The sequence below is a fragment of the Ranitomeya variabilis genome, chromosome 4, assembly GCF_051348905.1.
Source record: "Ranitomeya variabilis isolate aRanVar5 chromosome 4, aRanVar5.hap1, whole genome shotgun sequence".
Taxonomy (NCBI): Eukaryota; Metazoa; Chordata; class Amphibia; order Anura; family Dendrobatidae; genus Ranitomeya; species Ranitomeya variabilis.
Window position 1 is genome coordinate 408,028,163 of NC_135235.1, and position 72,089 is coordinate 408,100,251.

The following is a 72,089-nucleotide window of genomic DNA, read 5'->3' on the forward strand; positions in this document are numbered from 1 at the left end:
TTTTTCAGTCAAGATGGGATGCAGAGTGTACATTAATGTGAAAAAATGAACTTTTTTGAATTTACCAAATGGCTGCAATGAAACGAGTGAAAATTTTAAAGGGGTCTGAATACTTTCCGTACCCACTGCACGTATAAATAAATACCCGTATTTTCCGGCGTATAAGACGACTGGGCGTATAAGACGACCCCCCAACTTTACCAGTTAAAATATAAAATCTTCTTAAAAGTCGGGGGTCTTCTTATACACCGTATGTCGTCTTATAGGGCCGGTGAATATGTGCCTTTTGGGGGGGGGGGAGTGATCCTGATGACGACGAGGGGGCGTCTCACAGGAAAGTGAGTATCCCCCATTACCTTATCGTAGTGCTGCAGTGTGGGGTCTCTGTGCTGGGAGCGGCGGCTGCTGTGCTGTGGTGCGGCGGCTCCTCTTCTGCAGTGTGGGGCCTCTGTGCTGTGGGGTGGCGGCGGCGGCGTATCTTTATGCAGTCGGGGCTCCTCCGGCATCTCCTTAAAGCCTGGAGGCCCCGCCGGCAACTCCATCGGTGCAATGCGGGGGCCTCCGGGAAAATGGCCGCTGCTCAGATTCAGATCTCGTCCCGAGATCTCGGGAGACGAGATCTGAATCTGAGCAGCGGCCATTTTCCCGGAGGCATCTCAATAGGTGCGATGCGGTGGCCTCCGGGAAAATGGCCGCTGGGGGCTGCGCATGCTCAGATTCAGATCTCGTCCCGAAATCTCGGGACACGAGATCTGAATCTGAGCAGCGGCCATTTTCCCGGAGGCACCGATGGAGTTGCCGGCGGGGCCTCCAGGCTTTAAGGAGATGCCGGAGGAGCCCCGACTGCATGAAGATACGCCGCCGCCGCCCCACAGCACCAGAGGCCCCACACTGCAGAAGAGGAGCCGCCGCCCCACAGCACAGCAGCCGCCGCTCCCAGCACAGAGACCCCACGCTGCAGCGCTACGATAAGGTAATGGGGGATACTCACTTTCCTGTGAGACGCCCCCTCGTCGTCATCAGGACCACTCCCCCCCCACCCACCATATACACCCGGCGTACAAGGCGATTCCCGGCGTATAAGACGACCCCCGACTTTTAAGAAGATTTTCAGGGGTTAAAAAGTCGTCTTATACGCCGGAAAATACGGTATATACTGTATATACATACATGTGTATATTGGAACCCATTGGAAAACAAAAGACATGGCATTAGTTTATGTCCTGTTGCAAAATTAGAGGGACTCGTGGGTAATGCAATGTAGCCATGGACTCTTAGATATGTCCACATGACAGCCACAATGCCACAATAACAACCACAATTCCCTAATGATAGCCATATAGTCCCCCCATGACAGTTTTAATGCCCTCTATGAAGTAGAAAGTGGGCCATTGCGAGTAAAGGGAATGTCAGATGGGTGCTGGTAGTAGGAAATTTAATTATGAAGGGAAATAACAAATCACATAGAGATAGTTGATTAAGGGATTTCAATTATGCAGATATAAATTGGGACCCAAAAGTGTGTTAATAAAAAAAACAGCTTTTTATCAACTGCTGTAGATAAATCCAGGCACGGTACCCAACTAAAGGAGCAGCCATTTTTAACTAATAAGCAAGCATATAAAAAATAAAATAACTGTGAAGATTGGGGGACGCCTAGGAGAAAATTACCGTAGCATAATAGTTTCCATTTAACTTTTAATAGGATGTCTTGTTGAGGAGCTAAAAACAATCAAATTCACTGAGGTGAAATTTGATCAACTTAGAGATGTTCTTCCTTAACCTCATTTGATGGGAAAATGTCCTCATAATAAGACAGATACTAGTAGTAAATGGAAGAATTTTAAAAGCATCTTAAAGTTTTATTGTGAAAGGTACAGACCTTAAGAGAATTAAAGGGTTTGAAATAGGAGTAAACCAGTGTGGATGAATAAAAATGTAGGGGGCAATAAATAACAAAAAAACAAACATTTAAACTAATAAAACAGCAAGGTTATACTAAATAACTAAAACGCCAAAAAAAAAGCCAAACACAGAGACACAGAGGAAAGCAGCAATACTGGAGACTGAGAGACTTGATGCAAAAAAATCCCCAACACAAATCCTGAAATGTTCATTAATTATAAATAGCAAAAAATTAAAACTTGAACTTTTGCCCTTCTAAAACTTTATGAGGGAAAATCTTTTGGAGGGTGTTGAGAAGAAATAAATTTAACAAACATTTTTGCCCATTTGTATGCACAAAGAAAAATAAAGGCCTTTATTCACTCTGATCTTGATGTGGTGCGTGCAGGATTCAGATGCACCTTATTTATTAAGAGCACATAACTCTTAATAAGTTAGACACATCTTAAAGATGGTGTGTGCCTCTGTTATACCTCCCACCTCTTGAAGAATATAAAGAGGGACAAATCATCCAGGCCACGGCAAATTTTCACCACACCCTAGCCACATCTCAAGCCACATCCATTTACTATTTTTCTACCCTGGTAGAAGTAGATGTCAGAGATGTCAGTGGCAGTGTGGGAATTTCATCAGATGCCCGAGACTGAAGAGCATAAACCCCAATCCGGGACGGTCTTGCTGTATCCCGGAAATTTTAGACTGTAGATGAGTGTTTCGATAAACAAGACTTCGGTCCAGCATCTACATTAGTGGAACCTGGTGGCTGGATAGGAGGCATGCAAATCTCTTACGTTTTGGTGTCCCTGGCGTGGCTTATGATTAGCTAGGGTTAGTACAACGTCAGCTGAGTGTCATGTTCATCTCTATTTGGAACCTACAGATTTATTTTTTGCTGATTCATTCAAAAGTCTTAGCAGCCGGAAAGTTCTCATCTTTATGTAAGCTTCGCTATATGATATCTGGCTTTTTTGCGTCTATAATGCCATGTACACACGTATACTGTATTTTTTGGTTTCTGAAGAAACATGAGCAATCTATTACACCTCCTGGTAAAAAAAAATTCTTTATTCCATATAAACATTAAAATGTAGGCCAAGTCGAAAGAATAGAAAGAGACGCTTTTTAACGTACTGCAATGTCCTTTGTCAAGGTTTGTTATAGTGAATAGCTATTGTGAAAATCTGAGGTTGTAGGTTGTAATAATTACCTTGGCAGGTTAATGATTCAACTATTTTTTACTCCTTATGTCCACGGTCTTACAACAGCTCCGGGAACATGGCCAAAATACATTGCCCCCAGTCCCCAAGATCCCAAACTGTGGCCAGTAGTTCCATTGCCCCCATACCAGGCGATACTCAATTTTAGTTGGCCCACAGCTTTTGTATCTCCCACCTGTATGGTCTGTAGACACAGTCCACGCTCCTCCAGATGACAGATACCACTGCCGAAGCACATGTATCTAGCTTCAGCCATCAGCAACAGTTCTTATGATAGTTCCTTAAATCCAGACAACAGATAACACTACTGTAGCACATGTACCTAGCTCCAGCCAGCAGCAACAGTCCTTAGGATAGTTCTCCATATCCAGATGACAGATAATAGGACCATAGCACATGTGTTCAGCTCCAGCCAGAAACCGATCTCCAATCTCCAGTGGTCATGTGATGACTGGTGAATCATGAAGCAGAGCTGAATCCTGATGGTGAGTATATTACACACAGTTGGGATTTAGCATGTTCCAGTGCTTATTTTTATAATAAATGCTCAAATACAAATACAGGTGTAGTAATCTTTAATTTGTCAAAAGACACATTACTTTATTAACATAGTGTAAGAAAGCAGGAAGTAAAGCTGGAGTTACACTAAACGACTTACCAACGATCACGACCAGCGATACGACCTGGCCGTGATCGTTGGTAAGTCGTTGTGTGGTCGCTGGGGAGCTGTCACACAGACAGCTCTCTCCAGCGACCAACGATCAGGGGAACGACTTCGGCATCGTTGAAACTGTCTTCAACGATGCCGAAGTCCCCCTGCAGCACCCGGGTAACCAGGGTAAACATCGGGTTACTAAATGCAGGGCCGCGCTTAGTAACCCTATATTTCCCCTGGTTACCATTGTAAAAGTTAAAAAAAAAACAGTACATACTCACATTCTGATGTCTGTCACGTCCCCCGGCGTCCACAGGGTTAAAACTGCTTTCGGCAAGAGCGCTGCTAATATGCACGCGCTGCTGCCGAGAGCTTCCCTGCACTGAATGTGTCAGCACCAGCAGTAACAGCGGTGACGTCACCGCTGTGGCTCTGCTTTACAGCCGGCGTTGACACAGTCAGTGCAGGGAAGCTCTCGGCAGCAGCGCGTGCATTAGCAGCGCTCTTGTCGAAAGCAGTTTTAACCCTGTGGACGCCGGGGGACGTGACAGACATCAGAATGTGAGTATGTACTGTTTTTTTTTTAACTTTTACAATGGTAACCAGGGTAAATATTGGGTTACTAAGCGCGGCCCTGCGCTTAGTAACCTGATATTTACCCTGGTTACAAGTGAACACATCGCTGGATCGGCGTCACACACGCCGATCCAGCGATGACAGCGGGTGATCAGCGACCAAAAAATGGTCCTGATCATTCCCATCGACCAACGATCTCCCAGCAGGGGCCTGATCGTTGGTCGCTGTCACACATAACGAGATCGTTAGCGGGATCGTTGCTACGTCACCAAAAGCGTGACGTTTCAACGATATCGTTAACAATATCGTTATGTGTGACTCAGCCTTTAGGTCCTGGATGACAGATATGTGTCACCAGAGTAGTTGGCCTTGGTAATGTAAAGTTTGTACCAGTAACACCAGAACCTTAGATCAGGCAAGAAGTGGTGGGAGGAACAGTCTAATAAACTCCATGGTGCTTGGAGATAGACCAGAGGATCTCATCTCTGCAGGACACGATGTGGTTAAATACCTGCAGAAAGTTGCTGTTCCTCCCTAAAGCCATGTGGAGAATTACCAGCAGGAAGAGGATGCAGCAGTGTTGGAAATACTACAAGAGGCAGTTCAGTGAGACAGCCCATGACTGAGGAGAGCAGAGCAGTGACTGCCGTGAGTAGGAAGGTGCTTACCACCTGTATGAGTGACAGTACCCCTTCTTATGCTCCCTTCTTTTTTTGCAAGACTGTTGGAGGAACCTTTCAAGAATGGTAGGGGTAGAAAGTCTTCCCTGGACATTCTTAGAGTCCAAAATGTCCCTAACTTTGAACATGCCCGAAGCAGCTTCAGGAATGGATGTAGGGGCAGATATATGGACCTTGGAGAATCGATTTAGGACTACATGCTTCGAGAGCGAGGCATAAAAGGCATTCAGGATCCTAAGATTTGGAGGCAGATAAAATGTATAGATCACTGGGTTGACCTGCCTGGGAATTTTGAATGACTCAAGGTACTGAGGGGCAAATTATATGAAGGCACCATCAGCTGAATGTTCCGAGAAGACAACCAGACCCTATCTCCAGGATGATACTGAGGCTGCAAACTTCTCTTCTTGTTTGCATAAATCCTCATCCGAAACATGGTCTTAAAGAGGGAAGACTGAATTTGCTACCAGATCTGAAGAAAGTCACCATAAGAGGAATCAGTAACTGGTACTATAGATGAAGCAGACATAGGATAAGGTATATGAGGATGCTGGGAGTATACAATGAAGAATGGAGATGCTCCGGAAGACTCCCCAACATGGTTGTTGTAGGAAAACTCTTGCCAGGGGGGTAGTTGTACCCAATCATCCTGAGATAAAGTGGTGAAGGTAGTTTGCAAGAATATTATTTACCCATTTCACTTGCCTGTTAGACTGCACATGAGACTCGAAGGAAAAATCCAGTTGTATATTCAGCGGCTTGCAAAGAGCTCTCCACAATTTTGAAGTGAACTGAATTCCACAATCTGAGACTATGTTGAGAGGAAGACCATGGAAATAAACTGCGTGGCAAACTTAGGTGCAGAGGGAAAGCTGGCCAGGCAAATTAAGCGAGCCATCTTAGAGAATTGATCCATCACAATCCAGATGGGAGTGTTCAAACAACATGCATAGATTGGCTTCATATTGCAGAGCACCAATGGGTCATTAATATATTAACAAATATTCAAACAATGTGCCTTTATTTCCCAAAGATAGTAGAACAATACTACGACTGTGTAATGGGGGCTAAGGTGCTAGTCGTGGTGAGGGGCTTCTGTTTTTCCACACCCTGGCACTCCGCTACATAAGTATCATCATGTACCTTGTCTGGTGTAGTGTGCGTGCGCTGTATTTCACTCACTTGTAGGTTAGAGTCCTTCTCTGCTTGCAGGGTCCTGGTCTTCTGCAGCAACACACAATAACCATCAGAGTCCAAGTTCAATTCAACCATAACAATTTTACTGATCTCATCCAGTTTAGGCTAGTTTCACATTTGCGTTTGTAGGAGCTGCGGAGGGCTGCAGACTTCCTCCGTGAAGCCCCGCCCTTGGCCACACCTCCGCCTATTTCTGCATGTGGCCTGCATGCGGCCTGCGTACCTATCTTTAACATTAGGTACGCAGGTCGTGCGGCTGTATGCGGATGTTTCCGCATGCGTCGTTTTGACGATGCGGAAAAAAAAAAATTGCTACAAGCTGCGTTCTACGCTGGTCACCACATCATCAAAACGACGCATGTGGAAGCATCCGCATACAGCGGCATGACCTGCGTACCTAATGTTAAAGATAGGTACGCCGGCCGCATGCAGGCCGCATGCAGAAGTAGGCGGAGCTAGCGGAGGAGGTGCGGCTGAGGGCGGGGCTTCACGGAGGAAGTCCGCAGCCCTCCACAGCTCCTACGAATGCAAATGTGAAACCGGCCTTAGATACAGACACCGCACAGCAATCTTTATGCAGTATGGACATTCTTTCCCCTAAACTGTCCCTGGTTCTTCCTGTCACCATTTGTTTCCATACCTTATCCTTCGGTACCGCCGCTCCCTGAGTAGCCGGAATAGCTTGTTCTTGGTGCTCCCCATCCATTTTCCCCATCCTGGGCGAAAGTAAAGGATGCCACTGCCAATCCTTGTCAGACCATAAGTCTCGGATGTCACGAAAGTGTTTTATAAGCCTAGTTGCTGTTTCTCTCATGCTGCCCAATTCTGCTCGTGCCCGTGTGTCTGTCCATCCGTAGGGCCTGGATTCATGAGCCTCTGTAATAACACAGCTCCGGTCAATTACCTCACTGTTCTTCTTTCTACTCATAACTACTAATTACCTCAGGAACACATTCTCCTCACCATTCTCAAGCTCCACCCACTAGCTAGCATCCTATTGGTTTAACTATTTCTTATCTTAACTCAATCTAATCTCCTAATGTAGAGTGTCCCCTCACTGCTCTAAGTCTTGTATTAACCCTTACTAACACTGAACCTTACTCTATCTCCCTATCTCTATACCCAACCCATAAAGATATAAAATTTACACAATACATAAACATTTTCACATGTTAATGCACAATAAACAATATCACATTACATGACACAACACATACCCGATTTTATCAAGAAGATGCGCACAGGGATGCCGGGCATAAATTAGACCCCAGCACACCCCCTACACACCTCCCTCCTAAAACCATGGTGGTCCTCGACCATGCAGTACCGTTAATAAACAGCACTATTATAAATCACTCTTTTTAAAACATATCTAACCGCAAACAATTATCATGCTCTACCTAAGAGTCCATTCTTTTCTTAACAAACAGTCCTCCTGTTCATGTTTTTCCCCTCCCTCCTATTTTCAGATCACGGTCCCCCTAAAACAAGTGTGCTGCTTCTAACCCCCTAAGGAGAAAATTCAGGTTAGGAAAAATCTGTACAGCGTTAATAAAACACAGTCCTTAGAGCAGCCACACATTGTCCGTTTTTATTCGCAAAGGGGTCTCAGTCCCGTAATCCAGCAGGGGGTGAGCAAACGTGCAAAAATAAACTTGGATGGGGGAAAACATATAAAGTTTTCAACTCTTCAACTGCGGCTGCACCGACCGTGCTGTATTCAGGGCTCCTGCCCTCAGGGACACAGAACAGTCCTGTATCACATTTCCATTATGTGCAACAAGCACAACTTCTTATTTAAAGGGGCTGGACTCAGTCACTGTCCCTGCGACTGGCATATTGTGCCGTTCTGTGTCCCTGCACGTACACAAAAGTAGTTCCGGAGGAGGACCCACCGGTTGTAGACTCTCCACTTTCTCTCCGGATTTGGCTATCCACCACTGGGCTCGGTGGCTGTGCCACATTGGCAAGTTGTGGCCTAGGCCTCTCACTCGGTTGCTTTGTCCCCAACAATGTTGACCATGGGAAAGCATAATCCAGCTTTCCAGCAACCGTCGGTTGCGGCTGAGCCTGCCCTGCTTACGTTTCTCAGCAGGCTACCGCTTCCACTCCACGCAACCCAAACCACCATGGTACCTGATGCTGATGTGCGCCATCGATACTGGTGCCGCGCCTCGCAATGGTGCCGTCCAGCTCCACAAGTGGTTTTCTTCTGGGAGCAACCCGAGCAAGGGCGGAGCCACCTCAGGTCGCCCCACCCGTTCAGCATCGGACTCTTCCCGCTCTTCAGGGATCTGCTGCAACGGTTCAGGTACCTTCTTCTTTCGCCGTGCCCACCGTGGGCGGGAACCACTTATAAGGGGATGCGCCCTAGGCTCATGCCACTGTTTCTGCCAGACGGATTTTCACGCCATTCTCGCCTTAGGACACCTATGATAGGCGGAGCTATTGCCAGCCTCCGCACCATCATTTGCCATTTTAAAGTCTCTCACAGCGCTATCTTTGACGTGCTGTGGGTTCCTCCATTCTCTATATGCGAGGAATCTTGATCCTGCCGACTACGCCAATTTGTAACGGGGGCCAAGGTGCTAGTTGTGGCGAGGGCTTCTGTATTTCCACACCCTGGCACTCCGCTACATAAACATCATCATGTCCCTTGTTGGGTGTGGTGTGTGTGCACTGTATTTCACTCACTTGTGGGTTAGAGTCCTACTCTGCTTGCAGGGTCCTGGTCTTCTGCAGCAACATACAATAACCATTAGAGTTCAAGTTCAATGCAACCATAACAATTTTAGTGAGCTCATCCAGTTTAGATACAGACACCGCACAGCAATCTTCATATAGGATGGACATTCTCTCCCTTGAACTGTCCCTGGTTCTTCCTGTCACCATTTGTTTTCGTACCATATCCTGCGGTACCGTAGCTTCCTGAATAACCGGACTAGCTTGTTCCTGGTGCTCCCCATCCAATTTCCCATATTCCCTATCCTGGCCGAAAGTAAAGGATGCCGCTGCCAATCCTTGTCATACCATAGGACTCAGGCGTCACGGAATTGTCCCATAAGCCTAGTTGCTGTTTCTCTCATGCTGCCCAATTCTGCTCGTGCCCGTGTGTCTGTCCATCTGTAGGGCCTGGATTCATAAGCCTCTGTAATAACACCACTCTGGTCAATCACCTCACTGTTCTTCTTTCTATTCACAACTACTAATTACCTGAGGAACACATTCTCCTCACCCTTCTCTAGCTCCTCCCACTAGCTAGCATCCTATTGGTTTAACTATTTCTTATCTTAACTCAACTTAATCTCCCAATCTAAAGTGCCTCCCCCCCTGCTCTAAGTCCTATATTAACCCTTACTAACATTGAACCTTAAGGTACTGTCACCTTAAGCGACGCTGCAGCGATATCGACAATGATGCCGATCGCTGCAGCGTCGCTGTGTGGTCGCTGGAGAGCTGTCACACAGACAGCTCTCCAGCGACCAACGATGCCGAAGTCCCCGGGTAACCAGGGTAAACATCGGGTTACTAAGCGCAGGGCCGCGCTTAGTAACCCGATGTTTACCCTGGTTACCAGTGTAAATGTAAAAAAAAACAAACACTACATACTTACATTGCCGTGTCTGTCGCGTCCCTCGCCTTCAGCTTCCCTGCACTGTGTAAGCGCCGGCCCTAAAGCACAGCGGTGATGTCACCGCTGTGCTTTGCTTTACGGCCGGCACTGCCACATTCAGTGCAGGAAGCTCTGAGCAGCAGCGCGGACGCCGGGGGACGTGACAGACATCAGAGGGTGAGTATGTAGTGGTTTTTTTTTTACTTTTACAATGGTAACCAGGGTAAATATCGGGTTACTAAGCGCGGCCCTGCGCTTAGTAACCCGATATTTACCCTGGTTACCATTGTAAAACATTGCTGGCATCGTTGCTTTTGCTGTCAAACATGACGATACACGCCGATCTGACGACCAAATAAAGTTCTGGACTTTCAGCAACGACCAGCGATATCACAGCAGGATCCAGATCGCTACTGCGTGTCAAACACAACGATATCGCTATCCAGGACGCTGCAACGTCACGGATCGTTGTCATTCTCGTTGCAAAGTCGTTTAGTGTGAAGGTACCTTTAGTATTTCTCCCTATCTTTATCCCTAACCCATAAAGTTATATAATTTACACAATACATAAACATTTTGATGTGTTAATGCACAAAATCACATTACATGACACTTTATACACAACACATCACGTACCCAATTTTATCAAGAAGATGCGCACAGGGATGCAGGGCACAAATTAGCCCCAGCACACCCCCTACAACTTCAATACTAGGAGAGATACAACAGCTGATTAGTAGGGTTGAGCGAAACGGATCGGACAAATTCAAAAAATCGCCGACTTTCGGCAAAGTCCGGTTTCATGAAACCCGACCCGATCCTAGTGTGGGATCGGCCATGCGGTCGGCGATCAGCGTGCCAAAGTCGCGTTTCGTATGATGCATTCAGCGCCATTTTTCAGCCAATGAAGGAAGACGCAGAGTGTGGGCAGCGTGATGACATAGGTCTCGGTCCCCACCATCTTAGAGAAGGGCATGACAGTGATTGGCTTGCTTTCTGCGGCATCACAGGGGCTATAAAGGGGCGTGCACGCCGACCGCCATCTTACTTCTGCCGATCGTAGCATAGGGAGAGATTGCTGCAGCTTCATCAGAAGAAGGGATATAGTTCGGGAGGGAAGATTAACCCCCAAACTGCTTGTGCTGTAGCGATTTCCACTGTCCAACACCACCTTTGTTTTGCAGGGACAGTGGAGGCTATATTTTTGTGCATCAGCTCTGTAGCTTATTGGTCTGCCTTATAAGGCTCCCTGATAGCTGCATTGCTGTTTGCACGCTGCTGTGCAAACCAACTGCTTTTTTAAAAGCAAAAATCCTGTTGCTCCTTTCTGCACAGTTATCTTGTTTATTTGTCCACACTTTTGTGTGCAGCAGTCCTTTTTATTGCTGCCATACTTGTCCTGAGATCATTGTAGGGAGATTGAAATTGTACTACAGTCCTTGTATTTTTTCATATATCTTCCAGCCACTTGCTGCCACTCACATTGCGTTGTTTTATACACTGAGCCTGAGTTTTTGTTCAGTCTCCCCCCCAAAAAAGGGAGATTCAAATTCTCACAAAGTGGATATTTTTCAGTTCTGTTAGTTTGTCGTATATCAGCCAGCCACCTGCTGCCACTCACATTGCATTGTTTTATACACTGGGCCTGAGTTTTGGTTCAGTCTCCCCCCCAAAAAAGGGAGATTCAAATTCTCACAAAGTGGATATACTTCTGTCCTGTTAGTTTGTCGTATATCAGCCAGCCACTTTCAGCCACTTACATTGTGTTGTGTTATACACAGGGCCTGAGTTTTGGTTCTGTCTCCCCCCCAAAAAAGGGAGATTTAAATTCTCAACAAGTTTATATACACCTTCTACCTTGTTTTACAGTACCATATAACGGTTGTTATTTTGGTTAGATTTTCCAAAAAACGAGGAAGTCTGGTGGAAGAAGCCGTGGGCGTAGGTTGCCAGCTGGTACTGATGGTGGTGGTGGTGCATCTGGTGGTAGTGGGAAAAGCACAATAGCACCTAAGGCTGGAAGTGTTGAGCCAGCGTCATCGTCTGGCTACACAAAGCCTCGAAGGCTCCCTTATCTGGGAGTAGGAAAACATCTTTTAAAGCCGGAGCAGCAGGAAAAAGTTTGGGCTTTCCTTGCTGACTCAGCCTCTAGCTCTTTCGCCTCCTCTTCAGAAAGTTCAAAATATAAAAGCAGTGAGTCGTCAGTGGATGCTCCCGGTCAGGAACAAGACGGTTCCTTGTGTCCTTCACCCAAACCAAAAGTGAAGGATGCATCAGGTGACACTACAGGTTACTCCATGGAGCTCTTTACACATACCGTGCCTGGGATAGAAAGGGAAATTGTTAACTGCCCATTACAAGATGAATCAGACATGGAGTGCACTGATGCACAGCCACAGCTAGATTATTATACTGTTCCATTGGCTCAGATCACTACATTGCCCTCGCAGTGAGCCAGAATCTGACCCTGATGAGACTATGGTGCCCCGTCCCGAACGCTATAGCACCTTACACGGTGACACAGAGGAAGGTGCACATGACATTGAAGAGGAGGTGATAGATGACCCAGTTGTCGACCCAGATTGGTAGCCATAGGGGAAGAGGGTGCCGCTGCCAGTAGCTCAGAAGCGGAGGAGGATGATCATCAACATTGTAACCCCTTCTCATGTACAGCACCATGGAATCAATGGTGCTATATAAATAAATAATAATAATAATAATAATAACCATCTACATCGCAACAGCTGTCATCTGACAGGCCCGTATCAGGCCAAAAACGTTTGTCAAACACAAAAACAGTTTTAGGACAGCGTGGCCATCCGGTGAAAGTAGCACAGCGTGCAATGCCTGAAAAGGTATTCCATAATAGGAAGAGTGTAGTGTGGCAATTTTTTAACCAAGATTCGAATGATCAGTGCAAAGTTATCTGTAAGAAATGCTCAAAGACCTTTAGCAGAGAGAAGAATCTTCAAAATTTAAATACAACGTGCATGCTTAGACATTTAACCAGCATGCACTTGCAAGCCTGGACTAACTAACAAACGCCCCGAACCGTTGGTGCACCTGCTCAGAATGAAGGTAGTCAGCAACGCTACATTGCTTCCCTTACTGTAAGCCCACCGGTTAGGACACCACCAGCAGCAAATGTGGAGGTATCGTTGCAAGGCCAAAGCAGTCAGGGGATCACTAGGTTCTTGGTAGGAAACACTGTATGTAAGCCAACATCAAGAATACCATCACCAACCCTCTCTCAATCCGCCATGTGCACCACCCCCACCACTAGTTCCACCATATGCAGCTCTCCAGTCCAGCTCACCCTACAAGAGACTCTCTTTAGGAAAAGAAAGTACTCATCCTCTCATCTGCGTACACAGGGTTTGAACGCCCACATTGCTAGATTAATCTCGTTAGAGATGATTCCCTACCGGTTGGTTGAAAGCGAAGCTTTCAAAGACCTGATGGCCTACGCAGTACCACGCTATGACCTATCCAGTCGGCACTTCTTTGCGAGAAAAGCCATACCAGCCCTCCACCAGCATGTCAAAGACCGCATTGTCCATGCACTGAGGCAATCAGTCAGTGGAAAGGTGCACCTCACAACAGATGCATGGACCAGTAGGCATGGCCAGGGACGTTACGTGTCCATCACGGTGCACTGGGTTAATGTGGTGGATGCAGGGTCCACAGGGGACAGCCATAGTGGGACAGTTCTGCCTAGCCCACGGTCTAGGAAACAGTTGGCTGTAGGCGTTCGCCATCCCTCCTCCTCCTCCTCCTACAGAAGCGAAAGCTCGTCCACAGAGAGCAGTAGCACGCACTCCATCCGCAGCTGCCAGTGTTGCACACGAGGTGTCCCATTATCGAACAGCTAGTAGTAAGCGTCAGCAGGCTGTGTTACAAATGAAGTGTTTGGATGACAACAGACACACCGCGGAAGTACTGGCCAAGTACTTGCAGCAACAAACGCAGTCATGGCTGGGCAGTGTACATCTTGAGGCAGGCAAGGTAGTCAGTGATAACGGAAGGAATTTTATGGCTGCCATAGCCCTTTCAGAACTGAAACACATACCTTGCCTGGCTCACACCTTGAACCTGGTGGTGCAGTGCTTCCTCAAAAATTATCCAGAGTTACCAGCCCTGCTCCTGAAGGTGCGAAGACTTTGCTCGCACATCTGCCGGTCGCCCGTACACTCCAGCCGTATGCAGAACCATCAGCGATCGCTGAATCTTCCCAAGCACCGCCTAATAATTGACGTTGCAACAAGGTGGAACTCCACACTGCACATGGTTTAGAGGCTGTGCGAACAGAGGCGTGTTGTAATTAATTTGTGGGATACACATACACGGGCAGGCACTTGGATGGCAGACATGGAGTTGTCTGGTGTGCAGTGGTCAAAGCTACAAGACCTCTGTCAAGTCCTTCAGTGTTTTGAGGAATGCACAACGGCTGGTAAGTGCAGACGACGCCATCATAAGCATGAGCATCCCACTAATGCGTCTGCTGATGCAAAGTTTGACGCACATTAAGGAGCAGGCGTCTGCAGCCGAGGAGGAGGGAAGCCCTGATGACAGTCAACCATTGTCTGCTCAGGGAACTCTCCTGGATGAGGTGGCGGACGAAGAGGAGGAGGACGAGGAGGATGATAGGGATGAATATTTATGGGAGGAGGATGCTTCTCAGGGGGCAATAGAAACTGGTGGCGTTGCAAGGTCAGGTACAGGGTTTTTGCGGGACACAAGTGATGTTGATTTGCAAGAAAGTGCTCCTCAGCCCAGCACAAGCAGTGAATTGACACCTGGAACATTGCCCCACATGGCTGAGTATGCCTTGCGTATCCTAAAAAGGGACTCCCGCATTATCAAAATGATGACCGATGATGATTACTGGTTGGCCTGCCTCCTGGATCCACGATATAAAGGAAAATCACAAAATATCATGCCACATGAGAACCTTGAGCAAATATTGGCTACCAAACAAGCAACTCTTGTAGACCGTTTGGTTCAGGCATTCCCAGCACACAGCGGCGGTCATGGTTCTCACACGAGCCGTAGGGGGCAACATGGCAGAGGAGATAGAGGTGCACAAATCCGAAGTGGCATTGGACAGAGGGGTTTTATGGCCAGGTTGTGGAGTGATTTCGCAATGACCGCTGACACGACAGGTACTGCTGCATCGATTCAAAGTGACAGGAGACAACATTTGTCCAGTATGGTTACGAACTACTTTTCCACCCTTATCGATGTTCTCCCTCACAGGTCATTCCCCTTTGATTACTGGGCATCTAAAATAGACACCTGGCCTGAATTGGCAGAATATGCATTACAGGAGCTCGCTTGCCCAGCTGCTAGTGTGCTATCAGAAAGAGTCTTCAGTGCTGCTGGTTCAATACTGACCGAAAAAAGGACACGTCTGGCTACCCAAAATGTTGATGATCTAACCTTCATTAAAATGAACCAATCATGGATTTCAAATTATTTTGCCCCACCTTCCCCTGCTGACACGTAGCTTGCCTGAAAAATGTCTTGCTTTTGGCCTCCTCTTACTAACTTCTGCAATTCCTCCATTTGCAGCTGCTGAATGTCCACCATAGGCCATTTTTATACCTCCCTAAATGGGCTGACTCCCCCCACAGGGCCGTGGTCACCACCTGGCGCAAGCACCCGTGCGAGTGCCGTTTGCCTGGACAGGTGGGTGGGCCCACTCTTGGGCGATGGCACTGGCACAGGGTCCCTTATAGTACAATGAAGTGTCTCTGACAGTGGTGGTGCACAACCACCGTCAGACACACCATCGTAATATGAGGGGCCCTGTGCCAGTACCGCCGCCCACGAGAGAGTGTTCCCCCCAGCTCAAACAGTGCTCTACCAGTTGCAATACTTACCTCTCCCTGCTCCACCACTGTGTAGTCTGTGCTGTTAAATCCTTCAATGGCACTGCCAATACAAATTTGTCGAAATGATAGATGATAGTTAAAATATACAGGGGCCCTGGCCTCCATTTAGACCAATTAATACTTTGCGCCTACTACCACTGTCTGCTACTCAGCAGAGGAGCCCACCCCTGTACCTAACTATGCCACCTGTTTATTTATGAACAATTTTTTGGCAGACATTTAGCCCACTTTATTATTTGTCCTGTTTTTCCTGTCCAGTTTAGTCCTGTTACCAATTTTGAACTGCATTTAGCCCACTTTATTATTTGGGCCTACTAACTGTGTCTGCCACTCATTACAGTTGTCCTCCGCAGAACAAAGCAATGCCGCCTGTTTAGTCCTGATACCAATTTTGAACTGCATTTAGCCCACTTTATTATTTGGGCCTACTAACTGTGTCTGCCACTCATTACAGTTGTCCTCCGCTGAACAAAGCAATGCCTCCTGTTTAGTCCTGTTACCAATTTTGAACTGCATTTATCCCACTTTATTATTTGGGCCTACTAACTGTGTCTGCCACTCCTTACAGTTGTCCTCCGCTGAACAATGCAATGCCGCCTGTTTAGTCCTGTTACCACATTTGAACTGCATTTAGCCCACTTTATTATTTGGGCCTATATCTGTGTTTCCTCCTCATCCTGCCCATTGCCCAGCCACTGCTAGATGATTTTTCTGGTACATTGACCCAGACCACTACATTCCCCTTGCACTCTACACAGCCAGAATCTGACCCTGCTGAAAGTCAGGTTCCCCTTCCCGCATACTATACCACCTTACACGGGGACAAAGAGGAAGGTGCAGATGAAAGTGCAGGTTCCTTCATCAGGTGGGGGCATACTCGTTGGCAACGTCACTGGCACAGGGCCCCTCATAGTATGCAGCGCCATCCGCCGTCAAACACACTGCCATACTATGAGGGGCCCTGTGCCAGTGCCAGTGCCAATGCCCAACGAGTGGGCCCCCCTGCTTGCTCAGGATCACAGCACTTGCAAAGTTGAAATACTTATCTCTCCCTGCTCCACCGCCGTGACGTATTCCGCATTTCCTGGGCCCACGAAATTCTTGAGCCAGCCTTACCCCCCACAACATTAGCCAAATGACCCCCAGTTTTCAATGCCTAACTATTATTATAAAGTAAATTAAGATTGACAGGCTTCAGTAATAAGAATTGATGTTTTTGGCATTAAAATGGGCACTGTAGGTGTTTTCCTGTCCTCCACTCACTGCCGACTTTGATTCCCCATTGACTTGCATTGGTTTTCGTGTTTCAGTCGGCCCCCGACTTTTCACAATAATCGGCCGATTTCACCCCACCCGACTTTTCACAAATCCCAAAAAAGTAAAAGTTGCTCAACTCTACTGATCAGCAGCCAGTCAACAAATGGCAGCCATTGTACATTGATTCAATGACAATAAGGGTCAACAGTCATTCTCACATGAACTCTAGCTCATGTCCCTGGGCCTACTGAAATAATACGTCTGGATAATTCAGATTAAATGCTGTGTAGCCACACTCGTAGAGACCATTAAGCATATTAAAGGGTGTTTTCCATTTTCTCGCCCTTACGGATACGAATCATGTTGTAAGCCCCTCGCACATCCAATTTGGTGGAGATCTTAGCTCCATGGATTCTGTCAAATAACTCAGAATTTAAGCAAAGGCAGGGGGTACTTGTTCTTTATAGTGATATTGTTAAGACCTCAATAGTCTATACAGAGTAATATGGAACCATGTTTCTTAGTCACGAAGAAGCTGGTAGCGGCTGGAGAAGAGTGCTTATGGATGAATGTCTAAATTCTTTTGGATGTGCTCTGACATGGCTTGAGTCTCAGGTAGAGATAGAGGATACACCCGGCCCCAGGGTAGTGAAGTACCAGGTAGAAGGTTAATAAGACAGTCATGAGGTCTGTTTGGGTAGCAGGACCTCTGCCTTCTTTTCACAGAAGATATCTGCAAAGGCACGCTAATGGATAGGAAGATGGAAGTACAATATGGTCCCCAATGAAGCACGTGACCGGAGGACCAGTCAATAATCAGTGAGAGTAAATGCAGCCATGGAACACCCAGGGAAACAGAATAAACAGATCTGGGTGGCACATAGAAGGAAATCTCTTAAGCATGCAGGACTCCAATCCGCAGCATGACTGGCAGTTTGATGAATCAAATAGGCACTACCATGAACTGTCTGTCAATGGAGACAATAGTCTGGGGGTGATCCAGCTGTTGCATAGGGAGCTGAAGTCGACGGACCAGATCCTCATGGATGCAATTACCTGCGAAGCCGGAATCCAGATGAACAGCCGCTCATCTCCTTCCAGGCCAAGGTAACTTCTGCCAACTGCTTTGGAGAGCAATTACTCTCATCTAGGGTCATCTGTCCTGCCAAATCTAGTTGCTGGAGTCCCCCGGTTTCACCAGGGCACTGGCGAACATAATGTCACATGCGTCCACAGTACATGCATAGGTTCTCTGTGTATCTCCGCTGTTGTTCCTGCACAGAAAGTTTGGCCCTCTTAACCTGCAGTGGCTGATGGTGTGACTTGTGGCAGCAAAGGGGACTGGAAGTTTGGATCCAGTCTGGGTGGTCTTATGCCATGAGGTGATACCAAAGCTTGTTCCAGGGCTCGCTCATGGATGCAGAGATCTATCCTAGTGGCCACGTGTCTAAGGGCATAAGATCTTTGCCTGCCAACTCAGCCTACATACTATATGACTGGACAGGCCCTGCCAGAAGGTCGCCACCAGGGCTTCGTCATTCCAAGCGAGCTCCAAAGTAGGGAAGCGTAAAGCATACTGAGCCACAATATGATCGCTCTGCATTAGAGACAAAAGGGAAGAAGAAGTTTAGTAATTGCAGCCTGAACCTTCCCGAGTCTCCGGACCACCTTACTCCTAAATTGTCCAGGTCAGGGCCTGTTCAGACAGCAAGTAGACCATAAATGCTATCTTGGTCTGGTCCAAAAGAAAGAGGTTATTGTGGAGTGTGAAGTAGGTCTAACACTGATTAATGAAGCACTTGCTCTCCCTGGGACCTTTAGCACAGAGGGGCGGAAGTGGAACCTGGGGCTTGGCAGTTCTACTAGAACCTGAGGCCTTAGGCTGTTTCCTCAGGGAGACTGATAATCCTGGAGAGGGTTGGCCACATGTGGTAGAGGTGGAAGGCAGGGTGGACATGGCGGCAGACAGACCCTACAGCTGGGTTACAACCATAGTAATAGCCTGTATCATCTGGTCCTGAGTACCACATTAAGAGAACACCTCCTCAAACAGAACTTGCACATTAGACTTGGGATCTCTGGGTCTCGATTTGTTAGCTGGGTCCATATCCTGATGTAACTGTAATACTGATGAGAGTGGACCCACTATGTCTGGAGGGGTGTAACTAAATGACTACCGGGTATTCACTAGAGCCTATAATGGTAAGGATAAGCTTGGCTGTCAGTAGTCTCCAGGTACCACTCCAGGGCTGTCCCCGGATCTGCACCAGCTGAGAGGAGGGTCAGAGACATGGGTATGAGATACAGGTGGAAAGAGGGCAAAGATGTGGTCAATCTAAGGTTGGGGCAGGCAGCATGGATTCAATATACATAGCTGAGGTCAGGAGCAGAGAGGTTAGGATAAATGGGAAGGCAATCCAGGTCAGAAAACAGAAGAGACAATACCATAAACCACCTTAGAGGAATTTAGACAGAAACTGAACTAGAACCATAGATCAGGCAAGGCGTGGTGGGAGGAGCTGCCTAATAAACCCCATGCTGCTTAGGGATAGGTCAGAAGATCTCACCTTTGTAGGATGGGGCTAGGTCTCAGCGGGAAGTCCACAATGCTAAAGTGCTTGTCACTGTCTGATGGCCAATAAAACCCAGAGTTCCGATTATGCCGGTCCAGTCCAAGACCTGTCCCCTACGCCGGTTAAAGCCCGGAAAACAGACGTTGCTCACCGAGAGCCGAGGCCCAGTCCTTTCCCCCCAGGCCCAAGAGACTGCCGTCAACAGTCATGCTGTGAAGATCCGCAACGAGATGATAACTAAAGATGCACGCCTGTGGTTGCAGAGGAAGAGCATGTGAGAGTAGGGCCATTACTTCCAGCTCTCACAAACGGTACTGGGAAGAGTCGGTATTAGGACAACAGAGTGGGAGGGAGCCGGTTGGTGCAAGGAAGGCTCAACGTGCTCTAATAGACTACGTCAGGAAGACATGCGGCCTAGCGGGAAAACCAAGTGACCCCTGCTTAACCTACAAGAAGGACTTAAGAGGTAAACCCCATGAATGGGTGTACAATCTGTGTAAAAGATATAGAGAAGAACTTTCATTGTTATTTCAATCTTATCATTTCTGCGTTCATTCTTGATATGATTTATTATTATCTCAAATTGTTTAGAATTATTGTAAATTACTATTGCATTTAACCCGAATTATACCGTTTGCTGCCTCATGTCCTCTGTGAGCTGCATCACGACTAGTGTTGAGCGATACTTTCCGATATCGGAAAGTATCGGTATCGGAAAGTATCGGCCGATACCGTCAAAATATCGGATCCAATCCGATACCGATACCCGATCCCAATGCAAGTCAATGGGACGAAAATATCGGAATTAAAATAAACCCTTTATAAACTTGTAGGTTCATTCTACATGAAGGAAAACAACTAAGAATAATGTAGGATGTATTGGGGGACGTGGCGGAGATATTAAAGGGACAGAGGTTTAGCCCAATGTAATAGAATAGCAGGATTTTTAATTTTTTTTTATGAAGTTCGGCGTTAGAAAGAATTTGACTATGTTATTTTTTTTTTTTTTTATGTCAGATATTGATGTTTCACTACTTCCACGCCCTTCACCTTCTTTTTTACTTCTCCCACGCTTTCTTCTTCATTATCCTCATCATCAGCTTCTTTGACATCAACTTCTTCACCTTATTCATCTTCTTCTTCATCTTCTACCTATTATTTTTTGGGTTACATTGTTCATATTCTTTTTATTTTACTATTATCTTCATCATATTCAACTTCTTCATCATATTCTTATTTGTGACAGGCATTCCCGTAGTTGTTATCTATAAAAGTTTGAAGATTACACCTTCCGTTCTGCCTGTCACAAACCAGTTACATTTGTCCGCGTTCAGTTTGGCCTGCAGCATCAGGCTTTATCCAGGGGCACCACGAGGAGGAACGGACTCACCCCCATACACTGCTTAGTCTTCTTCTGCTTATAATTTACATAATATTTTTTTGCTCTGATATTTTGTGTTATGCTTAATGTCCTTCTGCTCTTTGTTCTGCAGCCTCTTGTTCTTCTGCTTCTCGGTCTTCCAGGTCGTCGTCGTCTCCAGGGTCGTCGTCTCCGGGGTCGTCGTCATCGGGGTGGTCTCCGGGGTCGTCGTCATCGGGGTGGTCTTCAGGGTCATCGTCTCCAGGGTCGTCGTCATCACGGTGGTTGTCGTCTCTGGTGTCGTCGTCATCTTAGGGGTGTTCTTCCGGGTCATCGTGTTTAGTCTCTTGAACTTGGAAATGTAGCAGAAGGTACAAGAAGGCTGAGAAAATGCCGAGAACCAGCTGATGGAACTGGAACTCGGATGGCTACCCGAAGGTCCAAGAGCCAATGGAACTACCGAGGACCAGCTGACGTTACTGGAACCCGGTTACTAAGCAGGAGGTACCCGTGCCTGAAAGCACTACCAAGGACCACCTGACGTTGGTGGAACTCGGATACCCAGAGGGAGGCACCTAAGCCAAAGGCTCTGCCCGGAACCAGCTGACGGTACTGGAACCAGGATGGGGAGCAGAAGGTACAAGAGCAAAAGACACTGCCGAGAACCAGCTGACGGTGCTGGAACCCGGATGGGTAGCCGAAGGTCCAAGAGCCAATGGAACTACCGAGGACCAGCTGACGTTACTGGAACCCGGTTACTAAGCAGGAGGTACCCGTGCCTGAAAGCACTACCAAGGACCACCTGACGTTGGTGGAACTCAGATACCCAGAGGGAGGCACCTAAGCCAAAGGCTCTGCCCGGAACCAGCTGACGGTACTGGAACCAGGATGGGGAGCAGAAGGTACAAGAGCAAGTGTCTGCGTGGCTTTTGCAGGACACGATGCCGGCTGCACAGCAGGGGAACAGCTGGCGGTGCTGGACCCCACTGACACATTGGCTGGTGTTTTTCTCTGTGCAGCTAGCACATCTGGGCAAAAACTGGCGGTGTGTTAGAGCCCAGGGACAGCAGGAGGAGGAGCAGGAGGAGGAGGAGCAGGGGGAGGGGAGTGTAGGCCGAAGCCTGCACTGGCGGCAGCTTTGGGTGTGTTGTGTCTGCGTGGCTTTTGCAGGACACGTTGCCGGCTACACAGCAGGGGAACAGCTGGCGGTGCTGGACCCCACTGACACATTGGCGAGGTGTTTGGCTCTGTGCAGCCAGCACTTCCGGACAGCAACTAGCGTTGTTGGAGCCCGGGCTCTGCAGGTGGAGCAGAGTGTAGGCCGAAGCCTACTTGAACCGATTTCAAAGGTCACCTTTAACCCCCCCTCAGGGGTTAGAAAGTAGAAGAGCCACAGCTTATGCAGCAGTAGTGCTGCACAAGTCAAAGGTTGCTCTTTTAATTTTTCTCCTTGCACACGCTGAATGAAACACGTATAACATTTAGCCCTTTATACAGTCAAACTGTGTAATGGAGGCGCGAGTTCCCTTTGTAATGAGACGCAGCACAGGTGTCAAGAATCCCACCTTGGTGCTGGGTGCAGCCTCCCGAGCGTTGTTATTTGCTGTACAGGAGTCTGCGCTGTCGTGTTATCCCCTGGCCTAGCGCCGTTAGCGCTGCCCATCTTCTGGCATCATGTAATGTCGGCCGGTGCGGTTCGCGATGACCATGAATCCCAGCCCCGCAGTGTCTTAACATTGTTAAAACACTGCGGGGCTGGGATTCAGGGCCTGGCGCAGCACATATGTTGGCCTCTCACACTCGGGTCCTTACACCCGCTTCAGACTGTGCGGCGTCATCTGATCCCTTATCGCATGCCACGGCCATGAAGCCGCACAGTCCGAACAAGGCGGAAGGAGAGGAGGGACAGGCGAACTGATGCACTGATCCTGCCCATCAATCACACCCTCGCAGTCCCAATAAATAAGACACCGAGGGGCGTTGTGCGGGTCAGGGCGGCCGCAGAGGCGCAGCCAGCCAAACAATGATGCCAGAAGACGGGCAGCGCTACCAAGGGGGTTGCAGCGTGTCATTACAAAGGAAAGTCACACCACCGGGACGGTTAAATGGTCACACAGAGGACACATTGCGGACGTGTTTTCAGTTCCACATGTGCGAGGAGAATACGTTTCTGAGCCACCTTGCACACATGCAGCATTACCGCTGTACAAGGTGGCTGGATAACGTAAAAACGCCTGGGGGAGGGGGGACAGGTTCCCTTCAATTTCAGTTCTTGTGTCTGCGTGGCTTTTGCAGGACACGATGCCGGCTGCACAGCAGGGGAACAGCTGGCGGTGCTGGACCCCACTGACACATTGGCTGGTGTTTTTCTCTGTGCAGCTAGCACATCTGGGCAAAAACTGGCGGTGTGTTAGAGCCCAGGGACAGCAGGAGGAGGAGCAGGAGGAGGAGGAGCAGGGGGAGGGGAGTGTAGGCCGAAGCCTGCACTGGCGGCAGCTTTGGGTGTGTTGTGTCTGCGTGGCTTTTGCAGGACACGTTGCCGGCTACACAGCAGGGGAACAGCTGGCGGTGCTGGACCCCACTGACACATTGGCGAGGTGTTTGGCTCTGTGCAGCCAGCACTTCCGGACAGCAACTAGCGTTGTTGGAGCCCGGGCTCTGCAGGTGGAGCAGAGTGTAGGCCGAAGCCTACTTGAACCGATTTCAAAGGTCACCTTTAACCCCCCCTCAGGGGTTAGAAAGTAGAAGAGCCACAGCTTATGCAGCAGTAGTGCTGCACAAGTCAAAGGTTGCTCTTTTAATTTTTCTCCTTGCACACGCTGAATGAAACACGTATAACATTTAGCCCTTTATACAGTCAAACTGTGTAATGGAGGCGCGAGTTCCCTTTGTAATGAGACGCAGCACAGGTGTCAAGAATCCCACCTTGGTGCTGGGTGCAGCCTCCCGAGCGTTGTTATTTGCTGTACAGGAGTCTGCGCTGTCGTGTTATCCCCTGGCCTAGCGCCGTTAGCGCTGCCCATCTTCTGGCATCATGTAATGTCGGCCGGTGCGGTTCGCGATGACCATGAATCCCAGCCCCGCAGTGTCTTAACATTGTTAAAACACTGCGGGGCTGGGATTCAGGGCCTGGCGCAGCACATATGTTGGCCTCTCACACTCGGGTCCTTACACCCGCTTCAGACTGTGCGGCGTCATCTGATCCCTTATCGCATGCCACGGCCATGAAGCCGCACAGTCCGAACAAGGCGGAAGGAGAGGAGGGACAGGCGAACTGATGCACTGATCCTGCCCATCAATCACACCCTCGCAGTCCCAATAAATAAGACACCGAGGGGCGTTGTGCGGGTCAGGGCGGCCGCAGAGGCGCAGCCAGCCAAACAATGATGCCAGAAGACGGGCAGCGCTACCAAGGGGGTTGCAGCGTGTCATTACAAAGGAAAGTCACACCACCGGGACGGTTAAATGGTCACACAGAGGACACATTGCGGACGTGTTTTCAGTTCCACATGTGCGAGGAGAATACGTTTCTGAGCCACCTTGCACACATGCAGCATTACCGCTGTACAAGGTGGCTGGATAACGTAAAAACGCCTGGGGGAGGGGGGACAGGTTCCCTTCAATTTCAGTTCTTGTGTCTGCGTGGCTTTTGCAGGACACGATGCCGGCTGCACAGCAGGGGAACAGCTGGCGGTGCTGGACCCCACTGACACATTGGCTGGTGTTTTTCTCTGTGCAGCTAGCACATCTGGGCAAAAACTGGCGGTGTGTTAGAGCCCAGGGACAGCAGGAGGAGGAGCAGGAGGAGGAGGAGCAGGGGGAGGGGAGTGTAGGCCGAAGCCTGCACTGGCGGCAGCTTTGGGTGTGTTGTGTCTGCGTGGCTTTTGCAGGACACGTTGCCGGCTACACAGCAGGGGAACAGCTGGCGGTGCTGGACCCCACTGACACATTGGCGAGGTGTTTGGCTCTGTGCAGCCAGCACTTCCGGACAGCAACTAGCGTTGTTGGAGCCCGGGCTCTGCAGGTGGAGCAGAGTGTAGGCCGAAGCCTACTTGAACCGATTTCAAAGGTCACCTTTAACCCCCCCTCAGGGGTTAGAAAGTAGAAGAGCCACAGCTTATGCAGCAGTAGTGCTGCACAAGTCAAAGGTTGCTCTTTTAATTTTTCTCCTTGCACACGCTGAATGAAACACGTATAACATTTAGCCCTTTATACAGTCAAACTGTGTAATGGAGGCGCGAGTTCCCTTTGTAATGAGACGCAGCACAGGTGTCAAGAATCCCACCTTGGTGCTGGGTGCAGCCTCCCGAGCGTTGTTATTTGCTGTACAGGAGTCTGCGCTGTCGTGTTATCCCCTGGCCTAGCGCCGTTAGCGCTGCCCATCTTCTGGCATCATGTAATGTCGGCCGGTGCGGTTCGCGATGACCATGAATCCCAGCCCCGCAGTGTCTTAACATTGTTAAAACACTGCGGGGCTGGGATTCAGGGCCTGGCGCAGCACATATGTTGGCCTCTCACACTCGGGTCCTTACACCCGCTTCAGACTGTGCGGCGTCATCTGATCCCTTATCGCATGCCACGGCCATGAAGCCGCACAGTCCGAACAAGGCGGAAGGAGAGGAGGGACAGGCGAACTGATGCACTGATCCTGCCCATCAATCACACCCTCGCAGTCCCAATAAATAAGACACCGAGGGGCGTTGTGTGGGTCAGGGCGGCCGCAGAAGCGCAGCCAGCCAAACAATGATGCCAGAAGACGGGCAGCGTTACCAAGGAGCTTGTTGCGTGTGTCAATACAAAGTCAAATCACACCTGAGGGACGTTTTAATGGTCACAGAGGACACATTTTAGACGTGTTCACTTCAACATGGGCAAGGAGAATAAGTTTCTGAGCCACCTTGAACACATGCAGCATTACTGCTGTTCAAGGTAGCTGTAAAACATAGAAACACCTGGGGGAGGGGGGACAGGTTCCCTTCAATTTCAGTTCTTGTGTCTGCGTGGCGGTCGCAGGACACTTTGCCGGCTACACAGCAGGGGAACAGCTGGCGGTGCTGGACCCCACTGACACATTGGCTGGTGTTTTTCTCTGTGCAGCTAGCACATCTGGGCAAAAACTGGCGGTGTGTTAGAGCCCAGGGACAGCAGGAGGAGCAGGGGGAGCGGAGTGTAGGCCGAAGCCTGCACTCGAGCAAGTTGAAAGGAAACCTTTAACCCCCCCCCCCCCAGGCGTTTGTAGCTGAAAGAGCCATTGTGTACAGCACTAATGCTGGAAAAGGTAAACTTAGCTCTTTTAATTATGGTCCTTGTACATGCGGAACCTAACATTTATGAAATGTGTCCCCACACAGCGTTAAACCGTCCGGTAGGTGGAACTTTCCTTTGTCGTGTGACGCAGCACAGCCATCATTTTTACCCCCTTGTCGCCGTTCGCCCCCTCCTCAGCGTTGTTTGAATCTGTCCCGGAGCCTGCGCTGTTAGGTTAGCCCATGGCTATGCACACATGTTGCGCTGCCCGTCTTCTGACCTCATTTGGTGTCAGGCTGGCTGCGCCTGTGCGGGTGCGTTGGCCGAGATCCCGCCTCGCAGTGTCGTCTCATGTAATCCCACCGCGGGCCTGTGATCTGTGCCCGTGCGCAGTGCATATCCTCTCCTCTCACTCCCCTCCCTACGGCTTTTTCAGACTGTGCGGTGTCACGGCCGTGGCATGCTATTAGGGACCAGCTGACATCGCACAGTCTGAAGAAGCCGTAGGGAGGGGAGTGAGAGGAGAGGATATGCACTGCGCACGGGCACGGATCACAGGCCCGCGGTGGGATTACATTAGACGACACTGCGAGGCGGGATCTCGGCCAGCGCACCCGCACAGGCGCAGCCAGCCTGACACCAAATGAGGTCAGAAGACGGGCAGCGCAACATGTGTGCATGGCCAAGGGCTAACCTAACAGCGCAGGCTCCGGGACAGATTCAAACAACGCTGAGGAGGGGGCGCACGGCGCCAAGGGGGTAAAAATGATGGCTGTGCTGCGTCACACGACAAAGGAAAGTTCCACCTACCGGACGGTGTAACGCTGTGTGGGGACACATTTCATAAGTGTTTGGTTCAGCATGTGCAAGGAGCATCACGAAAAGAGGCACTTTTTCCCTTTGCATCATCATTACTGCTGCACAAGGTGGCTCCTTCAGTAACAAACGCCTGGGGGGGGGGGGGGGTCAGGTTCCCTTACATTTAACTTGTTGTGTCTGCGTGGCGGTCGCAGTACACGTTGCCGTATACACAGCAGGGGACCAGCTGGCGGTGCTGAACCCCACTAACACATTGGCGAGGTGTTTGGCTCTGTGCGTACAGCACTTCTGGACGGCAACTGGCGGTGTTGGAGCCCAGGGACGGGTGGAGGAGGAGGAGGTTGGAGGAGGTAGGAGGGATTGCCACACACACAGCAGGGGAACAGCTGACGTTACTGAACCCCAATAACAGAGGAGGGACTGTTGACTGTGCGTACAGCACTTCTGGACGGCAACTGGCGGTGTTGGAGCCCAGGGACGGGTGGAGGAGGAGGAGGTTGGAGGAGGTAGGAGGGATTGCCACACACACAGCAGGGGAACAGCTGACGTTACTGAACCCCAATAACAGAGGAGGGACTGTTGACTGTGCGTACAGCACTTCTGGACGGCAACTGGCGGTGTTGGAGCCCAGGGACAGGTGGAGGAGGAGGAGGTTGGAGGAGGTAGGAGGAGGTAGGAGGGATTGCCACACACACAGCAGGGGAACAGCTGACGTTACTGAACCCCAATAACAGAGGAGCGACTGTTGACTGTGCGTACAGCACTTCTGGACGGCAACTGGCGGTGTTGGAGCCCAGGGACAGGTGGAGGAGGAGGAGGTTGGAGGAGGTAGGAGGGATTGCCACACACACAGCAGGGGAACAGCTGACGTTACTGAACCCCAATAACAGAGGAGCGACTGTTGACTGTGCGTACAGCACTTCTGGACGGCAACTGGCGGTGTTGGAGCCCAGGGACAGGTGGAGGAGGAGGAGGTTGGAGGAGGTAGGAGGGATTGCCACACACACAGCAGGGGAACAGCTGACGTTACTGAACCCCAATAACAGAGGAGGGACTGTTGACTGTGCGTACAGCACTTCTGGACGGCAACTGGCGGTGTTGGAGCCCAGGGACAGGTGGAGGAGGAGGAGGTTGGAGGAGGTAGGAGGAGGTAGGAGGGATTGCCACACACACAGCAGGGGAACAGCTGACGTTACTGAACCCCAATAACAGAGGAGCGACTGTTGACTGTGCGTACAGCACTTCTGGACGGCAACTGGCGGTGTTGGAGCCCAGGGACAGGTGGAGGAGGAGGAGGTTGGAGGAGGTAGGAGGGATTGCCACACACACAGCAGGGGAACAGCTGACGTTACTGAACCCCAATAACAGAGGAGCGACTGTTGACTGTGCGTACAGCACTTCTGGACGGCAACTGGCGGTGTTGGAGCCCAGGGACGGGTGGAGGAGGAGGAGGTTGGAGGAGGTAGGAGGGATTGCCACACACACAGCAGGGGAACAGCTGACGTTACTGAACCCCAATAACAGAGGAGGGACTGTTGACTGTGCGTACAGCACTTCTGGACGGCAACTGGCGGTGTTGGAGCCCAGGGACGGGTGGAGGAGGAGGAGGTTGGAGGAGGTAGGAGGGATTGCCACACACACAGCAGGGGAACAGCTGACGTTACTGAACCCCAATAACAGAGGAGGGACTGTTGACTGTGCGTACAGCACTTCTGGACGGCAACTGGCGGTGTTGGAGCCCAGGGACAGGTGGAGGAGGAGGAGGTTGGAGGAGGTAGGAGGAGGTAGGAGGGATTGCCACACACACAGCAGGGGAACAGCTGACGTTACTGAACCCCAATAACAGAGGAGCGACTGTTGACTGTGCGTACAGCACTTCTGGACGGCAACTGGCGGTGTTGGAGCCCAGGGACAGGTGGAGGAGGAGGAGGTTGGAGGAGGTAGGAGGGATTGCCACACACACAGCAGGGGAACAGCTGACGTTACTGAACCCCAATAACAGAGGAGCGACTGTTGACTGTGCGTACAGCACTTCTGGACGGCAACTGGCGGTGTTGGAGCCCAGGGACAGGTGGAGGAGGAGGAGGTTGGAGGAGGTAGGAGGGATTGCCACACACACAGCAGGGGAACAGCTGACGTTACTGAACCCCAATAACAGAGGAGGGACTGTTGACTGTGCGTACAGCACTTCTGGACGGCAACTGGCGGTGTTGGAGCCCAGGGACAGGTGGAGGAGGAGGAGGTTGGAGGAGGTAGGAGGAGGTAGGAGGGATTGCCACACACACAGCAGGGGAACAGCTGACGTTACTGAACCCCAATAACAGAGGAGCGACTGTTGACTGTGCGTACAGCACTTCTGGACGGCAACTGGCGGTGTTGGAGCCCAGGGACAGGTGGAGGAGGAGGAGGTTGGAGGAGGTAGGAGGGATTGCCACACACACAGCAGGGGAACAGCTGACGTTACTGAACCCCAATAACAGAGGAGCGACTGTTGACTGTGCGTACAGCACTTCTGGACGGCAACTGGCGGTGTTGGAGCCCAGGGACAGGTGGAGGAGGAGGAGGTTGGAGGAGGTAGGAGGGATTGCCACACACACAGCAGGGGAACAGCTGACGTTACTGAACCCCAATAACAGAGGAGGGACTGTTGACTGTGCGTACAGCACTTCTGGACGGCAACTGGCGGTGTTGGAGCCCAGGGACAGGTGGAGGAGGAGGAGGTTGGAGGAGGTAGGAGGAGGTAGGAGGGATTGCCACACACACAGCAGGGGAACAGCTGACGTTACTGAACCCCAATAACAGAGGAGCGACTGTTGACTGTGCGTACAGCACTTCTGGACGGCAACTGGCGGTGTTGGAGCCCAGGGACAGGTGGAGGAGGAGGAGGTTGGAGGAGGTAGGAGGGATTGCCACACACACAGCAGGGGAACAGCTGACGTTACTGAACCCCAATAACAGAGGAGCGACTGTTGACTGTGCGTACAGCACTTCTGGACGGCAACTGGCGGTGTTGGAGCCCAGGGACAGGTGGAGGAGGAGGAGGTTGGAGGAGGTAGGAGGGATTGCCACACACACAGCAGGGGAACAGCTGACGTTACTGAACCCCAATAACAGAGGAGGGACTGTTGACTGTGCGTACAGCACTTCTGGACGGCAACTGGCGGTGTTGGAGCCCAGGGACAGGTGGAGGAGGAGGAGGAGGTTGGAGGAGGTAGGAGGGATTGCCACACACACAGCAGGGGAACAGCTGACGTTACTGAACCCCAATAACAGAGGAGGGACTGTTGACTGTGCGTACAGCACTTCTGGACGGCAACTGGCGGTGTTGGAGCCCAGGGACAGGTGGAGGAGGAGGAGGTTGGAGGAGGTAGGAGGAGGTAGGAGGGATTGCCACACACACAGCAGGGGAACAGCTGACGTTACTGAACCCCAATAACAGAGGAGCGACTGTTGACTGTGCGTACAGCACTTCTGGACGGCAACTGGCGGTGTTGGAGCCCAGGGACAGGTGGAGGAGGAGGAGGTTGGAGGAGGTAGGAGGGATTGCCACACACACAGCAGGGGAACAGCTGACGTTACTGAACCCCAATAACAGAGGAGGGACTGTTGACTGTGCGTACAGCACTTCTGGACGGCAACTGGCGGTGTTGGAGCCCAGGGACAGGTGGAGGAGGAGGAGGTTGGAGGAGGTAGGAGGAGGTAGGAGGGATTGCCACACACACAGCAGGGGAACAGCTGACGTTACTGAACCCCAATAACAGAGGAGCGACTGTTGACTGTGCGTACAGCACTTCTGGACGGCAACTGGCGGTGTTGGAGCCCAGGGACAGGTGGAGGAGGAGGAGGTTGGAGGAGGTAGGAGGGATTGCCACACACACAGCAGGGGAACAGCTGACGTTACTGAACCCCAATAACAGAGGAGCGACTGTTGACTGTGCGTACAGCACTTCTGGACGGCAACTGGCGGTGTTGGAGCCCAGGGACAGGTGGAGGAGGAGGAGGTTGGAGGAGGTAGGAGGGATTGCCACACACACAGCAGGGGAACAGCTGACGTTACTGAACCCCAATAACAGAGGAGGGACTGTTGACTGTGCGTACAGCACTTCTGGACGGCAACTGGCGGTGTTGGAGCCCAGGGACAGGTGGAGGAGGAGGAGGAGGTTGGAGGAGGTAGGAGGGATTGCCACACACACAGCAGGGGAACAGCTGACGTTACTGAACCCCAATAACAGAGGAGGGACTGTTGACTGTGCGTACAGCACTTCTGGACGGCAACTGGCGGTGTTGGAGCCCAGGGACAGGTGGAGGAGGAGGAGGTTGGAGGAGGTAGGAGGAGGTAGGAGGGATTGCCACACACACAGCAGGGGAACAGCTGACGTTACTGAACCCCAATAACAGAGGAGCGACTGTTGACTGTGCGTACAGCACTTCTGGACGGCAACTGGCGGTGTTGGAGCCCAGGGACAGGTGGAGGAGGAGGAGGTTGGAGGAGGTAGGAGGGATTGCCACACACACAGCAGGGGAACAGCTGACGTTACTGAACCCCAATAACAGAGGAGGGACTGTTGACTGTGCGTACAGCACTTCTGGACGGCAACTGGCGGTGTTGGAGCCCAGGGACAGGTGGAGGAGGAGGAGGTTGGAGGAGGTAGGAGGAGGTAGGAGGGATTGCCACACACACAGCAGGGGAACAGCTGACGTTACTGAACCCCAATAACAGAGGAGCGACTGTTGACTGTGCGTACAGCACTTCTGGACGGCAACTGGCGGTGTTGGAGCCCAGGGACAGGTGGAGGAGGAGGAGGTTGGAGGAGGTAGGAGGGATTGCCACACACACAGCAGGGGAACAGCTGACGTTACTGAACCCCAATAACAGAGGAGCGACTGTTGACTGTGCGTACAGCACTTCTGGACGGCAACTGGCGGTGTTGGAGCCCAGGGACAGGTGGAGGAGGAGGAGGTTGGAGGAGGTAGGAGGGATTGCCACACACACAGCAGGGGAACAGCTGACGTTACTGAACCCCAATAACAGAGGAGGGACTGTTGACTGTGCGTACAGCACTTCTGGACGGCAACTGGCGGTGTTGGAGCCCAGGGACAGGTGGAGGAGGAGGAGGTTGGAGGAGGTAGGAGGAGGTAGGAGGGATTGCCACACACACAGCAGGGGAACAGCTGACGTTACTGAACCCCAATAACAGAGGAGCGACTGTTGACTGTGCGTACAGCACTTCTGGACGGCAACTGGCGGTGTTGGAGCCCAGGGACAGGTGGAGGAGGAGGAGGTTGGAGGAGGTAGGAGGGATTGCCACACACACAGCAGGGGAACAGCTGACGTTACTGAACCCCAATAACAGAGGAGCGACTGTTGACTGTGCGTACAGCACTTCTGGACGGCAACTGGCGGTGTTGGAGCCCAGGGACAGGTGGAGGAGGAGGAGGTTGGAGGAGGTAGGAGGGATTGCCACACACACAGCAGGGGAACAGCTGACGTTACTGAACCCCAATAACAGAGGAGGGACTGTTGACTGTGCGTACAGCACTTCTGGACGGCAACTGGCGGTGTTGGAGCCCAGGGACAGGTGGAGGAGGAGGAGGAGGTTGGAGGAGGTAGGAGGGATTGCCACACACACAGCAGGGGAACAGCTGACGTTACTGAACCCCAATAACAGAGGAGGGACTGTTGACTGTGCGTACAGCACTTCTGGACGGCAACTGGCGGTGTTGGAGCCCAGGGACAGGTGGAGGAGGAGGAGGTTGGAGGAGGTAGGAGGAGGTAGGAGGGATTGCCACACACACAGCAGGGGAACAGCTGACGTTACTGAACCCCAATAACAGAGGAGCGACTGTTGACTGTGCGTACAGCACTTCTGGACGGCAACTGGCGGTGTTGGAGCCCAGGGACAGGTGGAGGAGGAGGAGGTTGGAGGAGGTAGGAGGGATTGCCACACACACAGCAGGGGAACAGCTGACGTTACTGAACCCCAATAACAGAGGAGCGACTGTTGGGACTGTGCGTACAGCACTACCAGGCAACAACTAGCGGTGTTGGAGCCCAGGGACAGGTGGAAAAGCAGAGGAACACAATGTAGGCCGAAGCCTGAGAAAGTCGAAAGGGAACCTTTAACCCCCCCCCAAGGCGTTTGTAGCTGAAAGAGCCAGCTTGTGCAGCACAAAAGATGCAAAAGGAAAAGGTGGCTCTTTTCATCATGCTCCTTGCAAACACAGAACTAAACACTTATAAAATGTGTCCCCTGCAACCGTAAAACCGTCCCGGAGGTGGGACTTTCCTTCGTAATGTGACGCAGCCCAGCCATCATTCCTACCCCCCCGGCGCCGCGCACCGGCTCCTCAGCGTTGTTTTATTCCGTCCAGGAGCCTGCGCTGTTATGTTATCCCGTGGCCAGGCACACTTAGCGCTGCCCGTCTTCTGGCATCATTTGGTGTCTGGATGGCTGCGCCTGTGCGGCCGCGCTGGCAGAGAGCCCGCCTCGCAGTGTCTTCTGATTTAATCCCACTGGGGGCCTGGGATCCATGGACATGCGCAGTGCATATCTGAACCTCCACCTCTCACTCATCTCCCTATGGCTTCTTCAGACTGTGCGGTGTCACGGCCGTGGCATGCTGTTAGGGACCAGCTGACACCGAACAGTCTGAAGAAGCCATAGGGAAATGAGTGAGAGGTGGAGGTTCAGATATGCACTGCGCATGTCCATGGATCCCAGGCCCCCAGTTGGATTAAATCAGAAGACACTGCGAGGCGGGCTCTCTGCCAGCGCGGCCGCACAGGCGCAGCCATCCAGACACCAAATGATGCCAGAAGACGGGCAGCGCTAAGTGTGCCTGGCCACGGGATAACATAACAGCGCAGGCTCCTGGACGGAATAAAACAACGCTGAGGAGCCGGTGCGCGGCGCCGGGGGGGTAGGAATGACGGCTGGGCTGCGTCACATTACGAAGGAAAGTCCCACCTCCGGGACGGTTTTACGGTATCAGTGGACACATTTTATAAGTGTTAAGTTCTGCGTGTGCAAGGAGCTAAACAAAAAGAGCTACCTTTTCCTTGTGCAGCATTACTGCTGCACAAGGTGGCTCTTTCAGTAACAAACGCCTTGGGGGGGGGGGGACAGATTCCCTTACATTTCAGTTGTTGTGTCAGCGTGGCGGTCGCATGACACATTGCCGGCTACACAGCTGGGGATCAGCTGACGTTACTGAAACCCAATAACACTGGGTCGTATGTTTTGACTGTGCAGACGGCACGTCTGAGCCTCAACTGGCGGTGTTGGAGCCCAGGAATTTAAGTTCAGGTGGTAGAAAGATGAACACAACAGGAGACCTGGATAACGTATACAGTGACCTAATTATTCAATCAGGAGGAGGAGTGGCAAATTCCGGCGAGATCCAGGCCTTGTTCATTTTCAGGAAAGTAAGCCGGTCAACGTTATCGGAGGATAGTCGCATGCGACGGTCAGTTAGTACACCACCTGCAGCACTAAAGACACGTTCCGATAATACACTGGCCGCAGGGCAAGACAGCACCTCCAATGCATACTGGCTTAGCTCTGGCCATGTATCCAGCTTTGAGACCCAAAACTTGAAAGGGGAAGAGCCGTCTGGGAGTACAGCAAGAGGGCAAGACATGTAGTCTGTCACCATCTGACGGAACCGTTGCCTCCTGCTGACTGGAGCCGTCTGTGATGGTGTAGACTTTTGTGGCGGGCACAGAAAACTGTGCCACAGTTCGGCCATACTGGTCTTGCCTTGGGCAGAGGCACTGCTTCTGCTCCCTCTTTGTGCAGAGCCTCCACCACGGCCTGGACGCACTGAGCTGCTTTGGAATGCACTAGCAGCACTTCTCTCAGTTGGAATGGAGAAGATGATGGAATTGACCAGTGTGTCTTGGTACTCCCGCATTTTTCGCTCCCGGTTCAACGGTGTGATGAGGCTTTCTACGTTGTCCCGGTAGCGAGGATCGAGGAGGGTGAACACCCAATAATCAGACATGTTGAGAATGTGGGCGATGCGGCGGTCGTTTCTCAGGCACTGCAGCATGTAATCCACCATGTGCTGCAGACTGCCAACTGCCCAAGAAACGCTGTCCCCTGCTGGAGGCGTGATCTCTGCCCGCTCGTCATCACCCCACCCTCGCTGTACACACTGACTACTGGACAATTGTGTAACTCCCTCCTCTGGACGGATGTCTTCCTCCTCCATTGACTCCTCCTCATCCTCCTCACAAACGGTCCCCTGCCTACGCGTTTGTGAGGAACCACGTGGCGCTGACTGTCCAGAAGATGATGGAAATGGTGAATCCTCATCCTCCACCTCTTCCACAACATCATCCCTTAGCGCTTGCAGTGATTTTTCAAGCAGGCAGATAAGGGGGACAGTCATGCTGACTAGTGCATCATCTGCACTCGCCATCCGCGTGGAATAATCAAAGGGACGCAAAACCTGGCAGACGTCATTCATAGTGGCCCACTCTGTGGTTGTGAAGTCTGTACGGCGCTGACTGCGACTTTTTTGCGCCTGAAGCAGCTGGTACTCCATTACAGCTTGCTGCTGCTCACACAACCGCTCCAACATATGTAACGTGGAATTCCACCTGGTAGGTAGGTCACATATGATGCGATGTTCCGGCAGGCGGTGTCGGCGCTGCAGAGCCGCAATGCGCGCTTTTGCCGTGCTGGAACGCCGCAAGTGAGCACACTCTAGGCGGACCTTGTGCAGCAGTGCATCAAGATCCGGATAGTCCCTCAAAAAGCTCTGCACGACCAAATTGAGCACATGTGCCAGACATGGGATGTGAGTGAGGTTGCCGAGGCCCAGAGCTGCCACCAGATTTCGGCCATTATCACACACTACCATGCCTGGCTGGAGATTCGCTGGCACAAACCACACATCGCTCTCCTGCTTGATGGCATTCCAGAGCTCCTGCGCTGTGTGGCTACGATTCCCCAAGAAAATTAATTTCAAGACGGCCTGTTGACGTTTGGCCACGGCTGTGCTCATGTCGGTCGTAACAGGTACACGTTCATCACGGGTCCATGTGGAGGTGGACTGTGACGGCTCCTGCAGCGATGATTCTGAGGAACTGGTGTAAGAGGAGGAGTCAATGCGTACAGAATGGATTCCTGCAATCCTTGGAGTGGGCAGGACACGTCCTGCGCCACTCGCACGGTCTGTACCCGGCTCAACGACATTAACCCAATGGGCAGTGAGGGAAAGGTATCGCCCCTGGCCATGTTGACTGGTCCACGCATCGGTGGTGAGGTGGACCTTGCTACTGACGGCGTTCAGTAGCGCGTGTTTTATGTGTCCCTCCACATGCTTCTGCAGGGCAGGGACGGCTTGCCTGCTGAAGTAAAAGCGGCTGGGCACATTGTACTGTGGGACTGCCAATGACATCAAGTCACGGAAGCTGTCAGTCTCCACCAGCCTGAATGACAGCATTTCCAGTGACAGAAGTTTGGCAATGCGTGCAGTCAGAGCCTGTGCTCGTGGGTGGTTTGACGAGAAAGGCCGCCTTTTCTCCCATGCCTGTACTACCGATGGCTGTAGACTGGGCTGGGAGTGTGTGGATGACTGGGAAAGTGGCGCTGCGGGTGGAATGACAGCGGGTCTCTGGACAACAGGGGCAGAGGTTCTTCCACGGCGATCCTGGGAGGACGCCGAACCAGCTGCGTGTGAGGTAGAGGAAGAGGCAACACGAGCTGAAGAGGTGGTAGCTGCCGCTGTTGGTTGGCCTACCTCTTCAGTGTGTTTTTCTAACTCCGCCGGGTGCCTGTTGCGCACATGTTTCCACATGTTGGAGGTATTGAGGTTGCTGACATTTTTCCCTCTTTTGACTTTTTGATGACACACGTTGCATCTGACATAGCAAATGTCATCTGCAACTGTGTCAAAAAAGGACCAGGCACTGCAAGTCTTGGGAGCGCCCTTTTTGGCTTTTGGAAGAGACATGCTCCTAACGGGTGCCAAAGCGGAGGCTGCAGGATCCGCAGTCTTCCCCCTCCCTCTCCCTCTTTGGGCCGTACGGGGAATCTCTTCCTCAGAGCTGCTCCCACCACCTTCCTGTCCCTCACGCCAAGATGGGTCGAGGACCTCATCATCTACACTACCCTCTGCCCCCAACTGCTCCTCCTGGGTAGTCTCAGCAGCAGAGCACGCACCAGTAAGTGGCACCTGAGTGTCATCATCAGCTGATGCGGCCTGCGATGTGGTGACCGGAGCCACTGGCCCACCCGCCTCTTCAGAGGAAGACAGAAAAAGCTGTTGGGCATCACTGCACCCTGTCTCTTCTTCCATTTCTCCAATGCTGCTTGGCTGGCCCCCTGTTTCCAAGCCAAGAGATTCAGAGAACAGAAGTAGAGACGGCTCCTGTCCTGGGCTCTCTGTCTGCCTGGGCAATTTGGCAGGTGGTGAAGAGACAGATGGCTGCTCTCCAGTGCTCTGTGTCTGAGAGGATGTGGCACTAATGGAAGTTGATGCATTAGCTGCCATCCATCCGACAACAGCTTCAATTTGTTCTTCACGCAGCAGCGGTGTACGGCGCTCGGACACAAAGCTTCGCATGAACGACTGTTGCCTGGTGAAAGTGGGTGCTGATGAGTCACCGGTGCCCGCAGCAGGCACAGAATCCCCACGTCCCCTCCCTGCTCCGCGACGGCTCCCACGCCCCCGTGCCTTACTCACTGCCTTCTTCATCTTGGTTGACTGATAAAGATAAGCAGAAAAGTACTAACGGATTTGTGTGCTTATTCCTGAGCAACTCCTCCTAACAGGTATAAGAAGCACTAATTATCTAAAGTGTGGACTAGACACAAATATGAGCTAATGTGGCCTACAGAAATGTAAAGTGGTGTAACTGGTGTGTTTGGTGAACTTTATTATTTATTTATTTTTTGGGGGCTGAACTGACAACAGATAGAGCTGCAGTCACACGGAGACCGTGCAGACAGACGTAAACGGCGCTACAAGGCCCAAAAACCCTCCTCTACTTTATCCTATGTAGTGTTTTTCCACAAATTAGCTGGAGACGGGTGGAAAGACACTAATAGGATTTTTTTGAATAAATTAGCAGCAGACTACACTATTTTGAAAAAAAAGAAAATTGATTTGGCGGTATGACGCAGTGAAAAACCCTGAGCTGGAGACAACCAGGCTATAGCTGCTCACAGATTACAGGGCGAGCTGCAGTCACACGGAGACCGTGCAGACAGCCGTAAACGGCGCTGCAAGGCCCAAAAACCCTCCTCTACTTTATCCTATGTAGTGTTTTTCCACAAATTAGCTGGAGACGGGTGGAAAGACACTAATAGGATTTTTTTAAATTAATTGGCAGCAGACTACACTACTTTGAAAAAAAAGAAAATTGATTTGGCGGTATGACGCAGTGAAAAACCCTGAGCTGGAGACAACCAGGCTACAGCTGCTCACAGATTACAGGGCGAGCTGCAATCACACGGAGACCGTGCAGACAGCCGTAAACGGCGCTGCAAGGCCCAAAAACCCTCCTCTACTTTATCCTATGTAGTGTTTTTCCACAAATTAGCTGGAGACGGGTGGAAAGACACTAATAGGATTTTTTTAAATTAATTAGCAGCAGACTACACTACTTTGAAAAAAAAGAAAATTGATTTGGCGGTATGACGCAGTGAAAAACCCTGAGCTGGAGACAACCAGGCTACGGCTGCTCACAGATTACAGGGCGAGCTGCAGTCACACGGAGACCGTGCAGACAGCCGTAAACGGCGCTGCAAGGCCCAAAAACCCTCCTCTACTTTATCCTATGTAGTGTTTTTCCACAAATTAGCTGGAGACGGGTGGAAAGACACTAATAGGATTTTTTAAAATTAATTAGCAGCAGACTACACTACTTTGAAAAAAAAGAAAATTGATTTGGCGGTATGACGCAGTGAAAAACCCTGAGCTGGAGACAACCAGGCTACAGCTGCTCACAGATTACAGGGCGAGCTGCAGTCACACGGAGACCGTGCAGACAGCCGTAAACGGCGCTGCAAGGCCCAAAAACCCTCCTCTACTTTATCCTATGTAGTGTTTTTCCACAAATTAGCTGGAGACGGGTGGAAAGACACTAATAGGATTTTTTAAAATTAATTAGCAGCAGACTACACTACTTTGAAAAAAAAGAAAATTGATTTGGCGGTATGACGCAGTGAAAAACCCTGAGCTGGAGACAACCAGGCTACAGCTGCTCACAGATTACAGGGCGAGCTGCAGTCACACGGAGACCGTGCAGACAGCCGTAAACGGCGCTGCAAGGCCCAAAAACCCTCCTCTACTTTATCCTATGTAGTGTTTTTCCACAAATTAGCTGGAGACGGGTGGAAAGACACTAATAGGATTTTTTTGAATAAATTAGCAGCAGACTACACTACTTGGGAAAAAAAAAAAAAAAGGAACAGTATGAGGCAATGAACCACCCTCCCTGAACTGAATACAACCAACTATGGATGGCCTATGTGGCTGCACTCAGACTGGAGACTGGGCTGCACTCACACACACACACACACAGACCCTGCAGATCGCTGTGAAAACAGCGCTACAAGGCAAAAGCAAGGTGAATAGTAGGTGAACACAGCGGTTGCTAAATTAGCCTTTGGAAAGCACAAAGAAGCAAATCGCTATCTCTAAACTGTCCCTCAGTCAGCAAACAGCGTCCTGTCACTAACTGAATTCACAGCAGAGTGATCGCAAAATGGCGCCAGCGACTTTTAAACTGCATCATGACATCATTACACCAGCCAATCACAGCCTTGCCAGTAGTTTCATGCCCTCCATGCTAAACAGGATGTGCCCACACTTGGAATCAATCTCATTGGCTGAATTTCTGCTTTTTGAATCTTAGAACTTCCGATTCCGGTATCCGATACGCGGCAAGTATCGGAATCCCGGTATCGGAATTCCGATACCGCAAGTATCGGCCGATACCCGATACTTGCGGTATCGGAATGCTCAACACTAATCACGACACTTGTATTACACAGTTGCGATCAGGTAAACCACATGGCTTGTGGTACAGTTAGAGACTGATTAGGATGGGTAATGTTTATTTGTTTGGATGTAAATGTCTTTGTTTTATTTATGTGCTTACAACTGTTACATCTGGTTGTGCCACACACGTAGCTGCCTTTGCATGTGATCCAAATCTCACTTAGCATCCTACAGGAATATAAGAGGTTCTCAAGGATAATGCCTCTTTATGCAACACATATCTCCTGAACTTGGGGTTATTGCTAAAATGTCATCCTGGTAGAGTGTTGGTATATGTTTATGCAGAATGCTAATTACCTGTTTGTAATCAGTATTATAGGGAGATAGAGAGTAGACAGTCACATTTTTCTGTTTATTTTTTAGAGTTGTTTCCTTAAATAAATATTAGTGTGTAAATTTTGATTTCACAATAACATTGGCTCTACCCAAGATGTTCTTGGTGTATTGAAGATGTTTTTTGTAGTCATTGGTTAAAAAGAACTCTTTGTAAAAGAACTATGCATCTTGTAAAAGATTATTGTTATGCTATGATTAAGGGCCTCCAGTAGGCTGGAAATGTGTAATTATAAAGGTGCACACTATAATGCATTTAATGGATTGGAGCTTTTTTCATTTTTAGCCTTTTTTTCCTTGGTGCAGTGCTTCAATCTTCCAAACTATTGTAAATCCTGTAATGTGCGTGTGGTACACTGAAGAGATATCATCATGCCACCTGACGTCCACTGTGTGATTCCACCTCTGGCAGCTACAGACTTAAAACAGCTTTGGTCTTATCATAGTGAGTGGCTCTCTGCTCTATCACAGCTTGCAACTGTAGCTGATACTATTGAAAGCGATGCAGACCATTGTCACCAATAAGACTGCAGAGGCAGTATAATCTGAGAGCCCAATTGCTGTACCAGCCCATATGGCTCTTGACAAAATTTGCAGATGGACAGTCTAAGGGTACCGTCTCACAGTGGCACTTTTGTCGCTACGACGGTCCGTGACGTTCCAGCGATATCCATACGATATCGCTGTGTCTGACATGCAGTGGCGATCAGGGGACCCTGCTGAGAATCGTACATCGTAGCAGATTGTTTGGAACTTTCTTTCGTCGCTGGATCTCCCGCTGTTATCGCTGGATCGTTGTGTGTGACAGTGATCCAGCGATGCGTTCGCTTGTAACCAGGGTAAACATCGGGTTACTAAGCGCAGGGCCGATGTTTACTGTGGTTACCAGCGTAAAAGTAAAAAAAAAAAAACACTGCATACTTACATTCCGGTGTCTGTCCCCCGGCGTTCTGCTTCTCTGCACTGTGAGCGTCGGCCAGCCGGAAAGCGAGCACAGCGGTGACGTCACCGCTGTGCTTTCCGGATGGCGCAAACACAGTGCAGAGAAGCAGAACGCCGGGGGACAGACACCGGAATGTGAGTATGTACGGTTTGTTTGTTTTTACTTTTACGCTGGTAACCACGGTAAACATCGGGTTACTAAGCGCGGCCCTGCGCTTAGTAACCCGATGTTTACCCTGGTTACCCGGGGACTTCGGCATCGTTGGTCGCTGGAGAGCTGTCTGTGTGACAGCTCCCCAGCGACCACACAACCACTTACCAACGATCACGGCCAGGTCGTATCGCTGGTCGTGATCGTTGGTAAATCGTTATGTGAGACGGTACCCTAACTCTGAGAGGCATTGTGACTAGGGTTGAGCGAAACGGATCGGACAAATTCAAAAATCGCCGACTTTCGGCAATGTCGGGTTTCATGAAACCCGACCCGATCCTAGTGTGGGATCGGCCATGAGGTTGGTGATCTGCGTGCAAAAGTCGCGTTTCATATGACGCTTTCAGCTCCATTTTTCAGCCAATGAAGGAGGACGCAGAGTGTGGGCAGCGTGATGACACAGGTCTCGGTCCCCACCATCTTAGAGAAGGGCATGACAGTGATTGGCTTGCTTTCTGCGGTGTCACAGGGGCTATAAAGGGGCGTGTGTTATGACCTGGTGGGTACGGAGCGGTACTGAGATGACCTGGTGGGCAAAACCAATCATGGACTTGCTACAGAGCAGCACTGAAATGACCTGGTGGGTAAAACAAAAATAGGACTAGCTCTGAGGAGGTGGTAACTTTGCTGACCGCAATCCCTACTCCTAACACCAACACTAGAAATAGCCGTGGAGCGTACCTAACTCTGCCTAGACGCCTCTGCACAGCCTAAGAACTAGCTACCCCTGAAGATGGAAACGGAAAGCTATCTCGCCTCAGAGAAACCCCCAAAGGAAGATAGCCCCCCACAAATATTGACGGTGAGTGGAGAGGGAAATGACAAACTCAGAAATGAAACTAGATTTTTTAGCAAAGGAGGCCGATACTATCTAAATAGACAGAGATAGAAAACGTTGCTGTGCGGTCAGTATAAAAACTAAAAGTCCACGCAGAGTTTACAAAAATAACCACCACACCGACTCACGGTGTGGAGGGGCAAATCTGCGACCCCAGAGCTTCCAACTAGCAGGAATATTTCATAATGACAAGCTGGACAAAAGAGACATAAATTGAACTGAACAGAAGGTCATAAGCAGGGAAACACCCAAAAAGTAGCAGACTTATCTTAAGCTGAAAATGGACTGGCCAACAGAGAACTTCCAGGAAAGGACTGAATCCACAGGAAATACATTGACAGCTGGCATCCACTAAAGCCAAAAGCCCAGTTAAATAACAAGGCCAGGAAACCGATTAGTGAACGCAGCGGCTAAGTTCCACTTGAAACCACCAGAGGGAGCCCAAGAACAGAACTCCCAAAAATACCATTCGCAACCACAGGATGGAGCCCAAGAACGGAATTCACAACAGGCGTGCACGCCGACCGCCATCTTACTTCTGCCGATCTGAGCATAGGGAGAGGTTGCTGCAGCTTCGTCAGAAGCAGGGATATACTTAGGGAGGGAAGATTAACCCCCAAACCGCTTGTGCTGTAGCGATTTCCACTGTCCAACACCACCTTTTTTTTGCAGGGACAGTGGAGGCTATATCTTTGTACATCAGCTCTGTAGCTTATTGGGCTGCCTTATAAGGCTCCCTGATAGCTGCATTGCTGTTTGCACGCTGCTGTGCAAACCAACTGCTTTTTTAAAAGCAAAAATCCTGTTGCTCCTTTCTGCACAGTTATCTTGTGTATTTGTCCACACTTTTGTGTGCAGCAGTCCTTTTTATTGCTGCCATACTTGTCCTGAGATCATTGTAGGGAGATTGAAATTGTACTACAGTCCTTATATTTTTTCAGATATCTTCCAGCCACTTTCTGCCACTTACATTTTTACACTGGGCCTGAGTTTAGGTTCAGTCTCCCAAAAAAAAAGTGAGATTCAAATTCTCACAAAGTGGATATACTTCAGTCCTGTTAGTTTGTCGTATATCAGCCAGGCACTTGCTGCCACTTACATTGTGTTGTTTTATGCACAGGGCCTGAGTTTTGGTTCAGTCTCCCCCCAAAAAAGGGAGATTTAAATACACAACTTTAGCCAAATGACCCCCTAACTATTATTATAAAGTAAATTAAGATTGACAAGCTTAAGTAATAAGAATTGATGTTTTTGGCATTAAAATGGGCACTGTAGGTGTTTTCCTTTCCTCCACTCACTGCCGACTTTGATTCCCCATTGACTTGCATTGGGTTTCGTGTTTCAGTCGGCGCCCGACTTTTCGCAATAATCGGCCGATTTCACCCGACCCGACTTTTGTCAAAGTCTTTCGCGAAACTCGACTCGATCCGAAAAAAGTAAAAGTCGCTGAACTCTAATTGTGACCATGAAAACCTGTGAAGGTCCATAGAAATTCCTATACTAAGTGAACTGTCGCAAACAAACATGTGTCATAGATGTAGGGCAGGCTGTTTTGTAAAGAGTAGCAAAGCGAATTACAGCATAGATGATCAAACTGTGATACAACAGTCCCTTTATCACAACCTGCTTGCTGTGGTCTCAAATGGAGGCATAAGGCTATGTGTTAATGAAGAACCCTCAAGAAATCAGAACTAACCATCACAATGACGACCCAGGTTAATATGGTCTTGACACCATTGTCTATCATGTCGAGAAGCTCTGCTGATGGTTCAGAAGCACACTACAGGCTGTCCAGCAGGTTGTGTTAAGGGACAGTGGTATGAGAAGGTGGAACAAAGGCATTTCTCCATTATGTTCAGCTAAGGAATTGGAGAGGATATTTCACCAGACTGTTTTTCAGAGGATCTTACATGGACCAGCTTTTGACCATATTTTTTATATGGGTAATTTATCTACTGGTACAGGTTAATCTTGTCCCCATTTTGATGACTCTTCTCAATGCTAAATGAATGGACTTTCAATTACTGGAATGTCTACACAAGCCTATGAGTTCTATGCACACAGAACAATCTAATATATAAAGCTGAATGTGTGTATGTGTGTATGTATGTATGTATGTATGTCCGGGATTGGCATCTGAACCGTCACAGCTAAAGCCACAAAATTTTGCACAGTCACACGTCTGGACCCCGAGAGCGTCATAGGCTATATTGTGAGGTGAAATTTTAACCCCGCGCTTTCCAATTCACCAAACAATTTTGCCCCTATCTACATAATGGGGAAAAAATGAAAGGAAAAAGTGTTGGAGGAGATGACACACAGATATATACTATATACAGGAGAGATGACACACAGGTATATACTATATAGAGGAGGAGATGACATACAGGTACATACTACATACAGCAGGAGATGACATACAGGTATATACTATATACAGAAGGAGATGACACACAGGTATATACTATATACAGGAGCAGATTACCTACAGGTATATAGTATATACAGGAGAAGATGACATACAGGTATATGCTATGTATAGGAGGAGATGACATACAGGTATATACTATATACAGGAGGAGATGACACACAGATATATACTATATATAGGTGAGATGACACACAGGTATATACTATATACAGGAGGAGATTACATACAGGTATATACTATATACAGGGGAGATGACACACAGCAGGTATATACTATATACAGGGGAGATGACATACAGGTATATACTATATACAGGAGATGACATACAGGTGTATACTATATATAAGGGAGATGACAAACATGTATATACTGAGGGGAAAATGAGAGGTGTGAGGTGAAAATGAAAGGGTGTGAGTGCAAAATGAGAGGAGTGAGGGAAAATAGTGGAGTGATCGGAAAATGACAGATGTGAGGTCGAAATGACAAGTGTTAGGGGGGAATGAGAGGAGTGAGGGGGAAAATAAGAGGAGTGAGGGGGAAAATGAGAGGTGTGAGGGAGAAAATGAGAGATGTGAGGGGGAAAATGAAAGATGTGATGGGGAAAATGAGAAGCGTGATGGGAAAATAAGAGAAGTGAGGTGCTATAACTAACCACAGATATTTACTATGCCCAGGCAATGCCGGGATCTTCAGCTAGCTTAGATTTACAATCTCCATGCTTTTCTCATGGTCAACTTTATGTGGCCTGTTCAAGAGTTGGAACAGCCAAAAATCTGTTTGTCTTTGCACCTGAAGGAAAAACTAAGAATGTCGTTTATCAAAAGGCTCTCGAATAAGTAGTAGAAGATTACTTCACATTACTTGGCCAATTTAGTTAAATCTGTGTGGAATATCTCTGGTGTTGAAATATATGTTGTAAAATGCTTCTATTAGCTTTGTTTTTGCCTTTTAATAATTACATTTCTATCTATTTGTTTTGTGTTTTTTTTGTGCAGAATAAATTTTTGTTAACACATTCTATTTTGCTAACAGCAGTTATTACCCCGGGCGAAGCCGGGTAGTACAGCTAGTCTAATATATAAAGCTGAATGTGTGTATGTGTGTATGTATGTATGTATGTATGTCCGGGATTGGCATCTGAACCGTCACAGCTACAGCCACAAAATTTTGCACAGTCACACGTCTGGACCCCGAGAGCGTCATAGGCTATATTGTGAGGTGAAATTTTAACCCCGCGCTTTCCAATTCACCAAACAATTTTGCCCCTATCTACATAATGGGGAAAAAATGAAAGGAAAAGTGTTGGAGGCAAATTAACGGCTGCCAGATGTGAACAAGGGGGACTTAAAGAATGACAGCGATGGCGCCAAAGAGTATATACTGTACAGTTGCTAAGGTGGGGCCCCGACATGGGATAATCACCACACCACCACGGGGATATGAACACACACACAAAATGCGCCACACACTACCACGTGCTCGAACACATATACGACCCTTAGCACACATTTCACCACACATACACCAACCTCGCCACATAAAAGTTGAAACACAAAAGTCGCCGCTCAACTCGCCACGCGCAAAACTCTCCACATGCAAAACTCACCACACGTGCAAAGCTCACCTCATGGAAAACTCGCCACACACAAAACTTGCACACGCGGAAAAATTGCCACATGCACAAAAGTTGCAACACATGCAAAAGTTGCCTCACACAAAACTTGCACATACTCAAAAGGCACCACACATAAAACTCGCCACGCGCAAAACTCGCCATGCGCAAAACTTGCTGCACACAACTTGCTACACTAACCTGTCACATGCAACTCGACACACAAAAAGTTGCTACACGCATGTCGCCACACAAAACTCATCTCACAAAAGTCGCTACATGCATGTCGCCACACGCAACTCAACACACACAACTTGACACACGAAACTCGCCCTAAAACACACACAAGTCTGGTATTATCCTTCAAAAATAAAAATCTGATTAATAAGCTGACAAACTACAAGAGCAACAAATGTACCATATAGGAATCCGGCAGCTGTCAGTCACATGACCAGTCTATTATGTGTATGTGTGAGCTAATATATACTGCCAGGGGGTGGGCTTACTGTTGGCTGGGGATTTATCAGGCTGCCAATTTAGCTTACAAATACTGAGGTAAAAATACTGACCAAATAAAGTGTGAACGAGGTCTAATACAGGCGGAGATGACATACAGATATATACTATATACATGAGGAGATGACACACAGGTATATACTATTTACAGGGGAGATGACACACAGGTATATACTATATGCAGGAGGAGATGACACACAGATATATACTATATACAGGAGAGATGACACACAGGTATATACTATATAGAGGAGGAGATGACATACAGGTACATACTACATACAGCAGGAGATGACATACAGGTATATACTATATACAGAAGGAGATGACACACAGGTATATACTATATACAGGAGCAGATTACCTACAGGTATATAGTATATACAGGAGGATATGACATACAGGTATATGCTATGTATAGGAGGAGATGACATACAGGTATATACTATATACAGGAGGAGATGACACACAGATATATACTATATATAGGTGAGATGACACACAGGTATATACTATATACAGGAGGAGATTACATACAGGTATATACTATATACAGGGGAGATGACACACAGCAGGTATATACTATATACAGGGGAGATGACATACAGGTATATACTATATACAGGAGATGACATACAGGTGTATACTATATATAAGGGAGATGACAAACATGTATATACTGAGGGGAAAATGAGAGGAGTGAGGTGAAAATGAAAGGGTGTGAGTGCAAAATGAGAGGAGTGAGGGAAAATAGTGGAGTGATCGGAAAATGACAGATGTGAGGTCGAAATGACAAGTGTTAGGGGGGAATGAGAGGAGTGAGGGGGAAAATAAGAGGAGTGAGGGGGAAAATGAGAGGTGTGAGGGAGAAAATGAGAGATGTGAGGGGGAAAATGAAAGATGTGATGGGGAAAATGAGAGGCGTGATGGGAAAATAAGAGAAGTGAGGAGCTATAACTAACCACAGATATTTACTATGCCCAGGCAACGCTGGGCTCTTCAGCTAGCTTAGATTTACAATCTCCATGCTTTTCTCATGGTCAACTTTATGTGGCCTGTTCAAGAGTTGGAACAGCCAAAAATCTGTTTGTCTTTGCACCTGAAGGAAAAACTAAGAATGTCGTTTATCAAAAGGCTCTCGAATAAGTAGTAGAAGATTACTTCACATTACTTGGCCAATTTAGTTAAATCTGTGTGGAATATCTCTGGTGTTGAAATATATGTTGTAAAATGCTTCTATTAGCTTAGTTTTTGCCTTTTAATAATTACATTTCTATCTATTTGTTTTGTGGTTTTATTGTGCAGAATAAATTTTTGTTAACACATTCTATTTTGCTAACAGCAGTTATTACCCCGGGCGAAGCCGGGTAGTACAGCTAGTCTAATATAGAAAGCTGAATGTGTGTATGTGTGTATGTATGTATGTAAGTGTGTGTGTATGTCCGGGATTGGCATCTGAACCGTCGCAGCTACAGCCACAAAATTTTGCACAGTCACACGTCTGGACCCCGAGAGCGTCATAGGCTATGTTGTGAGGCGAAATTTTAACCCCGGGCGTTCCAATTTACCAAACAATTTTGCCCCTATCTACATAATGGGGAAAAAATGAAAGGAAAAGTGTTGGAGGCAAATTAACAGCTGCCAGATGTGAACAAGGGGGACTTAAAGAATGAGAGCAATGGCGCCAAAGAGTATATACTGTACAGTTGCTAAGGTGGGGCCCCGACATGGGATAATCACCACACCACCACGGGGATATGAACACACACACAAAATGCGCCACACACTACCACGTGCTCGAACACATATATCACCCTCAGCACACATTTCACCACACATACACCAACCTCGCCACATAAAAGTCGAAACACAAAAGTCGCCGCTCAAAACTCGCCACGCGCAAAACTCTCCACATGCAAAACTCACCACACGTGCAAAACTCACCTCATGGAAAACTCGCCACACGCAAAACTTGCACACGCAGAAAAATTGCCACATGCACAAAAGTTGCAACACATGCAAAAGTTGCCTCACACAAAACTTGCACATACTCAAAAGGCACCACACATAAAACTCGCCACGCGCAAAACTCGCCATGCGCAAAACTTGCTGCACACAACTTGCTACACTAACCTGTCACATGCAACTCGACACACAAAAAGTTGCTACACGCATGTCGCCACACAAAACTCATCTCACAAAAGTCGCTACATGCATGTCGCCACACGCAACTCAACACACACAACTTGACACACGAAACTAGCCCTAAAACACACACAAGTCTGGTATTATCCTTCAAAAATAAAAATCTGATTAATAAGCAGACAAACTACAAGAGCAACAAATGTACCATATAGGAATCCGGCAGCTGTCAGTCACATGACCAGTCTATTATGTGTATGTGTGAGCTAATATATACTGCCAGGGGGTGGGCTTACTGTTGGCTGGGGATTTATCAGGCTGCCAATTTAGCTTACAAATACTGTGGTAAAAATACTGACCAAATAACGTGTGAACGAGGGCTAATACAGGAGGAGATGACATACAGATATATACTATATACAGGAGGAGATGACACACAGGTATATACTATATAGAGGAGGAGATGACATACAGGTACATACTACATACAGGAGGAGATGACATACAGGTATATACTATATACAGGAGGAGATGACACACAGGTATATACTATATACAGGAGCAGATTACCTACAGGTATAGGAGGAGATGACATACAGGTATATGCTATGTATAGGAGGAGATGACATACAGGTATATACTATATACAGGAGGAGATGACACACAGATATATACTATATATAGGTGAGATGACACACAGGTATATACTATATACAGGAGATTACATACAGGTATATCTAATATATAACGCTGAATGTGTGTATGTATGTATGTGTGTATGTCCGGGATTGGCATCTGCACCGTCGCAGCTACAGCCACAAAATTTTGCACAGTCACACCTCTGGACCCCGAGAGCGTCATAGGCTATGTTGTGAGGTGAAATTTTAACCCCGCGCGTTCCAATTCACCAAACAATTTTGCCCCTATCTACATAATGGGGAAAAAGTGAAGGGAAAAGTGTTGGAGGAAAATTGACAGCTGCCAGATGTGAACAATGGGGACTTAAAGAATGAGAGCGATGGCGCCAAAGAGTATATACCGTACAGTTGCTAAGGTGGGGCCCCGACATGGGATACTCACCACACACGGGGATATGAACACAAACACAAAATGCGCCACACACTACCACGTGCTTGAACACATATACGACCCTCAGCACACATTTCACCACACACACACCAACCTCGCCACATAAAAGTCGAAACACAAAAGTCACCACTCAAAACTCACCACGCGCAAAACTCGCTACATGCAAAACTCGCCATATGCAAAACTAGGCTCACGCAAAACTCGCCACAGGTGCAAAACTCACCTCATGGAAAACTCACCTCATGCAAAACTTGCACACACAGAAAAATTGCCACATGTACAAAAGTTGCAACACATGCTAAAGTTGCCTCACACAAAACTTGCACATACTCAAAATGCACCACACATAAAACTCGCCACGCGCAAAACTCGCCATGCAAAAATCTTGCTGCACACAACTTGCTACACTAACCTGTCACATGCAACTCGACACACAAAATGTTGCTACACGCATGTCGCCACACAAAACTCATCTCACAAAAGTCGCTACATGCATGTCGCCACACGCAACTCAACACACACAACTTGACACATGAAACTCGCCCTAAAACACACACAAGTCTGGTATTATCCTTCAAAAATAAAAATCTGATTTAATAAGCTGACAAACTACAAGAGCAACAAATGTACCATATAGGAAATACGGCAGCTGTCAGTCACATGACCTGTCTATTATGTGTATGTGTGAGCTAATATATACTGCCAGGGGGGAGGGCTTCCTGTTGGCTGGGGATTTATCAGGCTGCCAATAGCAACCAATCACAGCTCAGCTTCTATTTTGCTACAGTTAAAGGGAACCTTTCACCACGTTTTTGGAAGATGGGATAAAAATAGCGTTAAATAGGGGCAGAGGTGGGCGTTACATTAGTGTGTTTGTTATGCGTTTATTACCCACCTAAGTTGCCGAAATACCTTTGCAAAGTCTCCGTTTTCGCCTGTCAATCATTCTGGTCTGGTCAAAAGGGCGTGTTGTCTTCCCCCAGATTTTGCGTAGTTTTCCGTTGGTGGCGTAGTGGTGTGCGCATGCCCAAGGTCCCGAATCCTCTGCCAGGGGATTTAAAAGAGCGCGCTGTTCGTTATTTCATTGGTGATCGGTGGGCGCGGCCATCTTCCTTTGGCCGCGCGTGCGCAGAAGCGGCGCTCTGCTGGCCGCGGCTTCAGGAAAATGGCCGCGGGATGCCGCGCGTGCGCAGATGGATATCACGGCGGCCATTTTCCTGAAGCCGCGGCCAGCAGAGCGCCGCTTCTGCGCACGCGCGGCCAAAGGAAGATGGCCGCGCCCACCGATCACCAATGAAATAACGAACAGCGCGCTCTTTTAAATCCCCTGGCAGAGGATTCGGGACCTTGGGCATGCGCACACCACTACGCCACCAACAGAAAACTACGCAAAATCTGGGGGAAGACAACACGCCCTTTTGACCAGACCAGCCTGATTGACAGGCGAAAACGGAGACTTTGCAAAGGTATTTCGGCAACTTAGGTGGGTAATAAACGCATAACAAACACACTAATGTAACGCCCACCTCTGCCCCTATTTAACGCTATTTTTATCCCATCTTCCAAAAACGTGGTGACAGGTTCCCTTTAATTAATCTGAGCTCTGATTGGTTAATATAGGCAACAAAGACATTCTCAGTATAACAAAGCTAATATATGTTGTGAAATTCTTCTATTAGCTTAGTTTTTGCCTTTTAATAATTACTATCTATTTGTTTTGTGGTTTTTGCGTGCAGAATAAATTTTTGTTAACACATTCTATTTTGCTAACAGCAGTCATTAACCCGGGCGAAGCCGGGTAGTACAGCTAGTTGTTTATATAATTGTTCAGCGCCCATAGAATATTCACATTATCGGTAGCACATCACCTGTTTACACAACAGAACTATGTGCTGCCAATAATGATGACTTTTAATTCTGCTTACCAGACAACTGGCGTGATTACCGACCTGTTTAGCCAGGCTGATAATCAAGAACATGCATTCCTACGAACACGTTTCTCTGATTAATGGCCTAACTAAAATTATTTTAAAATCCTCAATGACCCTTATCAGTTTTGTGGCACAAGGTATGGCTTTATTACCCAAAATTACATACAGAAGAAAGTACTTATCCAAAGGCCTAATGAAGCTTAGAGCAGAGGAAGCGGACCTATTACCCAAAGGGGCAGGTCATCGTGTATGTGCTGTAACTTCACTGAAATGACTAATAATTATAAAACTTATCAGTTCTGCTTCTTCTATTTTTCTATGGCTCCAGGGTATTACAATCAAGCTTGACTCTGTATATTAAATAATCTGGTCATGATTATCCTTAAAATCATGTTCCAGCTGCTGTTATTGCCCTGCTCTGACTTTATGACAAGTTAATTATTGGACACCATCTTGGTTGCTGAGATATGAACTACACATCCATCACAAAAAGGCTCACAATCGCTCTTCTTTCCTATGTAAGGATTCGAGGCTAGCCTAACTAGCCATCTTATAGCCAGGAATGTCAGGAAAGAAGAGAGGATTATTCTGCATGAGCTCCCCATAAACAACTGTGTCTCCCTTAGATATGTCATCACGGCTCCCCATTCAGGCTTCACTTCATCCCCCATTCACATAATTGAGACCCAGCAGAGGCATACAAAAGACTTGTCATCCTGCTGCCTTGCAGTAAAACTGGTCAGGAGAATATCTGTTATTTCTGGCTGTTGTGATGTTTTACGGCTCCTACTTACTACGTAAAAGTATCCATGTCCTGCAGGTTTTAAAGAGTCCTACAAAATGTAGACCTGAATAGCTCTAGATATAGGAGGCGGGAACCAAGGGGAACCTATCTTAGAGGATAGACCTTGTTATATGTGGCCTCCTGCAGATCTTCCTCTTTTTCACAGGACCTCAATTGTGTAGAGACTGTCGGCATAAAAATAAAGCAACAAAAAGAGTAATGTATCCCCCCCACTCCAGAGGTCACTGGCAGAGCACCCCTCCAGATTCATCAAAGGAGGAAGTTTATAGACAGCAACAAGTTAATTGGCGTCAAGGAGCTTTTTCTCTCATTGTCAGGAATGCAAACAAGACTTTGAAAGAAACTTCATTATGTAAATATTATATAGATATAATCTGGTATTTATTAGTCTATCGTATGCTGCCACTTTAAGTTCTGACACAATGATAAAGTGGTCCTACATGAGAAGACTCACCCTCAACACAGTACAATGATGGGAAACGACTAGGCAAACTGATTTGTGGTATTAATTAACATAAAACTTAAATTTGGCAACTAACACCAAAAAGTTTGCGCAAAGACAAGTGAGATCATAGGATTCACATGATGAGAATATAGATTAAATAGTTAATAAGTTTGTTTAACGGGTACAATTTTGACCGAGATCAGAGAAAACTCAAATCTTGTTCTTTTAAGCCTTAGTTGATAGGAGCACCACAAGCAGTGGGCTTTATTTGCTACTTGACCAACAACCCTGAAGATAATGAATGGGAAAAAGCTACAATATCATGCATATTGCTACAAAAACTATGGTATGTGCATGTACAAACCAGGGTAAAATCCAATGTAAAGCCATGTCCACATGTCCATTAATCATCTGTTAGAATGGATCCGTTGACAAAAGTTGTGCAGACACAACATTTTTGTTCGCCTGAAAAAAGATTATTTCAACTGGATCTGCTTTTTTTACATTGATATCTATGGAAAACGGATAGCCATCCATTTTCTTCCATTTAAAAAAGGATCCATTTTTTGCTTACTGGATCAGTTTCAAATGTAAGAAAACAGATTGCTATTTAAGCTCTTAGTGACTGAGCCAATTTTGACCTGAATAAACAGATTTGGCAAAAGTTTTGAAAAAAAAATTCATAATTTTCAAACTTTCAATCTTTATGTCTTTAAACCACTTAGTTCCTTGCTGTACAAAATAGTTAATAAATAACATTTCCCACACGTCTACTTTACATCTGCATCATTTTTCAAACATTATCTTATTTTGTTCAGATGTTAGAAGGGTTAAAAGTTTGGCAGCAATTTCTTTTGAAACCGACTGAGATTTATATGGACTTTGAGGGGACAATATAATTGAAATGCCCCAAACGTGATAACATTTTAAAAACTGCACCCCTCAAATACTTCAAAACTGTAGGCAGGATATTTTTTAACCCTTCAGGTGCTACAAAGGAATTAATGCAAAGTGGAATGAAAAAAAAGTAATTTCACCCCTAAAATTTTGCTTTAACCCCTTTCTGACATCGGGCGTAATAGTACGCTGATGTCGGACTCCCTCCCTTTGATGTGGGCTCTGGCGCTGACAGGTACAGTTTGTATTCAGGAAAGCATGGCAGGTGCTGGCGGTCATGGCTGGTATACATTAAAGCACATCAGGTGCATCTGGTATACAGGAAAGCATGGCAGGTGCAGGCAGGTATGGCTAGTATACAGGAAGGTACGGCAGGTACTTGTAGGAACAGCTGGCATGCAGAAAGGCACGGCAGGTGCTAACAGGAATGGCTGGTATACAGGAAGGCATGGCAGGTGCTGGCAGAAACAGCTGGTATAAAGGAAGGCATGACAGGTGCTGGCAGGAACAGCTGGTATAAAGGAAGGCACGACAGATGTTATTGGGTACGACTGCTTTACAGGAGAGCTTAGCATGCGCAGGCAGGTACAGCAGGTATACAGGAAGGCATGACAGGTGCTGGCAGCAATGGCTGGTATACAGGAAGGCAAAGCAAGTGCTGGCGGTTATGGCTGGTATAGAAAAGAGCAAGGCAGGTGCTGTCAGGCCAGGCAAGTACAGGCGGGAACAGGCAGGAACTTAAGGGTACAAGCAGGAATACAAGAACAGGGTACATGACAACTAGCAAGCGTGCAGAAAACTGACAGAACATGTTGCTCAGGCACCTTCCAACAGGTGTCGGTGCATTAAATGATAAGTGTCTCCCTGCCATTGGCTGGGGTCACGTTAGGACAGCGTGTGCTGCCTCTTTAAGAGACTTGGAGCGTGCCCTAAGCCTAGTGCCGGGGATCTGCCAGACGTGCGCAGACCCCGGGAGAACGTGAGAACAGTGGGAAGCATGGGCCAAGGACCAGAGCGGTTAGTGAGTCGGCATCCCTTCTGATTGAGAGGAGGATGGGGATCACATAGGAACACCAGCGCTACACCTTATTTGTGTTATTACTAATATCAACAAACTTATGTTCAATACTGTAACCAGTTTACTTTTTTTATATTTTGTACTCAGGATTTACTTGCATACCCTTTTAGAGTGTAATAAGGTTTAGATTATGTTTAAGGATAGTTTTATTTCAGAAGATTGTCATCCTATCAAAGTTGTCCACGTGTTAGCATGATGACTTTATCATGAGTCATGGCTATGAGCCTTGTCTTAAACACTTTGTTGTGTTTTTTACATTTCACTCTTCATTGCCATTACCACTTTTTTTCATACATTTTGCACAACACTACAATTAACTTTTGATAATTTTTTCAATTCCAGTTATTCAACCCTTTGCAAAAAGGATGTAACAAGAAATGCTTGGTGGGCAGATACTGGTATAGAAAGTAAAAAGTGGCAGCATGTAATATGGCCTGGGGGGATTATATTTTACCCTACCTGATAATTTGTTAGAGACTACCTCATATTTATAACTTTATGCCTATTTTAGTCACTTTTGTTTATAGCACTTTATCAGGTAGTTTGCTTTTCTCATATGGCTATAAGCATTGGTATACTTATCATTCATACCTGGCTGACCTTGCACATATATATTTTTTCATTTTTGTGTTGATGCATGTAATTGCTATGGCCTTTATGCTTGACTTATCTTTTCAGGAGTCATCTTGCTTTCTGAATATATAATACTTGCATTTTTATATTTATTTAATAAAATGCACACATTTGTATGGTGCATTGTAGTATCACTCATTCATTTACTAAGTAATAACTACCGTACTTTTTTTTGCTACTTATATACCGTCCCTTAGTGCAGTCCCTGTAGATTTCAATTGAAAGTTTTTGCTATTTTAACTAATGCACAGTTAAATGTCTACATCTTATTATTACTATTATTTAGCAGGGTTGAACCCCCTTTTCAAATTAAGAAATGCTAGGTAGTTACATGTCCAAAAAGTCAGAACCTGCAAAAGGGTGCTGTATTGGTGTGGGATGTACGGATGGAAAATTTGAGTAGCAAAACTGATATGCAAAAAAGTTGCTTATGACACTCACACTTTGTTAGGCTGGTTTCACACTTGCGTTTTTATCTGCATGCGTTTTTTAAAAAAAACACATGTGTGAAAAACGCATGTAAACGCGGTAAAACGCATGCGTTTGAAAACGCGACCAAACGCATGTGCAAAAAAACGCATGCGTTTTCAATGTTAAATATAGGGGAAAAAAACGCATGCGTTTTTTGTGCAAAAAACGCTGCAGACAAAAACGCAAGTGTGAAACCAGCCTTAGATAGACAGTCACAATAAAATGGATTTTGAGAAATTTTCATATAAATTTATTAAAGAAACAATTATTCCCCTACTTCACATAAAGAATTGTACATGAAATGCAAATATTCAATGCAGTCACTTGTGACAATCAACCACACTGTCTTTGACTGACACAAATTTCAGCATTTTTTAAATTCAAATATTGTGCTGGCTTACTGCTTTCCAATGCATTAACAATAAAGAAAAGAAAAATGTTTATTTGAAGTGCAGCAGGACAAATTCCACTATACCATCTCCAGGGGCAGGCTAGGCTGGGTTACAGAGGGGCACATTCCCCTCTGGCCAGTCCACAAACAACTATTTAGCTTTTCCTGGGCCAGCACAGCAAGAGGTGTGACTGGCTGCCTGCTCCAATCTGGGGATGTAAAAGCATCCCCAATGTGAGTACAATACATGTATTTGGAATTGTATGTATGTGTTTATGTATGTTTGCATGTGTGCATATGTATGTGAATATATGTATGTATGTATATATATGTACAGCGGGTGAAATGTCATCAATTTTCTAAGTAAATATATTTCTAAAGGTTCTATTTGTCGGTAACAACCCATCCAATCCAAACAGGCAAAGAAATCAAACCATAGATGTCCATAAATTAAGTTATGTGTAATAATGAGAAATGACACAAGGAAAAAGTATTGAACATGTGTTCTACCTTCCTCCACGTATGATGCTGTGTGGATTCCAGCATACAGTTAAACCCTTCATCCACTTCTCAGAAAACAGACTGTATGGACTCTTAAGTCTATATTTATTGAGATGATAATGTGAACGATAACGGATGATAAAGGATGATAGTGGAAGACAACTGTTGTGGATGATAGTGGTAAAAACTACAAAGAAATAAACAGTGTATCAGTACGTGCACATTACACAAATAACAGCATGATATAGGGTGCAATTACATCAGTAATTGGGACATTATAGAGGCTGCACAGTCACAGTACAACACAGGAATGCAGTTATCATGGCAAAGTTCATGCTGCTAGCACTACTCTACTCTATACAGAAATGCATCTTTCTGTATGCAGTGCAAAGAGCATTATAAGGATACAGAGCACAATATATGCAGCGCCCCAGAGTCCTGGTCGTTGCAATACTGATGCTCCGCCACTAAGGGGAGTGATGGTACGTCTGATGGCACTTAAGGAGTTCACCTGACCAGGTATCACAGTCACACATTACACTTCACACTCTGGCCACAAGGGGGAGCAAAGGGTTCTATGTATTAGGCCATTCCTCACAATCTGGTAAAACTGGGGGTTGGATAGGAAGTTAGACAGAAGCTGACTGGGTTTTGCCCAGGCAACATCCTGTGGCAGAGGGTGTTGCGGGGAAGATTCAGGGGGGTCTCTGTCACGGGTGGGATCCTGACAGCGGCCTAGCGAAAAGGGCAGAACGTTACGGAGCCGCACCTGCACCCGTTGCGTTGGCATGCTAAGAAAGGACACGAAGCGAGGTTTATTGTGGAGAAGTGAGAAACGAGATCACAGCACAAAAGAGAATAGAACCAGTAGGAGTCATGTCTTAAGATCGTGGCAACATCCTACTGAGGCGTGTAGCCGGTGGCCGGAACGCCCAGGAAGTATTGGGCTCCAAGCATTACTTCAAACAGCGGCAGGACAGTTAATTATAGGTTGGCTGTCTCACCTAAATCACCTAAGCAGGCATAGGAGGCAATTGTGGGAGAGGGGCGTCTCTAGGGTCCCAAATAACTCCAGGCCTGCCCGTCATACGGGTGCGTCCTAGCCATATCTGGGGGACGGAGAAAGAACATCAGAACAGATACGAGTTGTGAGAAAGAACATCAGGAACAGTTGTGAGGACTATCCCGTGGTGCTCAGCAGGGAGGTACTACAACACACAGGCGCTAGAATGTAGGCACTAATTTCCACCTGCAAAGGAAACTCTGGATGTGCCTTCGGACCGGCCGGTCTCTGCCAGCCCTGTTAGCAGTGCTCTGGATTGTGGATCCTGAAGCCTTCAGTAAAGAGGTAAAGAGACTGCAACCCTGTGTCCTCGTTATTCATCGCGACTTGCACCACGCACCATCATCACACCTTTCATTGGACGCCCCTTAGCAGGGTCACGGACTGGGTCTAGCCACCGTGACAACCCCAGGACCGAGACAGAGAGGCCCGGTACCGAGTACTCCGTGGCCCTGCGTCTGGGGGCGCTCCATATACACAACATGGTAGTTGCATAGTGGCTAGCTTTGAGTGGGGATGAGGCCTGTATGACAAAGAATATATGTTCCAAACAATTTCAAAATTAGATCTCCCCTACTGTATGACGTTAGGATACAATGTAGGAAATGGCAAACTGTATCACGTTAAGCAACAAAACAAATATATTTTTTAATGTGCATGAGCTCTGCAGACAGCTTAATTTCAACGCCACAAAATTACAACGTGGGATATGGCACGCTGTATCACGTTTAGCAACAGAAACATTTTTTTAATGTGCAGGAGCTCTGCAGACAGCTTCATTTCACTACCACAAAATTACAACGTGGGATAAGGCTGTCTACATCACGTTTAGTAACATAATTTTTTTTCTAATCTGCATGAGCTATGCAGACAGTGGAATTTCACCGCCACTAAATAGCAGGGTGAAATATTGCATGCTGAATCATGGTAGCAACTGCCCAAAAAATATTTTTTGATGGCCAACAGCTCAAATCAAAGAGCAATGTCACCACACCACTAAATGACAAGGTGACATATGCCTTGCTGTATCACATTTAGCAAGTGAAAAAATAAGATTTAGAAAGGTCTAATGGTGCATAGAGCACAATAGAAGCAGTGCACAACACACTTGTTTGAAATGTGCTTTGCTGTCTTCATCTGTGGACCTCAGTAATAGCACAAAAAAGAGGAATCTGCTGCAAGGTCGATATCACAGCCACACAGGGCACTAGATAGCTAATCTATCTGACTAATAAACAACCGCATAGCTATCTAGCTAAAATCTACCAGCAAACAGTCCCGGCATCAGGAGCAGCCTCTTTGCGCTGTTACAGTGTCAAAATGGCGCTAAAGCAAGATGTCCACTCTTCTATGATGTCAGCAGCCAATGATGCAAGCCGTTGTGTCTGGATATTGTGGATGTTTCCTGTGCCCTGATTGGCTAGCTGTAATGTGCACACAAAGTTAGAAAAAAAAAAAAGTTTACAAGCGCGTCGCTCTTAGCTCTCTCCACCCCCTACCCTCATCAAACACATGCCCCACACTCATCATACACCACCATTATCATAGCGAATGTGTTAAAAATACTTTAGTGGCAACGCAAATATCATCCCGCACATTTTAGCGATAGTGTTGAGCATTCCGATACCGCAAGTATCGGGTATCGGCCGATATTTGCGGTATCGGAATTCCGATACCGAGTTCCGATATTTTTGTGATATCGGAAATCGGAATCGAAGTTCCCAGTGTATGGTTCCCAGGGTCTGGAGGAGAGGAAACTCTCCTTCAGGCCCTGGGATCCATATTCATGTGTAAAATAAAGAATCAAAATAAAAAATAGGGATATACTCACCCTCTGACGCGCCCTGGTTGTAACCGCTGCAACCGGCAGCCTCCGTTCCTAAGAATGAGCGAGTGAAGGACCTGCGATGACGACGCGGCTTGTGATTGGTCGCGTGAGCGGTCACATGAGCGGTCACGCGACCAATCACAAGCCGCGACGTCATCGAAGGTCCTTAACTTGGCATTCTTAGGAACGGAGGCATCGCTAAGAGCAGGGGCCGCCGGAGGGGTGAGTATATCAATATTTTTTATTTTTATTCTTTATTTTATACATGAATATGGATCCCAGGGCCTGAAGGAGAGTTTCCTCTCCTTCAGACCCTGGGAACCATTCCGATATTTTGTGTCCCATAGATATGCATTGGTATCTGGTATTGGTATTGGCGAGATCCGATATTTTGCCGGTATCGGCCGATCCAATCCGATACCGATACCTTTGCATATCGGAAGGTATCGCTCAACACTATTTAGCGAATGTTTCCGATTTTTCCAATTTTATTAAATTTTGCTCATGTTTACAATCACAAATTTGAATATGCCATATTCGTGCTGATTTTATGTTTGGTATCACTTATCCGAAGGCCAGATTTCCACTTAAAAATTGTTAGGCCTAATATTGGGGTGCAGCTAAGAGGCCCAATTTGCTAATGCAAATCATTTGTGATAAAACTGTGTTTCAGTGAGAAATCTGAAGGCCAGAATTCCCAAAAAAAACTTTAGGCCTAATATTGAGGTGCAGCCAGGAGGCCCAATTTGCTAATCCAAATTGGGGCCAGGGGCTCTTCCCTGTCCCTAATGCTAGGGAAACCCCCCTCTCCTATCATCCCCATTCCAGCATCTGATGTCACTGACACAGACACTGACAGTGGGCGCAATGATGTCACTACATGGTGCCCGCTGTCCGGAGATGTGCGGGCACTCGGAGCAGCGGAGGAATGAGGAGGAAGAGAGGTGACTCCAGTGAGTATTGGATTTATTTTTTTATGGGGTCTGCCTAGGGGGGCTGCATTATACTATAGAGTCTGCCTATGGGGAGCTGCATTATAATATAGAATCTGTCTATGGGGAATTGTATTGTACTAGAGAGTCTGCCTATGGGGTGCTGCATTAAACTATAGAGTCTGCCTATGGAGGGTACACTATACTACATAGTCTGCCTATGGGGGCTGCATTATACTAAGGAATCTGCATATGACAGGCTGAATTATAGTATAGAATCTGTCTATGTGGGGTGCATCATACTCTAGGGTCTGCCTATGGGGGTGCATTGTGCTATAGAGTCTACCTATGGGTGGCTGCATTATACTATAAAGTCTGCCTATGGGGGGCTGCATTATACTATAGAGTCTGCCTATGGGGGGCTGCATTATACTATAGGTCTGCCTATGGGGGCTGCATAATACTATAGTCTGCCTATGGGGAGTGCATTATACTATTGAATCTGCCTAAGAGGGGCTACATTATGCTATAGAGTCTGCCTATTGGGTGCATTATACTATAGCGTCTGCCTATGGTGGCTGCATTATACTATAGATTCTGCATTATACTATAGAATCTGCCTATGGGGGGCTGCATTATACAATAGAATCTGCCTATGGGGGTGCATTTTACTATAGAGTCTGCCTATGGGGAGCTGCTTTATACTAGAGTCTGCCTATGGGGTGATGCATTATACTATATAGTCTGCCTTTGGGGGCTGCATTATACTATAGAATCTGCCTATGGGAGGCTGCATTATACTATAGAGTCTGCCTATGGGGGGTGCATTGTGCTATAGAGTCTGCCTATGGGGGGCTGCATTATAATATAGAATCTGCCTATGCGGAGCTGCATTATACTAGAGTCTGCCTATGGGGGCTGCATTATACTATAGAGTCTGCCTATGAGGGGCTGCATTATATTATAGAGTCTGCCTATGGGGGTGTATTATACTATAGGGTCTGCTTATGGGGGGCTGCATAATACTATAATCTGCCTATGGGGAGTGCATTATACAATAGAGTCTGCCTATGGGGGCTGCATTATATCATAGAGTCTGCCTATGTGGAGCTGCATTATACTAGAGAGTCTGCCTATGGGGTGATGCATTATACTATAGAGTCTGCCTATGGAGGATGCGTCATACTATATAGTCTGCCTATGGGGGCTGCATTATACTATAGAATCTGCCTATGGAAGGCTGCATTATACTATAGAGTCTGCCTATGGGGGGTGCATTGTGCTACAGAGTCTGCCTATGGGGGGCTGCATTATAATATAGAATCTGCCTATGCGGAGCTGCATTATAGTATAGTCTGCCTATGGGGGGCTGCATTATACTATAGAGTCTGCCTATGAGGGGCTGCAATATATTATAGAGTCTGCCATGGGGGTGTATTATTTTATAGGGTCTGCTTATGGGGGCTGCATAATACTATAATCTGCCTATGGGGAGTGCATTATACTATAGAGTCTGCCTATGGGGAGTGCATTATAATATAGAATCTGCCTATGGGGAGCTGCATTATGCTAGAGAGTCTGCCTATGGGGTGATGCATTATACTATAGAGTCTGCCTATGGAGGGTGCATTGTTGTGAAATTGGATTTTGGGCTCCCCCGGTGGCCACTGGTGGAATTGAACTTGTGTGCATCATCCCCTCTGTTCACCTGTTCCCATCAGGATGTGGGAGTCGCTATTTAACCTTGCTCCTCTGTCACTTCCATGCCGGTCAACATTGTAATCAGAAGCCTTTCTGTGCATGTTCCTGCTACCAGACAACTTCCAGCTAAGTCGGACTTTTGTCCTTGTTTGTTTTTTGCATTTTGTTCCAGTTCACAGCTGCAGTTGTTTCGTTTCTGTGTCTGGAAAGCTCTTGTGATCTGAAATTGCCACTCTGATGTTATGAGTTAATACTAGAGTCTTAAAGTAATTTCAGGATGGTGTATTGATAAGGTTTTCAGCTGACCATGAAAGTACTCTTTCTGTCTTCCTGCTATCTAGTAAGCGGACCTCGATTTTGCTAAACCTATTTTCTTACTACGTTTGTCATTTTCATCTTAAATCACCGCCAATATATGTGGGGGCCTCTGTCTGCCTTTCGGGGAAATTTCTCTAGAGGTGAGCCAGGACTATATTTTCCTCTGCCAGGATTAGTTAGTCCTCCGGCCGGCGCTGGGCGTCTAGGGATAAAACGCAGGCTACGCTACCCGGCTACTGTTAGTTGTGCGGCAGGTTTAGTTCATGGTCAGTTTAAGTTTCCATCCTTCCAAGAGCTAGTTCCTATGTATGCTGGGCTATGTTCTCTTGCCATTGAGAACCATAACAGTTTGACCGGCCCACAAAGGGTTAAATTAATTGGCAGAGAAAGGAGAGAAAAAAGAAGTCTGCTGAAAAATTTTTTTTTTTTTTTTTCCTTCAGTTCTGAGTGTGCTTTCAATTGAATCACTTGCAAGTCTGCCTATATTGCAGCCTTCCTCTCTCTCTCTCCTTCTAATCCTGGAATGGCTCTGTGTTCACCTGTTTAAAATGGATATTCAGAGTTTAGCTGCAGGTTTGAATAATCTCACCACGAAAGTTCAAAATTTACAAGGTTTTGTTGTTCATGTTCCTATATCTGAACCTAGAATTCCTTTGCCTGAATTTTTCTCGGGGAATAGATCTTGCTTTCAAAATTTCAAAAATAATTGCAAGTTGTTTTTGTCCCTGAAATCTCGCTCTGCTGGAGATCCTGCTCAGCAGGTCAGGATTGTGATTTCCTTGCTCCGGGGCGACCCTCAAGATTGGGCTTTTGCATTGGCTCCAGGGGATCCTGCGTTGCTCAATGTGGATGCGTTTTTTCTGGCCTTGGGGTTGCTTTATGAGGAACCTCATTTAGAGCTTCAGGCGGAAAAAGCCTTGATGTCCCTATCTCAGGGGCATGATGAAGTTGAAATATACTGCCAAAAATTCCGTAAATGGTCTGTGCTTACTCAGTGGAATGAGTGCGCCCTGGCGGCGAATTTCAGAGAGGGTCTCTCTGATGCCGTTAAGGATGTTATGGTGGGGTTCCCTGTGCCTGCGGGTCTGAATGAGTCCATGACAATGGCTATCCAGATCGATAGACGTCTGCGGGAGCGCAAACCTGTGCACCATTTGGCGGTGTCTACTGAGAAGACGCCAGAGAATATGCAATGTGATAGAATTCTGTCCAGAAGCGAACGGCAGAATTTTAGACGAAAAAATGGGTTGTGCTTTTATTGTGGTGATTCAACTCATGTTATATCAGCATGCTCTAAGCGTACTAAGAAGCTTGATAAGTCAGTTTCAATTGGCACTTTTCAGTCTAAGTTTATTCTATCTGTGACCCTAATTTGTTCTTTATCATCTATTACCGCGGATGCCTATGTCGACTCTGGCGCCGCTTTGAGTCTTATGGATTGGTCCTTTGCCAAACGCTGTGGGTATGATTTAGAGCCTCTTGAAACTCCTATACCTCCCTATACCTCTGAAGGGGATTGACTCCACCCCATTGGCTAGTAATAAACCACAATACTGGACACAAGTAACTATGCGAATTAATCCGGATCATCAGGAGATTATTCGCTTTCTTGTGCTGTATAATCTACATGATGTGTTGGTGCTTGGATTGCCATGGCTGCAATCTCATAACCCAGTCCTCGACTGGAACGCTATGTCTGTGTTAAGCTGGGGATGTAAGGGGATGCATGGGGACGTACCTTTGGTTTCCATTTCGTCATCTATTCCCTCTGAGATTCCTGAATTCTTGTCTGACTATCGTGACGTTTTTGAAGAACCTAAGCTTGGTTCATTACCTCCGCACCGGGAGTGCGATTGTGCCATAGATTTGATTCCGGGTAGTAAATACCCTAAGGGTCGTTTATTTAATCTGTCTGTGCCTGAACATGCTGCTATGCGAGAATATATAAAGGAGTCCTTGGAAAAGGGACATATTCGTCCTTCGTCATCTCCCTTAGGAGCCGGTTTTTTCTTTGTGTCTAAGAAAGATGGCTCTTTGAGGCCGTGTATTGATTATCGGCTTTTGAATAAAATCACGGTTAAATATCAATATCCGTTGCCACTGCTGACTGATTTGTTTGCTCGCATAAAGGGGGCCAAGTGGTTCTCTAAGATAGATCTCCGTGGGGCGTATAATTTGGTGCGAATTAGGCAGGGGGATGAGTGGAAAACCGCATTTAATACGCCCGAGGGCCACTTTGAGTATTTGGTGATGCCTTTTGGCCATGAAGTGGGCTTTTGAGGAGTGGCGTCATTGGCTTGAGGGGGCTAGACATCAGGTGGTGGTATTGACCGACCACAAAAATTTAATTTATCTTGAGTCCGCCAGACGCCTGAATCCTAGACAGGCGCGCTGGTCGTTGTTTTTCTCTCGGTTTAATTTTGTGGTGTCATACCTACCGGGTTCTAAGAATGTTAAGGCGGATGCCCTTTCTAGGAGTTTTGAGCCTGACTCCCCTGGTAATTCTGAACCTACAGGTATCCTTAAGGATGGAGTGATATTGTCTGCCGTTTCTCCAGACCTGCGGCGGGCCTTGCAGGATTTTCAGGCGGATAGACCTGATCGTTGCCCACCTGGTAGACTGTTTGTTCCTGATGATTGGACCAGTAAAGTCATTTCTGAGGTTCATTCTTCTGCGTTGGCAGGTCATCCTGGAATCTTTGGTACCAGGGATTTGGTGGCAAGGTCCTTCTGGTGGCCTTCCCTGTCACGAGATGTACGAGGCTTTGTGCAGTCTTGTGACGTTTGTGCTCGGGCCAAGCCTTGTTGTTCTCGGGCTAGTGGATTGTTGTTGCCCTTGCCTATCCCGAAGAGGCCTTGGACGCACATCTCGATGGATTTTATTTCGGATCTTCCTGTTTCTCAGAAGATGTCTGTCATCTGGGTGGTGTGTGACCGTTTCTCTAAGATGGTCCATTTGGTTCCCCTGCCTAAGTTGCCTTCTTCTTCCGAGTTGGTTCCTCTGTTTTTTCAAAATGTGGTTCGTTTGCATGGTATTCCGGAGAATATCGTTTCTGACAGAGGAACCCAATTCGTGTCTAGATTTTGGCGGGCATTCTGTGCTAGGATGGGCATAGATTTGTCTTTCTCGTCTGCTTTCCATCCTCAGACTAATGGCCAGACTGAGCGGACGAATCAGACTTTGGAGACATATTTGAGGTGTTTTGTGTCTGCAGATCAGGATGATTGGGTTGCTTTTTTGCCTTTAGCGGAGTTTGCCCTCAATAATCGGGCCAGCTCTGCCACCTTGGTGTCTCCTTTTTTCTGTAATTCGGGGTTTCATCCTCGATTTTCCTCCGGTCAGGTGGAATCTTCGGATTGTCCTGGAGTGGATGCTGTGGTGGAGAGGTTGCATCAGATTTGGGGGCAGGTGGTGGACAATTTGAAGTTGTCCCAGGAGAAGACTCAGCTTTTTGCCAACCGCCGGCGTCGGGTTGGTCCTCGGCTTTGTGTCGGGGACTTGGTGTGGTTGTCTTCTCGTTTTGTCCCTATGAGGGTTTCTTCTCCTAAGTTTAAGCCTCGGTTCATCGGCCCGTACAAGATATTGGAGATTCTTAACCCTGTGTCCTTCCGTTTGGACCTCCCTGCATCTTTTTCTATTCATAATGTTTTTCATCGGTCATTGTTGCGCAGGTATGAGGTACCGGTTGTGCCTTCCGTTGAGCCTCCTGCTCCGGTGTTGGTTGAGGGCGAGTTGGAGTACGTTGTGGAAAAAATCTTGGACTCCCGTGTTTCCAGACGGAAACTCCAGTATCTGGTCAAATGGAAGGGATACGGTCAGGAGGATAATTCTTGGGTGACTGCCTCTGATGTTCATGCCTCCGATCTGGTCCGTGCCTTTCATAGGGCTCATCCTGATCGCCCTGGTGGTTCTGGTGAGGGTTCGGTGCCCCCTCCTTGAGGGGGGGGTACTGTTGTGAAATTGGATTTTGGGCTCCCCCGGTGGCCACTGGTGGAATTGAACTTGTGTGCATCATCCCCTCTGTTCACCTGTTCCCATCAGGATGTGGGAGTCGCTATTTAACCTTGCTCCTCTGTCACTTCCATGCCGGTCAACATTGTAATCAGAAGCCTTTCTGTGCATGTTCCTGCTACCAGACAACTTCCAGCTAAGTCGGACTTTTGTCCTTGTTTGTTTTTTGCATTTTGTTCCAGTTCACAGCTGCAGTTTCGTTTCTGTGTCTGGAAAGCTCTTGTGATCTGAAATTGCCACTCTGATGTTATGAGTTAATACTAGAGTCTTAAAGTAATTTCAGGATGGTGTATTGATAAGGTTTTCAGCTGACCATGAAAGTACTCTTTCTGTCTTCCTGCTATCTAGTAAGCAGACCTCGATTTTGCTAAACCTATTTTCTTACTACGTTTGTCATTTTCATCTTAAATCACCGCCAATATATGTGGGGGCCTCTGTCTGCCTTTCGGGGAAATTTCTCTAGAGGTGAGCCAGGACTATATTTTCCTCTGCCAGGATTAGTTAGTCCTCCGGCCGGCGCTGGGCGTCTAGGGATAAAACGCAGGCTACGCTACCCGGCTACTGTTAGTTGTGCGGCAGGTTTAGTTCATGGTCAGTTTAAGTTTCCATCCTTCCAAGAGCTAGTTCCTATGTATGCTGGGCTATGTTCTCTTGCCATTGAGAACCATAACAGTGCATTATACTATATAGTCTGCCTATGGGGCCTGCATTATACTAAAGAATCTAGCTGTGGGAAGCTGCATTATAGTATAGAATCTGCCTATGGGGGTGCATTGTACTATAGTCTGCCTATGGGGGTCCATTGTGCTATAGAGTCTGCCTATGGGGGGCTGCATTATACTATAGAGTCTGCCTATGGGTGCTTCATTATAATAGAATCTGGCTATGCGGAGCTGTATTATACTATAGAGTGCGTATGGGGGCTACATTATACTATAGAGTCTGCCTATGTGGGGCTGAATTATACTATAGAATCTCCCTATGGGGGGCTGCATTATACTATAGAATCTGTGTATGGGGCTGCATTATTCTATAGAATCTGCCTATGAGGGTGCATTATACTATAGAGTCTACCTATGGGGGGCTGCATTATACTATAGAGTCTGCATATGGAGAGTTGCAATATAATGTAGAATCTGCCTATGGGGAGCTGTATTGTACTAGAGAGTCTGCCTATGGGGTGCTGCATTATATTATAGAGTCTGCCTATGGATGGTGCATCATACTATATAGTCTGCCTATGTGGGCTGCAGTATACTATAGAATCTGCCTATGGGTGGCTGCATTATACTATAGAGTTTTCATATGGGGGTTGCATTTTGCGATAGAATCTGCCCATGGGGGTGCATTATACTATAGAGTCTGCCTATGAGGGGCTTCATTATACTATAGAGTCTGACAAATGGGGTGCATTATACTATAGGGTCTGCTTATGGGGGGCTGCATAATACTATAATCTGCCTATGGGGAGTGCATTATACTATAGAATCTGCTTATGGGAGTGCATTATACTATTGAATCTGCCTATGGGGGCTGCATTATACTATAGAGTCTGCCTATGGGGGGCTGCATTATACTATAGAATCTGCCTATGAGGGTCTACATTATACTATAGAGCCTGCCTATGAGGGGTGCATTATACAATATAGATTCTGCCTGCGAGGGTGCATTATACAAAATAGAGTCTGTCTATGGGGGGTGCATTATACTATATAGAGTCTGCCTATGAGGGTGTTCATTATATTAGAGTCTCCTTATGGGGGGTACATTATAATATGGAATCTGCCTATGGGGGGTCCATTATACTATACAGTCTGCCTATGGGGAGTGCATTTTACTATATTATATTAGAGTCTGCCTATGGGGGGTGCATCATATTATATAGAATCTGCCAATGGGGGGTGCATTTTACTGTAGAGTATGCCTATGGGAGTGAATTATATTAGAGTCTGCCTATGGGGGTGCATTATATTAGATTTGGCCTATGGGTGTGCATTATACTATAGAGTCTGCCTATGGGGGGTGCATTATAGTATATAGATTCTGTCTATCGTGGATGCATTATATTATATAGAGTATGTCTATAGGGGGTCCATTATACTATGCAGTATGCCTATTGGGGTGCATTATATTAGAGTCTGCCTATGGGGTGCATTATACAATAAAGAGTCTGTCTATGGGGAATGCATTATACAATATAGAGTCTGCCTATGAGGAGTGCATTATACTCTAGAGGCCTATGAGAAGTTCATTATACTATATTGAGGTCTATGGGAAGTACATTATGCTATATTGAGGACTATCTGGAGCATTAAACTATATGAAGGCTATCTAAAAGGCCATAATGCAGTGTGGGGATTACAGTGACATGGCCATCATAGAGTGTGGAGATTACAGTGACGGGGCCATCAAACAGTTTGGGGGATACTAAGAGGTCAGTATATATACAGTGAGGGGGCATTATACTGTTTATGAGAGAGCATCATACTGTGCATAGGGGAGCTGTACAGGGGGGGAGACTCGGGTCATTATTAAATGTAAAGTGGGCACTTATTGTTATAGGGAAACTCAGGTTACTGTGACTGTCAAAAGGGCACACAGACGGCATTATTACTTTCTAGGGGGCAAAATATAAAATTTATTGTCTAGGACACTTGCACCCAGCATTACTATATTCTAGAGGGTTGCTTTAGCATTTAGAGGGCACACAGTACCACACAATAGGTGCAATAATACTGACACATAGGGCAGCAGCGGCTCAGCATTGGGGTATCAGCAGGATGAGCAGTTTGTGCAGGTTGGGAATAGATGGGGACAGTGCTGAAAATATGAGACGTCAAATGTGACTTTGTTGTAATCTCTGCAGCTGAGTCCTGGCTGGAAGAAGTTGTCATTTCGGTCTGGGCCAGATGGAAAGGACGTGAAAAGTGAAAGAACGTCAGCGGTAAGTCACCATCTATAACTGTGCTGTAATCACTTATATGTTCTGTAGGACTGGTATCTACCACTGACCATATGGTGGTAATATCCATGCTGGTCTTTATATATAGAGATTATTTTCTGCAACATCGCAGTCATCTGGTAAGGTTCTCCTACATCCACTATTAGGCCGGAATCACACTTAACGTATGAAAAATCGATCTCTCCGCCGAGTGTTGCACAAATGTTCTCCGTATGGTCATCCATGTTTAATCCATTTGCAATGCGATGATGAGATTTCCTCGCATCTATGTATCCGTATGACCAGCGTCGGACTGGAGCACCTTGGGCCCACCAGAGAATATTATTCTTGGGGCCACTAAGTAGCTACATAGAAATAAATACAAGACCAGCAATTGTTTTGTAAAACATGCTAATATCAGGGTATAATATAAGGTAGTACACGTCTTAATTATGTAGCAGGGATTGGGGTAGAATCATAGAGGGGTAGCCCCCTCATAGAATATAATGTCGCCCCCTCATAGAATATAATGTCGCCTACCTCATAGAATATAATGTCGCCCCCTCATAGAATATAATGTAGCCTCCCTCATAGAATATAATGTAGCCCCCTCATAAAATTATGTAGCCCCCCTCATAAAATATAATGCAGCCCCCTCTCATAGAATATAATGCAGCACCCCAGAAAATATAATGCAACCCCCTCAGGTATAACGCTGTCCCCACCATAGAATCTAATGTAGCACCCTCATAGGGTATAAAGCAACCCCCTTATATAGTATAATGCAGCCCACCACAGAATATAATACAGCCCCCCCATAGAGTATACTGTAGCCCCCTCATAGGGTATAATGCTGCCCCCTCATATAGTATGATGTAGCCCCCCAGAATATAATGTAGTCCCCTGAGAATAATGCAGTCCCCCCACAGAATATAATGTAGCCCCCTCATAAAGTATAATGCAGCCCCTCTCCACCCCCATCATTGTCCTCATCACCACCTCCATCATTATCTTCTCCCCCACCACCCCTATCATTCTCCCCCACCACCCCCATCACTGCCCATTCCACCACATCCATCATTGCCTCCTCCCCCACCACCATCATTGTCCATTTCATCACCTCCATCATCACCTCCATCATTGCCTCCCATCACCACCATCATTGCCCATTTCATCATCTCCATCATTGCGTCCCCCCACCACCATCATTGCCTCCCCCCACCACCATCAGTGCCCATCACCTCCATCATTGCCTCCCCCCACCATCATTGCCCATCACCGCCATCATTGCCTCCCCCACCATCATTGCCTATCACCTCCATCATTGTCTCCCCCACAATCATTGCCCATCATCTCCATAATTGCCTCCCCCACCATCATTGCCCATCACCTCCATCATTGCCTCCCTCATCATCATTGACCATCACTTCCATCAATGCTTCTTGCCCATCACCCCCAACATTGTCTCTCCCCATCATCATTGCCTATCACCGCCATCATTGCCTCCCCTCACCATCATTGCCCATCACCTCCATCATTGCCTCCCCCACCATCATTGCCCATCACTTCCATCATTGCCTCCCCTCACCTTCATTGCCCATCACCTCCATCATTGCCTCCCCCCACCATCACTGCCCATCACCTCCATAATTTCCTTCCCCACCATCATTGCCCATCACCCCTATCATTGCCTCCCCCATATCATTGCCTATCACCTCCATCATTACCTCCCCCAACCATCATTGCTCATTACCTCCATCATTACCTCCCCCACCATCATTGCTCATCACCGCCATCATTGCCTCCCTCACCATCATTGCCTATCACTGCCATCATTGCCTCCCCACCATCATTGCCCATCACCTCCATCATTGCCTTCCTCTCAACCACCACATCATCATTGCCCTTCACCTCCATCACTACCTCCCCACCATCATTGCCCATCACTTCCATCATTGCCTCCCCTCACCATCATTGTCCATCACCTCCATCATTGCCTCCACCCCACTGCCATCATT